This window comes from Bidens hawaiensis, unplaced genomic scaffold, assembly GCF_021521415.1.
Source record: "Bidens hawaiensis isolate Kalapana, Puna unplaced genomic scaffold, B.hawaiensis_p1.1 tig00000458_1, whole genome shotgun sequence".
Lineage (NCBI taxonomy): Eukaryota > Viridiplantae > Streptophyta > Magnoliopsida > Asterales > Asteraceae > Bidens > Bidens hawaiensis.
In genome coordinates, this window is record NW_027491030.1 from 2823864 (window position 1) to 2884811 (window position 60948).

Sequence of the window (60948 nt, forward strand, 5' to 3'; positions counted from 1 at the left end):
CACAGCCCCGAAAACATAACAAGAAAGTGGGGCTAGAAACTCACCTCAATGCGGTTGCGTTCATCGTTTACGATTATTCCCTTCTTGAGCTGTGCACGACTAACTGTATAATAATTACAGTATTAAGTACCGCTCTAGTCATCCCATTGCTACTTAATTAGTCTTACACGTCTAAGCTGTTTTACTTCATTAAATCATTACCTGGTTAGTTAATCGTTACTCATTTACCTTTAAAGGTATCTTTCATAAATTGCCAAACTCCAAGGGCTGTTATGTAATTATATAATTCTTTTCTAAGTCCAGGGACCATTCTGTCTTTATATTAAACTCCTAGTTCGTTACTTTGCCCTTAACGAATTGGGTAAAGAATCACCCTCTGATTCGCTAAGCTCCCATAACGAACTAGCTAACGAATCACCCTCTGATTCGCTAAGCTCTCATAACGAACTAGCTAACGAATCACCCTCTGATTCGCTAAGCTCCCATAACGAACTAGCTAACGAATCACCCTCTGATTCGCTAAGCTCCCATAACGAACTAGCTAACGAATCACCCTCTGATTCGCTAAGCTCCCATAACGAATTACCAATAGTTCTTATCCAGACTTTGACTCAAGGGTCAAAGTTAAAATCGTCAAGAACAGCAAATAGTCAACAGATCTTAGATCTGCAATTAAACCTTCGTTTCTTAACCAAATATCACGATTTTGGTATCGACGGAATCGTCTGACCAGCGCCTACAAACCCCAACCATCAAATCGGCCTAACATCGATGTTTAAGGGGTGCGATTTAGGCATATAGGTTACGGGTTTACTTAGGTTTACAATTAACCCATCAAATGTTAACCAATATCCATAAGATTTGTTGTTTTGGATTCGTTTATAACAAACTAACACAGATCTATGATTTCCTTAATCAAACCGAACCTATATGAACGATTTCTAAATATAAACGTACCTTAAACGAGTCGGTATTCAAACACGAGCTAGTCTTTGATGTTGTTTTGGTTCGTCACAACGATCTAGCACTAACAATCTTGGGTTTCGACTTCGGATCTTGGTTCGGGTTATAGGATGGTGTGTGTGTTTTCCAAAGTGTAGGCTATGGTGTAGAGAATTGATAAAAATGGAAAGGTTTAGGGTTTAAGGGGTATTTATACTCCCTTAAGCCCATGGACCTAAGGCCCATTCCATTCCTTATTTTCCATCTTCTAAAGTCCAAGTCCACCTCTATTAGTTTATTTATTTAAACTGACACACGACACTTTATAAAATGGACGAAATTTATTTTATTAATTCTTATCAAAAGCAGGATGTTACAAAGAGCCCAAAAGTACAAATGATAAAACCAAACAAACTACAACTAACAACTAACATTGAACTTTATCGCTTAAAAAGATGACAAAACTAAATTTGCATCACGATTTCTAGTCGACACTCGACCTTTTCTTCTATATTTCACCTATAGAAATGAAGAAATGAGTAGGCCTTCACAATGTAACTTTTTAAGTACATAACTTTTACACAATTTAAAAATAAATGAAGAAAAAAGGTCTGAATCTACTCTATAAAATCATATATTTTAACTTAAACCCATATTGTGTTTGCTACTCCAAAAAAAACATAAATCAATAATAAAAGAAATGGATTAAAGGCTTATAAAGATACTATTATATTTTTAGATGTTGACAATAAAGGAAATGTCTAGAAATGATTTATTAGGATGAGAGGAGTGATTAACTAGAAATAAAGGTTTCTTCTACATTCTTTTTGACATTATTAATGCTTACTACACAAGCCCTACCAAACTATTCAAAGAGCCAAAACTCCACTTTGATACTTTCCCTCAAAAATAATATAAACTATACTAATAAACAATAATAGTAGTAAGGCCATCCATGCTATGTGAGCATGATGGCGCTCGATATAAATATTTAAACAGAATATGCAGATGGCAAAACTATGTTCTGCTTTATATGATAATCAATTCAATAAAAAGTTATTTTATATACCAATCCTTACATATCCTACTAGTTGATACTTCAAAAAAGTTATACCTGAAATGAAAGAACCGTTTTTTGCGAATATAAAAGGATTTTTTTATATTGTGTTTTTCTCTTTAAATACTGTTTTTCCTTAACAAATTAATATAGAAAAGTTAACTAAATCATTCACTGAATTTAGAAAGTTAATTCTCTAGTTTCTTTCATAACTTTAAAGAAAAAAAGTATATATAGTTGAAGACAAAACAAAAACAAAAGAATGCGGTCATATTACTTTTGTGACTATTATTCACAACATGACTGAAGTGGGAAAATTCACAGGGTTCCACTTGGTGTTACATATTATGTTTATAGAAAATACATGCATAAAACAACAAACAAATTTGTGCACCTCTCATGATGGCTTCATCTCCCTTCATAGAATCCTTCAAAACTGAATCTGATTCTTCTTTATCTTTATCTTTATCTTTGATTATTATAGTAGCAGATACTAATCGATTCAAATCATATTAACTTATGTTACGTGTAACACATGTTTTGTACAAACGCGATTCGATCTACTATTTCCAACAAAATAAAAAGATTATTTTTTATAGCATCCAACTTCATATGTGAAACATGAAAAGAAAATCCTTTTCCAACCTTATTCTTATTCTTTAGTGAAAAATTAATTAACTCAACCATGCATACATGGTTTTACAACATTAGAGAGATTACATTTTACATAGATTAATAAACAAATCTTTGCAAATCAGATTTAATCAACTATTAATCTACCAAGAAAACTGTTTACTTAGCCGGTATTATGCGGTTCATCTCTCTTTCAAATCTCCAAACATAATTTAAACCAACTAAGAGCTCAGTAATCGCAGCCTCAGTTTTCATTCGATTCGCGAAAAATAATGTTTCTAAAAGAAGAACATTAGTTTTGGGCATCAAATTTTGATGCTCAAAGCTTCTTTCATTCTGCCACTTAATCATGTAATGTGCTAATGGTGACAACCAACCCAATATCTTGCTTAAAGCTTCCCTCCATTCTCCTGCAAGAACCAGATCACTCGCTATAAACCCGATACCTTCTAATCGACCCCTTAACGACGATCGAATGCTATTAGGCAACATTGAATAAAGATCATCTCTTGCATCAAGACCAACTAATTGAGGTGATCTTATCATCTTCTCCATCACAATAATCAAATTAGCATAATGCAAAGATAAAGCAGCATACCCTAAAGTGTTTGATGATGGTTTTAACATCTTTGAGTATGTCTCAAAAAACCCTTGTGAGATTTCATTGTTTTCTTCGCGATTTACGATACCGAAAACAAGCTTGATTCTTGCAAGAATTGTGAAGATTGATGTGGCTAACAATAAAGTCACTCCATCAAAACTTTTATTCCATAAAGATCTCTCTTTTAAATACTTAATTTCTTGATCTTGCCAATGAAGCTTTTCTTGAATATCAAGATCCATTTTAGCTCCTTTCTTTATATTAATATTCTTGATAACATTTGCATCATAATTATCCATCTCTTTATAAAGTGAGCATGTGGCTGCAACATATCTTTCCATCTTCTTAACCATAACCTCCATATCTTTTAAACTCACAACCCAACCATAAGGGTCATGACCCGTGTTAGCAAACGTGTCAAACACAGTCTCGAAACAGTGTAGGCTCGAGTCGTCACACCGTTTGCTAACATGGGACACATATTTTCCCAAAACCCTAATATTATCAACCATTTTAGCACATGCTAGATTAATAAGGAAGGTGTCTTTGTTTGATACAATTTTACGTACACCTTGTAAGCATATGGAGTGGTTGTGAAAATGAGTGATGTTCTCGTCGGTGAGGGGCCGCCACATGTCGGTGAGCTTCCGCATGAATCCGGCTACTTCAAAGGCCAAAACCCTAATTCTTGGTTTCTTGATTACATGAGTACTTTTGGTTGGTGGGGTGACATGAACTGAATCAAAGGTTTGGGATATGGTTTTCTTGACTTTGATTAGCCATGTATCAAGAACCATATTAGGGTTTTGTAGAAAGTAAAGAAATTAAAGAAGTTGAAAAGCAAAAGAATTGACTTGATGACTGAAAAGCAAGATGCAGTGAAGAGAAGAGTGTTAACTCAAATGCAGATAATAATATCCATCATCTTTTTGTAGGGGAAACGAAACATGTTGATCTACTAGTCTTTTCCTTTTCCAAATTAAATAAGTTCTCTCAAAACTCAAAACAATTACAATAAAGTGACAGATAAAAAACCAATTCTATTAAAATCGAAGTTTTGGGTAGCAGGGGCTGAAATATTACTATGCACGTCCCGCTAAACCCTGGTTAGATAATCCACATCCTACGAGTCCCGTAAACCAAATATATCAAAAGTAAAAATAAAGAAACATCTGTTGATTCTCTAAACAAGTTTTCTCGTGTTTAGCAACTTTGTCTGATTCCATCTTCAACGCAATCTGACCCACAACAAAATCATTATCCACTCAACAAGAGAGGACACTCATGTAAGATCACTGGATTTTATATATAAAAGAAAGTTATAAAAACAATATAATTCAACATGCATATACGAAAACAAATGTAGAGGAAAGAAAAAAGTTTTGATAATGAGATGTAACACAATTGCGGCCTCGTGTGTGTAAAGTGGACCAATTGATGAAACAAGTTCAAGTGATATCCAATCATGACTTTATAAAGTCAAAGTTAATTATCATAAGTGTAATGATGCCATCATCCATATTATATAGTGTTCTTGAGACAAATTATCAAATCTTGAATAATTCATTTTATGAAAATTGCAATCTATCGTGTTTAGGTCAACAAGGTTATGAGTAAGTCTCGTGGTCAAAAGAATATCAACCATGAATCATGTTGTTAGATCTCTTTAAAGATTATATTGATTTCGAATTTGGTCATAAATGATTGTGATTGCGTCATTTAAAAAAGAATGTGTGTCATAGTTTTCGTAGTTAATACTGAGTATATGATGTATGGATTTGTGATACCCTTATCAAATTTCACATCGAATCATCAATATATTTAGATGCACTGGTTGTGATAAGAGAAAATTATATATTTAATTATGCTTGGTGGGAAAAAAATATAATTCCTGGAAGTTGAAGTCTCCATGTGCAAAACGGATAATATTGATTGATACTAGAAAGAAAATGTTACATGCTTAATAATCGATGCACAACTACACAAAGCTTGGATTTTGGTCATACAGAATCAAAGTGTGTTTGGTTTATGGACCCTCGATTTTGCTAATTGGACCAGAGTTAGAAGACAATTAAAGTGGTAGCGAATTAAAGAAGTGGGTTGGTCCGTTTGTTTTTTAGCCCATATTTAGTTTTCTTGGGGATTAACTACGAGTAAGTAGTATACCCAAATCTTGTACTATGAATATAACATCTTGTACTTGTGCTTCCACACGAGTGAGGCGGATAGTAATGAAAGTAGTATCCTGGTTGTTGCCCGTGGATATAGGTCACTATAGATCAAACCACATTAAATTCTCGTGTTCTTATTATTGCTTTCGTGTGTGTGCGAGATCCTAACAAAGTGGATTATAATCGAAACAAAACTGTTTCATGTTTATATTTTCATGGTAAAATACCTTTAAATTTGCATTCGCTTCGCAATCAGATTGGAACCAAAGATGGGTCCGGTTTCTGGTGGTTTTGTTCTTCCTTGAAGAAACGTGGATCTACTCACTGGTAGCAGATCTACTTTCCTCGGGTGTGATTATACTATTTCACCGATGGTTCTTCTGGATCCGTGCTCTTCCACCTACAAAATGAACAGCGCCGTTACTTACCCCTCAGAAAGGGACAGAGGGGTCCTCTTTTGGGGTAACCCTCCGGCGTGAGAATCAGTATATTGTGGAGAAGATGATAATGTGTGTAAGGGAATCTCAAGAGTATTGCTTAATAGCTGAATACCCTATGATTATGAGACTGTGTGTTTTATGTAACTGACTGTGAGTGAATATAATTCAATATGATTGAATGTGATATCACTGTCTGTAACTGTCAATGATTGAGTATGAATGTGTCATCAAAGTGGAGTTGATGTTGTATTTATAATGCTAGGGTTTCCACTGATTGGGCTCAACCTCGTTGGCCTCCTCCAATCGCACTGCGCCACGTGTCCTCTGGGACACCTGACGCTTTCTCGTTGGTTGTAATCACGTGGTAACACATGTGTCATGCTGAGTTGTCGACCTTTCATTTGGCAGCTGTCAACATCAGCATATTCTTACTCCTTAAAAAGATGCCTTCTGGAAGGTTGTCTGACGTGCACAATCAAGGTTGCCCTAATCCTGATTTGGATAAGGACGAGGTTGATTATGTGCACGTGTGATATGCGCCCATCCTGAGGATGCGCGAGGTCTTCTCTTTATTCTCACGCGCAGATATTTCATGCGCAGATGTGATATGCACGAGCATGTGATATGCGCCGCGCGCTGATGCGCGAGCATATGTGTGCCTGGGCAGATGTGATATGCACGAGCATGTGATATGCGCTGCGCGCTGATGTGATGCGCGAGCATATGTGTGCCTGGGCATATGATGCCTGAGCATGTTTTGTATGCGCCATGCGCATAGGTTTTGGCTTTGTGCCTTCATAATGTCTTTATCTTGTGGGTTGACCCGCCTTGCTCGGTGTTGAGGCGGGTACATACCTCTTCAAGCCCCCCCAGTCTAATGTGTGTCTTATCTCGCGCGAGCGCGGTAAGATAGATATTAGACTTACTGATTTTGGTCTTTTAATGGGGTTTTGTCGTTTTCCTGGTTTTTTCCATGGTTGCGCGAAGTTCTATCCATTTGGTTGAAACGAAGGGTCCAAACACGTGGTTGGTTGGTGGTGACGTGCGCCGTAAACGTGTCAGACGTTTCGTGTGCTCGAGGTGCTACAGTTGCCTTTCATGTCCCCTCGCACAGCTGTCTGGAACACGTGTCGCGCTCGCATTGGTTTGCACCTGCGAGTGGGGGCGCGTTTCTGCTCCGTGGCAGGTCGGTTACATTTTTATGTCCCCACAACAGTGTTAGGGACACGTGCCGCGCCCTCATTGGCTTGCACCTGCGAGTGGGGGCGCGTGAAATCCGATCAGTTGCCACATTTCTCTCTCCTGGGCCTATAAAAGCAGGCCCTTAGGAAATTTTTTATCTTCATCTTCATTGTTGCTAATTTTCGAGTTTCTGCATTTCATATTCTGAATTGAGTGTTTTCATCGTTTCAAAACTTCTATTATTTGCTGCTGCAGTTGTATGTCTGATAGTTCAGACTCGTCTAGCCCCTCAATCACCTCTATTGCCTCTCGAAGACGCCGTGTGAAATCTGTGGTGATGTCGACATTGAAGCAAAAGGGGAAGGGGAAGAGGGTTGTTGAGACCACATCGGAGGAAGTAGGAAGGACCAAGGCCACCAAAAGGTGGAATGAAATCCCCTGCAAATTGAGGCAGGCCGATCTCGACAGCCTCATCGCCTCTCAGGGTTTTCCCACCCTGTTTGGCTGCATGTTGCCTGTTGCCGGGCAAACGGCGGCGGACCCGCCTGCCGGCTATATTTCGTTGTACACCCATTTTTTCACCCACTGCAACCTTCGTCTTCCGATGACAAGGTTTGTAGGCGCGGTGTTACGTTTTTTCGGGATTCATATATCCCAAGTCCATCCGTTTGGACTTGTGCGCATGACTCATTTCGAGTTCATGTGCAAATCACAGCGCGAGGAGCCCACCCCTCGGCGCTTTCAATTTTTTTACAAGCCCAAGATCCAAGATTCTTGGATCTCCTTTATTCCTCGCAGTCAGAAGGTTAAGTGCAGCACCGTGTCATTCAAGAGCCTTCATGACTGGTCTGAGAGGTTCTTCTACATCAGGGCTGGTGTAATCCCCATCCGCATGACGATGCGCGCGATCGATTCTGCGCCCGCGGATGCGGATGTTATTAAGAACCCAACCGGCGCCTGGGTTAAGAAACTGACCGCCGAACCATCCCCCGCGAAGAAAATTCGTGAAGAGGCGCTGGTGGGGGTCGGCATGAGTAAGCTATGGGCCGACAGCGCGCTTGAGCCCGTTATCCAAGTCGACGGGTTGTGTAAATTTATTTCATGTCTTTATTTCTTTTTCTGCGCGAACATAATTCTTTTGCTGATATCACTTGACTTGTTTTTGCGCAGTCACCAAGGATTATATCCACGCCGCTTATGATGATCAAGTGGAGGGTGGCTCCGTCGCGCTTGGCGCTGGGGAGGTTGGTTTCCCAGATCGCTTCGATGACATGTTCATCCCAGTGGATCTGGAATTTGACTTTGATAGTGACGCGCCTGGTCAGCCTTCGCACTTATGCTTATTCCTTTAGAATACCAAAGTTTATTAACAGTTGTGTTGCTTGTATTTGCAGATGCGCTCGAAAACTACGAGCTGGAGCTCGCGGAGGAGGAGGAGGAAGAGGAGGCACCCCTACTAAAACGCAAAGCTAAGGGGAAATCTGGCGCAGGGGCCAGTAAGAAACAGAAGAAAGATGACACCCCTGTCGCTCATCCCCATGCTCAAACGAAGGGACCTAAGGAAACCCAGGTGTTTACCACCAAGGTTTCTTTAGCTTCCCTGCCTGTGAGAGTGGGCAGACCTCCTGTCCACTTGAGGTATGGTGGCGTCACCTCCTCCGTTCGCGCGTCTGAAGAGAGAAGCAGTGCCGCGCCTGCAACAGGTATACTTTGCTTATCTTCATCTGATTGAATTGTTATTAAACCTTTGCTCCTTTGAATGTTTGCAGGACCGGCGACGGTCACAGATCAGCCGCAGGCGCCACAAGGTGCTGAGGCTGCGCCGGGGGCTGCTTCGGAGTCCCCTGTTCTACCCTCTGAAAAGGGTAGAATGAACTTTATGGCGATGTTCGCCGCGCGAACAGAATTGCGCCAAGGTATGTTTTGCACATTTGTCTTCTGAATTTTTCTTTTGGATTCAGTCATAAACCATTTTTCCTTGTTGATTTGTTCATAGGAGTTGTAGCTGGCACACAAGTTGCTGGTGACACTCCTGGCGCCGTTGCCGGCGCCGCTGGTTCTGCTCCTGCTCCTGCTAGTGCTGAGTCTCCCCTTATTGGGATTACCAAGGAGCAGGAAACCGTATTGCGCGCCGAACTGGCGGCGTCGAGACCTCCCTCGCCTCCTCCTACACGCAGCCCTCCCCGCGAGACTGGTTTGGAGCCCTCCAGGTCGCAGGAGAAGAGGCCTATTGAAGAAGATGAGGAGGATGAGGGGGCTCAAGCTGAAGACTCCTTGGGAGACCGCGCCAGCCCTGCGATGCCACAAGAGTTCGCAGCGCAGACTTCTGGTGGGGCTGGCGCTGACTTTTCTGCTTCATCCCCGCAGGTATGTTTTAATTTGTTGCTCCGCTGCGCGTACCTCCATATAAGTATGTTTTATGACTTAGAACATTTCTTGTGTTTTGCAGGAAGGTGACCACGTTTACCGCCCGAGATGGAATATTAATGAAGACAGTTCCTTCCAATCCATGGGCGTATGCGAGGACTTCTGGGCTCATGCCGTGCCTCCTACTGAAAGGAGGTATCAGGAGGAGCGCACCCGCGCGGACTTGCTGAATGACCATATTTTCGCTGGGTCTGCTTTCTTTGCTGCCTCCCAGGAGCTTCGTCGTGATTATATTAAAGTACGCGATGCTCTTGTGGAAGCCCAGCGAGAGGCTAAGGTGGCCGCCTGGAACCTTTCTGATGCTCGCGCACAAGCTGAGAAACTCCAGGCGGAGCTCAGCGAAAACCGAGCAAGTGCCAACACCGCCTTTATCAAGCGCGGGCATGAGCTCCAAGCTGCGCGGGAGAAGCAGCAGGTGGCGGAGGCCGAAGTTGCCAAGTACGCGTGAAGAGTGCGTGTCTTGGAACAGCAGGCTGAGGCGCGTGACCAAGCTATTGTCCAGAGTATCACTGAGAAATCATCACTGGAGAGCGAGGTTGCGCGCCTGAAGAAGGAGTTGGCGGCCGCGCAGGCCGATAGAGATGAGGCCTTGGCGACGGCAGCGTCCAGCCAGGAAGCACTTGATGCTGCGCACGCGGAGAAAGAAAAAGTTTTGGCGGCAGCAGCGTCTGATAAAGAGGAGCTAAAAAAGACCAAGGAAACTGTTGAGTTATTAAACTCCCAGGTTCCTGCCCTCGAGACGTCTGTTGCTAGCCTCGCGCAGGATCGCCAATGGCTGGTGTCACAGGGCATGACTCGCTGCGCTTTGGCGATGAAATATTCCGCCGAGTTTCAGGCCCTTGTGATGGACTGCAATGTTGCCGCGCGCTTGGTGGGTCGAGCTGAAGGGTTTACGGATGGGTATGAATATGGCATGTTGAAGAAGAACCCATCCGAGTACCCTTACAAGAGCGACGCGGCCTGCGCGGACATGGCCGCGGTGGGGGAGAAGTATATGAATACTCCCATCCCCATCCTTATGCAGGTACCTTGACCTTAATGAGTTTTACTTGATTAATTTTCCAAGTGTTTTGTACTCAATACTTTTCTAATGATTTGCAGATAGCTGCGCTTGCTGACCAGCCCGATCTCGGCGCGCTAAAGAAGTTGCTCGATGAATGCGAGAGGGCTGGTAGCGATGATGGTGGCGCGGGGGATGTTGCCCCTGCCAGCGGCTCTGGCGCTGCGAAAGAACCTGCTCCTGACACCGTCGTGATAGAAGACTCCAATGAGGAGGAAGAACTTGACTATGGTCAGTTCGGAGATGAGGAGCGGGCCGCGCCAGATGCTGAGGGAGATGATGAGGGTGATGAAGCGGCTGACGTCGACGTGGAGACTTGAGAAGCCCTTCATCAAATTTTATATTTTTTTTTATACTTGTAATTTGTAACTCATCATACTTGTAAATTTCAATGCTATGGAATGAAACTTGTTTTCTCTTTTTCTCATCTTGCGCATTTCCATTCATCTCTTCATGTTTGCTTGTATAGATATAAGATATGCTTGCACGTTAAAATAAGAACAAGGTTGTAAGGAAATTATTCACTTAACCTTTGTTCTATTTTGTAAGTGGTTTCGCAGTATCTTGTTTATGCTGACATGCGAGATAACTTTTCACAATTCCTTTTTCGCGCTTTGTTGTCGCGCGGTTTTTACATGGAAGTATGAGTTTTAGCCATTACATGTCAGCATGTGTTACTCAGATATCCACTCTGATTCCGCGCGCGACCTCGACCTGAGACCTTAACAACTATGATTTGGCATGTACTTTGCCTTAGTTGTGTTTAAGGATTTTTATGATCAGGCTGCGCGGGATGTAAGATGGATGTTTGTGAGTGTTTTGAGCTAAGGCTCTTTGTTTTGGGCTAAGGCCCTGACGTTTTTAGAGTTAAGACTCATTAACGTGTTTGAGCTAAGGCTCGTAGGTTTGGGCTAAGGCCCTGACGTTTTAGAGTTAAGACTCGTTAACGCGTTTGAGCTAAGGCTCGCGCATGTATGTTTTACTTCGTTTTATTTTGTTTTGAAGTCAATATAGTGTTGTCATATTGCTCCAAATTAATAAAGGAAGTGTGAAACATGTATGCAAAGGTAATAGAACAAATATTGAAAGATTACATATTTGAACTTTTACATGAAGCATTTTCTAAGCTGTGCCGCGTTCCACGCGCGCGGTATTTTTTTTCCATTCAAATCTTTTAAAGTGTACGCGCCTTTCCCCAAATCTTCTGAAATTTGATAAGGTCCCTCCCAATTGGGAGACATTTTTCCTGGGGCTATCAAGCGGCTAGCTTCATTGTTTCGAAGGACAAAATCATTTTTCTTGAAGTGGCATTCTTTAACGCGCTGATTATAATATTTTTCCAGCTTTTTCTTGTATTTGGCTTCATTGATGATAGCCGCTTCTCTGCGCCCTTCAAGCAAGTTGAGGTCCAATCTTCTTTCGCGGTCGTTATCAGTCTTGCTCATCATGAGTACCCTATGGGATGGGCATCCAATTTCTGCTGGGATCATAGCCTCTGTCCCATAGGTTAGGCTGAACGGGGATTCGCCGTTGCTAGTTTTGCTTAATGTCCTGTGCGCCCACAGGACATTAGGTAACTCTTCGACCCAAGAATGGGATTCTCCCTCCAACCTTTTCTTCAGCCCATTTAACAAACTTTGATTCGCGCGCTCCACTTGGCCATTCCCTTGAGGGTGGTAGACCGAAGTGAAGATTTGGTTAATGTGCAATTCTTTGAGCCAGCTGGATATCTTCCTGTCAGTGAATTGTTTGCCATTGTCGCTCACAATTTCCATAGGAAGGCCAAAACGGCAAATGATGTGGCTCCAGATAAATTGCTTCATCGCCTCAGCTGTGATTTTTGCTAGTGGCTTGGCGTCAACCCATTTCGTGAAATAGTCTATCGCCACTACCAAAAATTTCACTCGCCCTTGCGCTTGCGGCAGGGGCCCCACAATATCAATGGCCCATTTGTGGAAAGGACATGCGGAGGTCACTGGAATCAAGTTGTTCTTTGGCCGCATGGTGTTTGGCGCGTGGCTCTGACATGCCTTGCATTTTTGGATTTCTTTTAGCGCATCCAAGTACATGCCTGGCCAATAGTAGCCTGCGCTCATTGCCTTGGCAACCACCATGCGTGGGCCAGCGTGTATTCCGCATATTCCTTCGTGAATCTCCCTAATCACATAGCTTGCTTCTTCAGCATCCAGGCATTTCATGAGCGGTCCAAGATAAGAGCGTCGATATAATGTACCCTCAAGTAGTTCATAGTTCTGCGCCTTGTGTCTTATCTTCCTCGCCTGTGCGCGATCGTCCGGTAACTTCCCCTCCTTCAGGAATTCCATTATTGGAGTTATCCAGGATGAAGGGGTTGTATGAATTACAAGGACCGATTGCGTTTGCACTGACGGGCTGCTCATTACTTCCACCCTGACATCTTTGCCAAAGTGATCAAAATTAGTTGACGCCATTTTACTCAACGCGTCAGCGGACTTGTTTTCGCTGCGCGAGATGTGTATGATTCTGAAGAAGTCAAACTGCTCAACGAGCTTTTTTGCCTGCTCTAGATATAGAGGCATTGTGTTCTCCTTGGCGTCATATAGGCCGTTGACCTGAGCAGCTACCAAGTAAGAATCAACATGGGCCTCTAGCCTTTTAACCCCAAACTTGCGCGCAATGCGCAGACCAGCCAGCAGGGCTTCATACTCAGCCTCATTGTTGGTACTCTTGAAGTCCAACCTAATAGCATAAGTATATTCATGATTATCAGGGTCCACCAGTTTGAGGCCTGCGCCGGACCCTTCGTTGTTGGAGGCCCCATCAGTGAATAGCCTCCAAACATCTTCTTCATCATTTGCTCGCGGAGGGTCTACCTCGCGCTGAGCTTCTTCGATCTTTCCCTCTGGGATTTCCGTGATGAAATCCGCTAAAACTTGACCCTTTATTGCTGGACGGGGCTTATAGGTGATCGTGTGTTCACCTAATTCCAGCGCCCACTTTGTCAGCCTTCCGGAGAGCGCGGGGCGTCGCAAGACTTGCTGGATGTTGTAACCTGTCAGAACTTCAATAGGATGACCATTGAAGTATCTATGGAGCTTGCGCGACGCGTGTGTTAGTGACAAAACTAACTTTTCCATGATGGAATAGCGCGTCTCAGGGTCTGTCAGCACCCGACTCACATAGTATATTGGCGTTTGGATCCCCTTGCGATCCACCAATAATACTGCGCCGATGGCGCGGTCTCCAGCTGACAGGTACAATGTAAGGGTTTCGCCAGGAAGTGGAGCTGTTAGCGCGGGCAGCTTTATGAGACATTCTTTTATCTCAGTGAAAGCTTGCTCAGCCTCAGGCGTCCACTTGAATTGGCTCTTCTTCAAGCAGTTCCTCAAAGTGTTGACGAATGGAGTAGATTTGCTGGCGTGGTTCGCTAGGAACCTGTTGATTGACACCAGTCTACCATTCAGCTTCTGAACCTCTTTCATGGTGGATGGTGAAGGCATGTCAAGGATGGCTTCCACCTTTTCAGGGTTCACCTTGAAACCATCCTTAGTGACCATTACACCAAGAAATTTCCCCTCTTCCGCGCCGAAAGTACATTTGCTCGGGTTGAGCTTCATGTTAACTTCCGTTAGGCGCTGAAGAGTTTCCTCGATGTCTTTGAGCATTTGTCTCTCCTCCCTGCTCTTGATCACCAAATCATCAACATAGACTTCTAGATTTCTTCCGATTTGTTCACTGAAAACCGAATCCATAAATCTCTGATAGGTGGCGCCCGCATTTTTTAGACCAAAGGGCATTTTTGTGTAACAAAAAACACCCTTGTCGGTCCTGAAGGCCGTCTTGTCTTCGTCTTGTGGTGCCATTTGAATCTGGTGATAGCCTTTGTAGGCATCTAGGAAACATTTGAGCTTGAATGGCGCCACGGAGTCCACCTTTGCGTCGATGTTTGGGAGGGGGTAGCAGTCTTTCGGACATGCTTTGTTGAGGTCCTTGAAGTCAATACACATCCTCCATGACCCGTTGCTTTTCTTTACCATTACAGGATTGGCTACCCACGTCTGGTATCGTATCGGGCGGATGATGTTTGCGCGCAACAGGTCCTCCACTTGCTCATTCATGGCCTTCGCCTTTTCATCCCCCATGATTCTCTTTTTCTGAGCAATTGGCTCCACCGACTTGAACGTGTTAAGAGAATGTTGCGCCAAGTCCCGCGGGACCCCAGTCATATCAGAGTGTTGCCACGCGAAGACCGACGTGTATTTTGTGAGCAACCTTTTCATTCTCAATCTCGTTTCGTCTGAAATGGTAGCGCCAATTGTGACCGTTTGCTCTGGGAATTTTGGATTTAAAATCCACTTCTCTGGCGCATTGTCCGCCATTGGAAGTTTCATTCTCCCTTCCCGCGGCGTACTTGTCACTGCGCACAGATGATCGCGGTAAACAAATGTTACGCCTGTTGGTGTAGGGAACCCCAATGCGCCGTGCGCTGGCGACGGTACAGCATTAAATTGGGCAATCGTTCCCCTACCCAGGATCATATTGTGGCATGACGTGGTGGGCAAGACCAAGAAGTTGACAACTTCGGCTCGCTTGTGCTCATCATCCCCCATAGTTAGTTCAAACTGAATCTGGCCTAGGGGATGGATGATTTCATTTGAAACACCACAGATTGGTGCGTTCACAACTTCGAGCCGCGCTTGGTCTGCCGGGTCTAACTTTCTGAAACATTGCTCATACATAATGTCAGATTCGCTTCCAGTGTCCACCAGGACCTTTGACACTTCGTAATGAGCAATGTGTGTGGTGATGACGAGAGGACTGCTTATTGAAGGGCCTCCCCTGATTCTTGGGAAGATGACTTGCTGCTCGCGCCAATCTCCGTGTATTTGCGCGCTTCTCTTTTTTGACGTCTGCCCTTGTCGTCCCCCCTCAGCCACACAGATTCTTTTGTATTTTTTGCTGGCAGAGGCTCCTTCCGGTTGCTCATCTTCTATTCTTTGGTTTTTCACCAAGTGAGCCAGCCTGCCTGATTTTACATCCTTCTCGATCGCATCCTTCAAATGATGGCATGCGTCGGTGTTGTGGCCCGGGGACCTGTGAAATTCACAATATTTGCCACTGTTTTGCGGTCCCTTGTAGTGTAGTTGCTTGGGGGGCTTGAATTGAACATTCTCAGTACTTAACACCTGTGAAGGTGTTTTAGTGAGGGGTGTCCATATTCTTGGCAGAGGTCTGCTAGGATCTCTGCCGCCCTCCCTCTTGTCACCCTCCCCGCGATTACGAACATCTTTTTGGGGCTGGGGTGAGCTTGGTTGCGCTTGTTTTTCCGCGGAAGAAAAACTTGTTGGCTGCAACCTGGACCATACAGAGTTCTGTTTGGCCCTCTTCTCTTTGCTGCGCGGTGATTCTGCCTGATGCGCTCTTTCTCTTGCCCTATCTTGGGCAATCTGTTTTTCATTTCTCGCGAAAACTCGCGATGCCTCCATTAACTTGGCCCACGTGGTGGGCATGCCATCTTTGCTCACGAGAGCTCTTCGTAATTGATCACTGCGCGCGCCTTGTATAAAGGCCACGCGCAGGAGTTGCTCGATTATACCTCCGATTGCCAGAGACTCCTGATTGAACCGAGTGATGTAATCTTCAATCGTTTCATCATTCCTGCGTACGCAATGCATGATGTCATCAGGATCGCGCGTGTGCCTGCGCTGCTGTACGAAGTGGGCTTGGAACTTTTCTAATAGTTCCTCGAACCCATCAATTTGCCCAGTCGGCAAGCTCTCGAACCATACTCGCGCCGCGCCCGTCAGGCAGCGAGCAAACATATGACACCATGTTGGCATCGTCCAGCTCTCCAGGTTTCCCGTGTTGTAAAAACCTTGCAAGAAATCGTCTGGATCTGTCGTGCCGTCATACTTACCCAAACCACTTGGCATCTTGGTCTTGTGCTGGATGGGAGCCTGCGCGATGCGCGCAGTGAACTTTGAGTGTTTTACCAAGATGGCTGGTCTGTAGGGTGTGGTTACGTCCACTTGCCCTCTGACTGGTGGGTTGTACGGCATGTGCAGATCCAGATCGGCTCTGGCTCCAGGCGCCATGTTCACAGGCGCGCGGAGCTGTGAGCCTCCTGCATGAGTATCCCGCGTCTTCCTCATGCTATGCACTTCTTCATCACTGAACTCAGTGTGTGCAGTGTGAATAGAATGTGCTTCTTCCGGCGCGCGCGGCCTTTTTGTAGTCTGCTTATCAAAAGCTTGCCTTTGTGTTTGGTCGGCTAGCTTCTTCTGCTTGACCATTTCATTGTACTTTTCCATCAGACGCCGCTGCTCGTTTATGAGCCATTCATTCGGATCATTTGTTTCTTCTTCTGGACCCATTGGTCCTTTCAGTTTCGCGCCGGCCATATTTTGTAACATGAGATCGTCTGGAGGAGTTTCAGTCTGGCCGTGAGGGGTTGTGACGAAGGGACGGTTGCTGATGGTACGCGTAGAATCACGTGGAACCCTCAGAACCTGCTGTCCGTCGTTAACACCCTCACGTTCAATATCCTCCAGAGCTTGATCAACGTTACGAACGCCAGAAACCATGGTGATTGATTTTTATGTAGATCTGATGAGATCTGATTGCCGATGTAACAGTGGATGGCGCCAATGAAGAAACGTGGATCTACTCACTGGTAGCAGATCTACTTTCCTCGGGTGTGATTATACTATTTCACCGATGGTTCTTCTGGATCCGTGCTCTTCCACCTACAAAATGAACAGCGCCGTTACTTACCCCTCAGAAAGGGACAGAGGGGTCCTCTTTTGGGGTAACCCTCCGGCGTGAGAATCAGTATATTGTGGAGAAGATGATAATGTGTGTAAGGGAATCTCAAGAGTATTGCTTAATAGCTTAATACCCTATGATTATGAGACTGTGTGTTTTATGTAACTGACTGTGAGTGAATATAATTCAATATGATTGAATGTGATATCACTGTCTGTAACTGTCAATGATTGAGTATGAATGTGTCATCAAAGTGGAGTTGATGTTGTATTTATAATGCTAGGGTTTCCACTGATTGGGCTCAACCTCGTTGGCCTCCTCCAATCGCACTACGCCACGTGTCCTCTCGGACACCTGACGCTTTCTCGTTGGTTGTAATCACGTGGTAACACATGTGTCATGCTGAGTTGTCGACCTTTCATTTGGCAGCTGTCAACATCAGCATATTCTTACTCCTTAAAAAGATGCCTTCTGGAAGGTTGTCTGACGTGCACAATCAAGGTTGCCCTAATCCTGATTTGGATAAGGACGAGGTTGATTATGTGCACGTGTGATATGCGCCCATCGTGAGGATGCGCGAGGTCTTCTCTTTATTCTCACGCGCAGATATTTCATGCGCAGATGTGATATGCACGAGCATGTGATATGCGCCGCGCGCTGATGCGCGAGCATATGTGTGCCTGGGCAGATGTGATATGCACGAGCATGTGATATGCGCTGCGCGCTGATGTGATGCGCGAGCATATGTGTGCCTGGGCATATGATGCCTGAGCATGTTTTGTATGCGCCATGCGCATAGGTTTTGGCTTTGTGCCTTCATAATGTCTTTATCTTGTGGGTTGACCCGCCTTGCTCGGTGTTGAGGCGGGTACATACCTCTTCATTCCTTTAGGGATTGGTTTGAGCACTTGGCCCAGCCTGATTTTAAGCAATGGACAATGCATTATGAGTTAGGGATAAGAAGTGTTAAGTATTTGTAGGAGTGTTTGTTTCACTTTTGGAGGACATTCCTTTAAACAAATGGTCCCATATATGTTTATTTATTGTCACCCATTCATCTAAATAGAGCCATCCTTATACTTTATTAAGTTAACTCTAGAGAGGTAAGGAAGAGAAGGGTTTTATTATCTATTTATCTTGGTTGCATACAAATGAATTGAAGTTATAAAAGTAACACAATATAAGTGATGAAAAAAAGTCAAAACATTTATGATAATAATCACTATCAAATCCTAACAACATGTAGAGGTCATCTTGATTAATAATTCTTGCAATAAATATGTTTGCAACTCGATCTTTAGTGATAAAACAAATCTCTAGCTCTCTCATAGAAGCTTTCCCCAAAAAAAAATGAATTACTATATGCTTCAGTTGAGTTATATGTGTTGTATGGTAAAAACTACATCTATGAGAGACAGGGCCGTCTCCGAGAAAGAGAGAGATCGTAATGGTGAATGTCATGTGGTTGGTTGGAACACATTCTTCAAGTTGAATCTCCATTGGTTTTCACCCCTACCCTTTTTTTAACCAATGGAGACAGGACCGTCTCCGAGAATCGTAAAAATATTTTTGGGTAGAAGGCGAAAAAAATCTGGGTATTAAATTAGTTAAGTAATTGGGTTTAAACATTAAGAACATATTTTTTTTTCAAAACAATATATAACTTTAAAAAAAATCAAATCTATCGGGGTGTCGGGCTGAGGTCGGTCGACCACCGTACCCTGCCTCATAAGCAACACTGAATGGAGATTGTTGAAGATGATCTGACAATCTCTAATTAGTTTTTAATTATTTATACCAAAATCACAGCCATTTGTATAGGATGGGATTGTTTTCCTAAGATAATAATACAAGATACAAATGTCAAGAACATAAGGACAAAGATGCTGCTTTCATCAATATTATCTAATTAGGCTGAACAATTTTGCAATACTAATTAATTATAAACCTGCCATGAAATTGCACCTGTAATTTCTCCTAATGTTACTTTCATCAATATTATATATGCATCATTGTCACATAACTGAAAACAACAAGTAAGCCCTTTTCAGTTATTGAAACTTTTCGATAACATTGATTTCGTTTATTCAGTTTTCAACGCCGCACTCTTTTAAAAAAAAAATTTCTTATGCATTTTGATGACTCTACATGCATACACATAATCTTGAGTTTGAGGTGGTGAGCTAGTATGAATCAGAGTGTCGTTGATGAAAACGTTTATGTGGCGGTGGGGAAAAAATCGAAAGAGAGTCGATCGAGTCTGCTATGGGCGATACGCAATTCAGGAGGTAGACAGATAACCATACTTCATGTTCACCAGCCTGCACACAAGATCCCCTTTAGTAATCTTTTTTTTCCTTCACTTTACTTAATAATTCATAATAAATCAATGTATCATCTTTCAGTTTTGTGTTACGAGTTTTGTATCTTTTCAGTGGGCACAAAATTTCGAATAAACCAACTTGAAGCGCACCAGGTCGCAGCATTCCATGACTCCGAGAAGCAAGAAATGCTTCAACTTCTCGACGAATATAAACAGACATGTCGGGAATATGGGGTATTCAGTATTCTATACTTCCATGCTCTTTTGTGTGGTCGAAATGTCAAACTAAAACGAGTTGACTTTTCACATACCTTGTGATATAAACTTGTAACAACTTAGGCTTGTCATTTGTGATGAGCCAAATAATAAACTCATCGCCATGATTTTGTATTTTATAGGTGAGTGCGGATGCGATACATACGGAAAAAGATTCAGTTGAGAAAGGTATTGTTGAACTAATACTTCAACACAATATCAAAAGGCTTGTGATGGGAGCAGCTGCGGATAGGCGTTATTCAAGGTAAGTTAAGTAGAAGCTAACTAGTTTCACAACTTGATTATAAACGAATTATGACCAACATTTTGAAAATACAGGAGAATGGTGGACTTGAGGTCCACGAAAGCCATCTACGTGCGTTTACAAGCGCCTCCTACCTGCCATATTCATTTCTTATGCAAAGGAAACATAATTACTACGAGGTATGTCACCGGAGCGAGTTTATTTAACTTCGCCTAGTTACTAAGAATTGATCAAAGATGGTCAACCTCAGCCAGAATCACATCTAGTCGGTGAACTTGGGCCAATTTTGACATAATAAACTAAAACGTAATTCGGTTATCTATAATATTAAAGAACAGATATCATTTTTTTAATTAATGATTAGCAATTTTCAGAATAATTTATTGTTTAAAATGTATTTCTCTTATTTATATTGATATTCACCTATTTTTGTTATATATATTAGTAAACTTATGATATTTGACATATATAAAATTTTCAAAAATTAATTTTCTTTATATTTACTATGCCCGAGTACTCCGAGTACACCCAACTCCCCAGTAGGATGCCTAGCGACTTTTGCAAAATAACACAGAAAAGTGGGATTTTTTATTCAAACAAATATGAGAAGTGATTAAGAGTAGACGATGAAGAATTAATCTTGAATTATTAGTAAAGTTAAAGGTTTATTTTGTTAAGTCATAATTTAGTTAATTGAATTGTAGTAGGTTTAGGAAACATCTTGGCTTGGAGAGGAAGTTAAGTAATTGTCTTGAAGAGGAAGTTTATTAGGTCTATAAATAGGGTCTAGTTTATTAGTTTCATTGGTGAGAGTTGAGAGGGAGTTAAGAGAGAGTCAAGGAGTCTCATATCCATGTACGTTTGATAAGTTCGTTTGGTATGTTCGTTTGATATATGAAAAGAGTCACGAGTTGTTACTCCAATATCGCGTGTTTGTTTGTTTGATAAGTTAGTTTGATATAATTGTTTGATACGTCTGGGCCAACAATTGGTATCAGAGCTACGGCGCGTATTCACGGAAAGTTTCGTATTAATTCAGTTTGTTTGGTTGAGAAGTTTCCGCATTAAGTTCATTCGTAACCTGGAAGCAAGGAAAAAGAAAGGGTGTTGCACAAATTTCAATAGCGTCTTGCCTACTAATTTGTTGGTCAAAAGAATTACAATTTTGTGTTCTGTTCATCGTGATTTGCAAAGAAAGCAAACCAAACCTTGGAGCCGCCATATTTTTGTGTGTTTATTGGTTTGAGCAAGAATATTCTTTTCTTCAAATAATTAGTCAACTCATATATATTATTTTTTTTTGTGGTTCATCGTTGGAACTGAGAAACATACAGAACCATTTAAATTGTCGGCGATCGTGTTAAGACTGTGATATGGCGGGTGATAAAGAAGCAGGGAGCTCGGGAACAATGAAAGAATCGATATGTGGTTTTGTTTTGCAAGCATCGAAGTTAACTTCGACCAACTACGCGTCATGGTCGGTTATGGTGAAAATTATTTTGGGTGCGAACGGTTTGAACGATGCTATTGATAAAGAAAAGGGTGCGGGAATTGAAGAAAGAAAGAAGTTTATGGCCTTGGGTGTTATCTTTCAAACCCTACCTGAAGATGTGATGCTTCAGATGGCCAAGTATTCGGAACCGAAAGATGTTTGGGAAGCGTTAAGAGTTCGTTATCTTGGTGCAGAAAGAACTCAAAAAGCTCGTGTTCAAATGCTAAGAACTGAGTTAGATGCATTGAAGATGGGGGAGACAGAAAGTATTGATGATTATGCAGCGAAGTTGGGTGGAGTACAATCAAAGTACAAGAGCTTGGGAGCGGTACTTGAAGAAGAGGTTTTGGTAAGAAAGTTCTTGAACTCTATGCCGGATAAATATTTACCTGTTGTTGTTTCTTCGATGGAGCTACTCGCAGACATTGAAACAATGGCGTTTGAAGATGTGGTTGGACGTTTGAAGGCATATGAAGAAAGAAACAAGTTCAAGAATGTGAATGGAAGTTCATCCCAAAGTCAGCTCTTGTTCACCCAAAACGAAAAGAAAGTTGAAAACAACCGAGGACATGGTAGAGGCCGTGGAAGATACAACGGACGAGGAAGAGGGAATCCAAGATGGAATAGTGAACGTAAGAATGATGAACGGGGTGAATACCGGAAAAAGAACCCTGAAGAATGGGAAGATAGAAGGAAGTATGTAACGTGCTACAACTGTGATAAGATTGGGCACTACTCGAATGAATGTAAAGAACCAAGCAAAGGGAGTGATGAAGTGAATTTGACAAAGAAAGAAGATGATGTTGATCCTTCTTTGTTCATGGCAGTTGGTTCAATAAAGAAAGTAAGTTTGAATGAAGAAAGGGTTATCCCTGGTGTGTTTGAAAAGGATGAAAAGAATGAAGGTACATGGTACTTAGACAATGGTGCAAGTCATCATATGTCAGGAAAGAAAGAGTTCTTTACTACCTTAGATGAACAAGTTTCGGGTCAAGTGAAGTTTGGTGATGGATTCGAGATCGAAATCAAAGGTAAAGGTAATGTGACTGTGGTAAGTAAGACTGGTGAAAAGAAAACGTTTTTTGATGTTTTCTATATCCCTAAGTTGAAGACAAATCTTCTTAGCTTGGGAAAGTTGGATGAAGAAGGATGTAAGATTGAAATAGCCAATGGGATATTGAGGCTATATGATAAGAAAGAGAGATTGTTGATGAAGGTTCAGAGAAATCTGAATAAGACGTACAACATCAAGCTTCAGGTATGTTGTAATTCCAACAACTTTAAAGATGAAAAGAAAGAGAGTTATGATGTGAAACCGATTATGGAAGTGAAGGATATTCGGTTTGGAACGATTCCAAATGATTTGTTTGGAGTTCGTGAAAGTATTGGTCAAGAACGAGTTGATGAGAAGAAGCGAGCTGAGAATGAAAATAGCAACATGACTTCAAAGTTAAGCACTGAAGGAATGAATGCTAAGTTTGAAGAATCGGTGAAGCAAGTATGCTATAGTCAGTTGAAAAGGAGGAACAAATTCAAGAAGAAATACAATTCAAGATTAAGGGGGTGAATGAAGAATTAATCTTGAATTATTAGTAAAGTTAAAGGTTTATTTTGTTAAGTCATAATTTAGTTAATTGAATTGTAGTAGGTTTAGGAAACATCTTGGCTTGGAGAGGAAGTTAAGTAATTGTCTTGAAGAGGAAGTTTAGTAGGTCTATAAATAGGGTCTAGTTTATTAGTTTTATTGGTGAGAGTTGAGAGGGAGTTAAGAGAGAGTCAAGGAGTCTCATATCCATGTACGTTTGATAAGTTCGTTTGGTATGTTCGTTTGATATATGAAAAGAGTCACGAGTTGTTACTCCAATATCGCGTGTTTGTTTGTTTGATAAGTTAGTTTGATATAATTGTTTGATACGTCTGGGCCAACAGACGAGTAGTACCATATTAAGCTTATGTAAATCAAGTTTAATGAAAATGAACATCCTACAGGCGAGCTAGAAGTTAATCGAGTATATGTGGACATAAATGCAGGTTGGATGAACCTGCTGTTTCAGTTTCCTTGATGTCAAGATCTGTTAGTGAAGGGCAGAATAATATATCAAGGGCCTCTGATGAGTGGAATGGTACTGCACAAAGAAGTCCTTCCACATGTTCAAGTGATCCATGCGCCGTAAGTGAAGGTAGTGAAGCGGAATCAGACAATGGATATACACGAATCACTCAAGCTTCTTCGCCTTCCAGTGTCATAGTATGATAGTTTTTATTTTTTTTATCTATGTTATGTTATATCAGTCCTTTAGTGGAACTTGATTGTTTAATAGCAGGAAAGAGGTATGAATGATGAGCTTTATCATCAGCTTTTACAAGTCATGGCCGAGGCAGACAATTCGAAACGAGAAGCGTTTGAAGAGTCCAGCAGGTGCAGGAAAGCAGAAAAACATGCCATTCAGGCTAAAAACAAGGTAAACTTCAACTTCCTATACTCGGTTCATGTGTTCATAGTGTGTATGTGTATATATATTTCTTCACTTGCAATATATGTAGTCATAATATAGGTTTGGACTCTTGTTATATTTGTTATATCTGTTTTTACATGAAAATTTATTTGCACTTTAGATGATAATATATATTATATTCGTGGCCACAGGTTAAAGCATCTGAAAACTCATACGACGAAGAATTGAGACGAAGGCGAGAGATTGACGAAGCTCTAGAAAAAACCAAGGAAGAACACGAAAATATTAAAAAGGAGCTGGATGAAGTTGCAGAAAAAGTCTGCATGGCACTTGAAAAAAAGTCATTTCTCGAAAGTCAAATTGGCGATCATGATCATGCAGCGCGGGATCTAGACCAAAAGCTGTTCTCTGCTGTTGATCTTTTGCAGATTGCCAAAAAGGAACGTGACGAATTGCAAGCGGAGTGTGATGATGCACTTAGATTATTAGAGGATATGAAAGCCTCATCAAGTGTGCACACTGAATTATCATTCTCAGAAATCAAAGATGCCACCTGCAACTTTGACCCGTCCCTCAAGATTGGTGAAGGGGGTTATGGAAGTATATTTAGAGGTTTTATTCGGCATACTCAAGTGGCCATAAAGATGTTGCACCCCCATAGCCTGCAAGGCCCAACAGAATTTCAGCAGGAGGTATCGATTGTTAAACTTTTAGCGGGTGAATCGAGAACACAAACACGAGATTTGATCAACACACGATCGACTCTTTTATTAAGAAAACGATAAACGAGAAAAACTTAATAATTAACTAATACATTGAACCTAGGGTATATATAAGCCCACGGTTCCAATCCTATACTAACTCAAATACACAATTTTAATCCAAAACAAATAGGATTAAATAAAATAAGACTAACTTATTTTATTATAATAAACAAAATATTATATTAAATATTCACCGAGATATTAGGAGTCATCAATCTGATTTGGAGTTGGACACTTTTAACATCGATGTCTTTTTATAATATTTAGGTGTATTGGTTTTTTTTAATCATAACTATCATCTTTTAGTTGTTGTCGGTCCCAACTAACGATTTGGATTATAACGATCCCACCTTTTATCATATTTGTTTCCAACAGTCCGCGACCAACAGAATTCTAATGTCGTTAGTTGTAGGTCGTCGTAAAATCATTTTGAGCCGAAAAACTCCCTTTTTTCCCAGAAAACTCAACATTTTCGCACCCCAAACTATTGAGGTCGCCACAACGTCGGAATCCGTTGGCGGTGCTCAACTGGTGGTAGTTGGTTTGTGGTGAATTAGTTGGTGGTGGTGTTCAGGTTGACTGTTGAGTTTTTCGGCAAAAAATGTTGACTTTTCTGGCCAAAAGCGTTTTTCCGGCGTCCTACAAGTAACAGCGTTAGGATTCTGTTAGTCGCGGACCGTTGGAAACAAATACGTTAAAATATAGGACCGTTAGTAGCCAACTCGTTAGTTGGGACCGGCAGCGATCAAAAGATGATAGTTAGCTAGGATTAATAAAAACCAGTATACCTAATATTTATGTTGAATGTATGTAGATCAATATTTTGAGCAAATTAAGGCATCCGAATCTTGTAACGTTAATAGGAGCATGCTCGGATGCGTGGATAATCGTTTATGAGTATCTTACTGGTGGAAGCCTTGAAGATAGACTAAACTGCAAAGACAATAGTCCGCCGTTATCATGGCAAGACAGAATCCGAATAGCTGCTGAACTTTGTTCTGTTCTTATTTTCCTTCATTCATGTGGCATTGTTCATGGTGATTTAAAGCCCGCTAACCTCCTTCTGGACAATAACTTGGTCACAAAGCTGAGTGACTTTGGAATATGCCGTGTGCTCTCCCCAACCGAGTTCTCAAGCAATAACACGTCTTTATGTTGTCGAACCGATCCCAAAGGCACATTTGTCTACGTGGACCCTGAATTTTGTTCCACCGGAGAACTTACTTCAAAGTCGGATACGTATTCTTTTGGTATTATATTGTTAAGATTATTGACGGGTAGGCCTGCTTTGAAGCTAGCAACGGACGTACAGCGTGCACTTAATGAAGAAAATTTAACGAGCATGTTAGATTCTACAGCCGGAGATTGGCCATTTGTGCAGGCCCAACAGTTGGCTATTTTAGCAATGAATTGTTGTGATGTTGTTAGAAAAAACCGACCGGATCTTGCATCTGAGGCATGGAGCGTGCTTGAACCCATGCGGGCTTCTTGCGGTGGTTTAGAGCTATGCCAGATTCCACATTACTTTATTTGTCCAATCTTTCAGGTTGGTTGTCGGTGTCAAAATTTTATAGGGGTCTATTGAGATTTTAACATATATATACTTTTAAATAAAATTTCACAGGGGTCGGCCGACATCTACACCAGCAAAGGTGTAGGTCCGCTAATGGATAAAAACATAACCCATGCATGTTATGTTAACTGCAGGAAATGATGCAGGATCCGGTGGTTGGTGCTGATGGATTTACTTATGAAGCCGAGGCGTTAAGAGGATGGCTAGACAGTGGGCATAAGACCTCACCCATCACCAACCTTGAGCTTGCTAACTCAAACCTTGTGCCCAACCACGCACTTCGCTATGCTATTCAAGAATGGCTCCAGCAGTCCTAAACCACTCGCTTTTTCTGTACCATATAACGTGAAAACTAAAACAACATATTCTATTTCCAATCAAAATTTTTATCAACTTTAAGCGGAATATATAGTGTATCGCGTAAGGGATAGTAAAAGTTTATGTGAGATGAATGAGGGAAAAAAATATTTTTATCAAAATAGTATGTATGTTCATAATAATAAGACATACTATTTTGATAAAACCATGTCTTATCATTATGAACAGACATACTTTTATCAAAAATAGTATGTTTTATGTATTTGTTAAAGCAGAAGGGTCTAGTGTGTACATATGTAAGTTGAAAAGTGAATTAACTGTTCTTCAACCATTTAACTTGAATTTTTTTGTTTTTTGAACGGCGAAAATTTTATAAAGTACCGACCAGAAGCTAGACAGGCAAAAAAAAACTAAATGAAAAGCATGGGATTTTTCAACATGAGTTAGTTACGTACCCTAAAACTAATTAACAAGAAACAATTTCTTAATTTTGACTGACTGACTGACATGTAACGAAATACGACCTCTCAAAATTTCCTTTGATGGTTTAAAGTTTAAACTATATATAACCGCCCGATCAAATGGTCCCATATATGTGTGTATATTTATTTATTAAGGTATTTATTGTAACGCTTAAATTTGTTTGGCACATAATCTAGTTCCATCAAATCCTAACAAGCTCTAGTGAATATCTCGGTTAATACCTACTTTGTAAGCTAAGGACGAGAGAACATCTAAAGATTGAACTTGAGAAACATAGATCATGGTGTATATACTCAGGTCCGTCTTTGAGAATTGTGAACAAATTTTGAGTCTAAGGCTAAAAAAAATTGGGCCTTAAATTAGTAGAGTAATTAATTTTCAAACATTAAGAATACATATTTTTCTTCTTCAAATAAATATATATAATTTATAAAAAAAATAATAATTCGGGCCAACCCGAGTGTATGGCTGGGTCTGTCGACCACCTGACCATGTCTCCTAGCTGACTTTGTGTATACAACAATTATATAAATATGTTCCCAACTCGATGACCAAACCAACTAAAGTTGGATTAACCGAAATCCATTCTACCCGACTCTAATTACCCAAATATTAAGCTGGTCTTCAGGTTAATCGGCTATCGGTTTAAATCTTTGTGACTAATAGACTAAATCAAATGATAAAATCATTTTTGTTGAGAATAATCTTTATTCGTATATTTTTTTTTTAAATTAAACATTAGTTGTTTGAAAAACATAATAATCAGATTAGAGGTTGGAAAAAAACCCGAATCCGGGTCCAACTCGACCCGACCCGACCCGCTGGTACAAACCCGGTTTCAGTTTCTCATAAAAACCATATCCGGACCCGTCGGGACCGGTTCCACCTCTACACGGTTAAAGCCCGACCATACCTGGCCCAAAACCAGATAAAAAACCCGTCAAATACTCGACCATACCCGGAACCGGTTCCTACCCTACCCGGTTCTCGACTTTTGTTAACCATACCCGGACCCGGTTTCTTAAAATAACCGATTTGTTAACTCAGCTTAGAGGTGCACAAACCGGGTATTTTGTAGAAACCAGTTCCGGGTATGGTCAACAAAAAGTCAAAACCGGGTCGGGTAGGAACTTGTTCCAGGTATGGTCGGGTATTTGACTGGGTTATTTTGGGTTTCGGGTCGGGTTACCAGGTAAAGATGGAACCGGTTCCGGGTACATGTCTACATAGAAACCCAATACCAAGTTATACCCGCGGGTCAGATACACCGGGCCGGGTCTGGAACCAAGTATTTTTATGCACCTCTAACTCACAGATAATGGTGGCCCATTATCTTTTATAAAAACAACTGGGCTACCACTACCAGCGTCCATTTAAAAATTAGCACCCAGTGGGCTCAACCCATCTTTTCAAATTTCAAATAAATATATATTATCTTTGTAACGGTCGGATCCTTCAAACGGTACTCAAACTCAAAACCCCTAATTCTCTCTCAAATTCATTTATGCAGTTTCAATATTATTATTATTATTATTATTATTCATTATTCTCTTCTCACAAACAGTTTCCGTGCATCAAATCATAATATTCAATCTCAATTCCACTCGATATTCACTAATCGGTTAATCGCATCCGTTCAGGTATTCATTCTTTTCCGGATCTGGATTCATTCATCCTCTATCGTTAGCATTTGTTATTAACTTATTATAGGTTTTACGAATTGATTGTTAGATCCAGTATCAGAGTTTGATTATGTAGATTCAGTTTTAGTTGAATTAGTGAGTTGATTACTTGCTTTGGTACCCGCTTGATCGGTGAGGTTTTGATTAGGTTTAAACGAGCTATATCGGTTATCGGTTAATTGATGAGAAGTTTATTAATTTTTTGTTTAGTTTTAAGTTACGATGCGGTTTCGTATTTTAGGTTATATCGAAATGACCTAATTTCAGTATCAGGTTTTGATTATGTAGATTCAGTTTGAGATGAATTAGTGAATTGATTACTTGTTTTGGTACTCATGGATCGGTAGTTCAGTATCGGATTTCGATTAGGTTTAAACGATCTGTATCGGTTATCGGTTAATCGAGAAGTTTATAAGTTTTTGTTTAGTTTTAAGTTACGATGCGGTTTCGTATTTAGGTTAAATCGAAATGGTGTAATTTCAGTGTCGGTGGTGCGAATTAAATAACTTAAACTTCAGAACCGTATTAGTTCCATCAAGAAAATATGATTAATGTTGAAGTTGAGTCAATTTGAGTTGACCTGAAATGTGAAAGTGCATATGTAGTTTTAAAATAAATGAGACCGCTTTAAACATAGCTAGAAAAAATAACATATGTTATTGATCAAGGGAGTTCCACAACAGGAAATAAGGTTAAAGTGCTTGTGAATAACTTACTATGATTATGAGTTTGTAATTATTTACAGGACAAGTAAAGGTTAAAACTTAAATGACCAAATTTGTTCATCAATGGTGTATTGAATTAACCGGTTCAATTTTCAGGAAAATTTGCACTCATAATGTCTACTCCTTCAAAGGATCCACTTTCACAAATGGAAACAACATGTGGAACCCTTCTATATGAACTTAAGGTACCCGTCACGAATTAATAACAACACATAATTGTTAATATGTTATTTTAAAACTTTGGAGAATATTATGTTATTTCTCATTTGGTTTTGGGTTTGTGTACAAAAATTGGGGGAAAAATAGATTATATGGGATGAAGTCGGTGAGGGCGATGCTGAAAGAGATAAGATGTTGCTTGAACTTGAACGCGAGTGTCTTGAAGTATACAGAAGGAAGGTTGATTTGGCAAATAAGTGTAGAGCTCACTTAAGACAGGCGATTGCTGACTCAGAAGCAGAATTAGCAGCCATTTGTTCTGCTATGGGAGAAAGACCTGTTCACATTAGACAGGTATTGAGTTACATATCTAGATTATGTTCTTAAAATTTTAATCTTAAATATATCATTACTGTCAAAGTTGAAACTTATTTGTGTTAAGATTAGGACTTTAGAAGAAAGGAATGCTTGAAATTGACTTAAATATGTATTATTTTTCAGTCTGATCAAACCCCTAGAAGCTTAAAGGCAGAACTGAGAGCCATTCTTCCAGAACTAGAAGAGATGAAAAAGAGGAAATCTGACAGAAGAAATCAATTTCTTGAAGTATTGGAACAAATAAATAAGATACAAAAAGAAATTTATTCAACTTCTTCAAACATTGTCTTGGATGAAACTGATCTTTCTTTAAGAAAGCTTGAGGAGCTTCATACAAAGCTGCAATCACTGCAAAAGGAAAAAGTAAAAATCTTATTTTGTATTTATCGTCATAACATGTTTATAACCATTATTTTAATGCTAATAATGTTCTTGATTTTGTTATTATCTAGAGTGACCGTTTGAAGCAAGTTTTAGAGAATTTGAGTTCCTTGAATTCACTCTGTTTGGTGTTGGGGATGGATTTTAAGCAAACTGTTCAAGAAGTTCATCCTAGTTTATCTGAAACCGAATCAACAAAAAGCATCAGTAATGATACAATTTCAAGACTTGCAACTGCTATTGAAGGGTTAATGGAGGTTAAAATACAAAGAATGCAAAGAGTAAGTTAATGCTTTATTTTTTGACTCATTTAATCTCAACCGGATCAAACTTCTGACATTGTAGTGTGAAAATTTTATGTTAGATTCAAGATCTTGCAACATCTTTGATAGAGTTATGGGACTTAATGGATACACCAGTTGAAGAACAACAAATGTTTCAAAGTGTTACATGTAAAATAGCTGTGTCAGTGGAGGAAATAACCGAGCCTGATATGCTATCTGTTGGTTTCATAAACTATGTAAGTTTTAGTTTTTCTTTTTATTTGTCATTGTTTATAACATTATTGATTTGTAAACTAACGTGTGTGTTACATTAAAGGTTGAGGCAGAAGTGTCCAGACTGGAAAGTTTGAAGTCAAGCAAAATGAAAGAACTTGTTTTCAAGAAAAGATCGGAACTTGAAGATATTTGCAGGAAAATGCATATTCTTCCACAGAATGACACATCTCTAGAAATTGCTATTGAAGCCATCGAATCTGGTATACATATGCTACAAGTTACTAAATTCTGATATCTTGAAGCCATTTATTATGAAATTTTGACTGAATATATTTTAATATTAAAGGAGCTGTTGATGCTGGTAGTCTTCTAGAGCAAATAGAGATTTTGATTGGGAAAGTGAAAGAGGAAGCGTTTAGTAGAAAAGAAATATTGGAAAGGGTGGAGAAATGGATAACAGCCTGTGAAGAAGAATGCTGGCTAGAAGAGTATAACAGGGTATGTTGATATTGTTGTGAACTTTTAATAATATAAATGGCAATTTGGACCCATTTATAAATTGTTTCTTATTGGTTTCTGTCAACCCTGTCCCTTTAGGATGATAATAGATATAATGCTGGAAGAGGTGCTCATCTTACTTTGAAGCGTGCAGAGAAAGCACGCGCATTGGTAAATAAACTTCCAGGTAAATCCCACATTTATCCTTGATCAATATACATATTATGGATCAAAATGAGCCCCCAAGTTTAGTTTTTATTTTTTGAAAACTGAAGATAACTCATGCATAATTTTGGAACAGGAATGGTGGAAGCTTTAGCTGTGAAAACGATAGCATGGGAGAATGAAAGGGGTGTTGAATTTACTTATGACGGGGTAATAACTTGTTTCTAGCTGGTTTATGAAAAATAAATATGATTAGTTTGTATCATTTCTATTACACAATTTTTGAAGAAAAATATGGCATTAATTGGCCCTGTTTATATATAAGTCAATAGATCAAAATTACAACACAACTTTTGGAAAAAAAATATGATGGAATTGACTCATTTACAAGTCACCGGGTTGAAACTAGTACCTCGTATGTATATTCAACTTGTATTCTACATAACTGAATGTTTCATAAATTTATGTCATGTGCAGGTTCGGCTTCTTTCAATGCTGGAGGACTATAAGATATTAAGACAACAAAAGGAGGAGGAAAGGAAAAGACAAAGGGTATATAACAAAATATATATATATATATATATATATATATATATAATGGCTTTCATAAAGATCAAAGTAAAGGTTAAAACTCATTTACTTTTTATTGCTATTTTAGGACCAGAAGAAACTTCAAGGACAGTTAATAGCTGAACAAGAAGCACTTTTTGGGTCAAAACCGAGCCCTATAAAGCCACAAAGTGCTAAAAAAGGTGGTAGATTGTCAATGGGCGGGCCAAACAACAGAAGGGTATCATTGGGTGGTGCAGCAGCCCATGCAACTCCAAAACCAGATATTCATTCCACAAGAGCTGCTGTCACTCCTAATACGCGTACTGTCAAAAAAATCGATCGTCAGTTGAGTCACAAAGATGATGGGTTCGGGCTTCAGTTCACAGGTAAATTCTTGAAACTGTAATTTTATTTTTATATCTAATAGTTGTTTAAACGGTTTGATGTTAAGATTCCAAATTTGGGCGGGTTGATTTTATTTTATAAACCTTTTTTTGTTCTAAACTTTTGAAATAGTTTTTGCCTTAAAATTTTTTATTCTTTCACAATATAAGTTTTACAAAATAATAGCTTATTTATGTTTGTCACGTTTCGATCTAAGCTGGTTATTTATTTTAGAATTTAAGCGTTTGACTATTGAAACTAAAATATAACCTGAATGGCCGAATCGACCCATTTTTTACACTCCATATTGTTTGTATATGCTTTGGTGTTATAGGTAAGGTACAGCTTTGGTTACTTTTGACCCGTTTTGTTGTAACCTGAATCGGCCCGTTTGAAAATATGCTCACTTTTTTATTTGATATTAGGGAGGAGAGGTTTTGATACACCTGGTAGCAAGAAAAGTAATCTGAATGACGTAGAGCCGGCATTTCGGAAGCCATTTTCACCTATTTCATCCAAGGTTAAAGTGGCAGTTGACATAAAACACGAAACGTTACAAAAAACATTTCAAACCAACACGTCACCGTTCATAACTCCTTCAAAACCGAAACCTACTACAACCGAGGAAGAAAACCAAGTTCCACATAAAAACATAATTCCAATACCACCCTTCACTCCTTGTGCTCAAATGCAAACAGCAATGACACCTATGACTAAGGGAATGGTTCATGCAGAAGAGGTTATCGAGTACTCGTTTGAAGAACGAAGAGCGGGTTTTGTGCTTCCTTTGAAAACAATGATTTAATTTAGATTTTAGGTGTTTTTTTAGTGTTTTTGTTTGATGATGCTTTTGAAGGTCAATAGCAATTTAGTTGGCTATGTGTTGACTGTGTAGTGAGCAATGTGGCTTTGTTTGCTCTTTATTATGAATTCATTTGTTGGATGTTAATGCTTGATGGTTAAAAGTTTGTGCTTACTGAAAAATGTATGTATTTTTGTTTCCGGTAATGTAGTTGGCGGTGACGGTTGGTTCTGATTGTTAAAAATTAGTTAAAAGTATGAGTATTCATAATGCAGACCATGTAATGTTTTTACATAAGGGTGGCAAACCCAACCCAAAAGGGTTGTTTTGGGTCAAGATGGATAAACTTTAAAAGTAAAATGGGTTACGATGGATCATAAAAGTTCTACAAGTGGGTCAGGATGGGTTGGAAATATACAAGCGAGTTTCATTTATAGGTTAAAATGGGTCAAAACAAAATATCCAAGTTATCCAAAATTTATCTATTTCAAAATACCCAAACTATCATGTGCGAAACAAAACTCATCCGAAACCCAAAAAACGATCAAAACAAAACAAAAACCCCGAACTGACTAAAACGAAACAAAAACGAAACTGAACCGAAATAGAAAAACGACCAAAACGAAAAAAAGCGAAATGAAACCGAAAAAATGACCAAATCGAAACAAAAAAAAGCGAAATGCACCCGAAAAGATAACCAAAACTAAACAAAAACACCGAATCGACCAAACCGAAACAAAACTGAATAGAAATAGAAAACCGACCAAAACGAAACAAAAAAACCGATATGAAACCGAAAAGTTGACCAAAACGAAACAAAAAAAAACGAAATGCAACTGAAAAGCGGACCAAAACAAAACAAAAACACCGAACCGACCAAAACGAAACAAAAACACCGAACCGACCAAAACGAAACAAAAACACCGAATCGACCGAAACAAAACAAAAAACCAAAACGAAACTGAACCGAAATAGAAAAACGACCAAAACGAAACAAAAAAAAGCGAAATGCAACTGAAACCTGACCCAAACAAAACAAAAACACTGAACCGACCAAAGCGAAACAAACAAACCGAAACGAAACTGAACTGAAATAGAAAAACGACCGAAACAAAACAAAAAAATCGAATTGAAACTGAAAAACTAACCAAAATGAAACATAAAAAAAAAACTAAATGCAATTTAAAAACAGGACCAAAACGAATTAAATACACCGAACCGACCAAACGAAACAAAAAAAACTGAAACGAAACTAGATCGAAATAGAAAAACGACCAAAACGATACAAAAAACCGATATGAAACCGAAAAACTGACCAAAACGAAACAAAAAAAAAAACAAAATGCAATCAAAAAGCTTAGCAAAACGAAACAAAAAAACTGAAACGTAGCCGACCAAAATAAACAAATGAATCGAAACGAAACAAAAAAAACGAAATGAAACCGAAAAAACTGACTAAAACAAAACAACACTGAAACCGAAAAAACCGAGAAATCGAAATTATTGAAACCGAGCATATACCGAAACCGGCCGAAATGAAAAAAAAAACCGAAAAAAACCCCGAAAAACTCGAAATTGAACCGGTACAAAAAGTTTTTTTTTTATATGAACGAGGATGATGGGGGAAACATTTTAGTTATTTTATATTTTGCGTTTTTTATTTATATTTTGAGTTATTATTTTTTAATAGTTTTTTTGAATATTTTTTTTAAAGAGTTTTTAAAACCTTTTGTATGTCAACCTTTCGTTGGGTCAAGATGAGTTAGTATTACCCATCTTGACACATATCCATCCTAACCCACTATTTTAAAAATCCATCCTGACCCCATATACATCCTGACCCATACTCATCCTGACCCATCACCCAAATCCAACCCAACCCACTCTCATTGCCACCTCTAGTTTTACATGTGAAAGTTTTATCTGGCTATTTCTTCCTTACTCGGTAAAGAGTGTTGGCGATGGTCGTAACGTGGTGATTTGATTGCGCATTTTGTATTTGTTTTCTTTTTATTAGAAGATTGAAAAGGCATGTCAGATTTCTCTTTTGGCTAGGTACAAATAAATAAAATATAAAAAGAAATTTATACATGCAAAGCTTGAAAAGCTACATGCAAGCTGCAAACAGTCCAAAAGGGAATGATAATCTTACTTTTTAATATTGTATGTAACATGTTCTAAATCCATAACAATTAATGCTCACAACCGGTGTCGTGACAAAAGAATCAATTCTAATAAAAAAACACGTGTTAATATCTTTTTGAGCATATCACAACTTTATCTTTTGAGTTTTCTCTTTCTATTGCTATGTTGAGTGTCGAACATAGCTAAAAGAAAGAGTCTAAACCGACTGGCAGTCACAACTCATAGGAGAATTCCACTAATTCTCGTTATTATTATTATTATTATTATTATTATTATTATTATGAAAAATACATAATATACCAAGTAAACTACATCTAACATACCAAAGTCTGTCTAACACCAAGTTTAGGAGATTTAATTGATGCATTTAATTTTATTTTTTTTAAACGTAAACTTTTAAAAACAACCGACGAAAAACACCAAAACATACCCTCTTCACAAGCCGGAGGGCACCAACAACCCCAAAACAACACAATTACATGAAATTGAAATTGCACCAATTTGACCAATTAATTGAAGCTTTCTAGACCTATGGTTGTATCACAAAAAGCCCAACGATTTAGTCTCCCCTATAATCGAATCAACCTTGATCTCTATCCTTTAAAAGACTTTTTGATTCTTCGCTTTCCAAATGCTCTAGCAATCGATTATCACAAGTCAGTGAAACACCTCCTTCTCCTTCTCCTCTAACCCCACCGACTTATAACACTCTAAGACATCTTTAACCGAGAAACTATAGATAGGCGGAACCTTACACCAACAGCTTAAATAGTCCCACACTTTCGCCACCACCAAACAACCTGTCGTAAGATGGTATATAGTTTCCAGTCTACCAACAACTTAAATAGTCCCACACTTTCGCCACCACCAAACAACCTCTCGTAAGATGGTGTATAATTTCCAGCCCATCATCACACAAAGGGCATATTATGCTCACTCCTAGTATGTTTATTTGCACACTAATTATGTATTAAATGCATTATTATATTACAACATATGTTGCTTTTTTTTTATTCGGCTTCATCTATATCAGTTTTCTATTCGGTTCATCCATGTGGTTAAAACTTAAAACCTTTTTTTGGGGTAGGGATGACAATGAATTCAAACCCAATGAGAAAATTCGAAACCTAATATAAATGGAATGACATTGACCAATTTACCTAATTCATTTATACATATATATACAGTGGCGGACCCAGGATTTTTGTCAATGGGGTCCCAATTTTTCCGGTTTACAAAATTTTTGGGTCGGTCGTTATTCGGGTCGGGTCGAGAGGAGGAACATAATAAAACACGAAAATATGGTGTCATCGGAAACGAGTAAGTAGAAAGAATATAGATTAGAAACTGGATAGAACATACACTTTTAATTCATTTTTATTCATACCCGAAAAACATAAGCGTAAGCTATATATATATGGTCTTACATGAATAACCAAGACATGAAAAACTAACTCTTACACAAATAAATGATTAATTATAATATACATACACAAGATAAATAATTTAAGTATATGTAAAACTCATGTTGTCATTATATATGTTGCATGGTGATAATGGTTATATGGGATAAACTAAAGTGATAATGGTTATATGGGATAAACTAAAGAAAAAACACAAATACCCTAACTAAATAACTAATATTTACTAGAATATTAAAAAAACAACAAAAACTGGGTATGGTGAGGCTTGAACCTGCAACCTCTCAAAGAAAAAACAAGGGACTTTCCACTGGACTAGTTCAGCCTTAATAGTATGGGTTCCAAGTATTAATTTTTATGGGGTCCTTACAAAATTTAATATATCGTCTCTAAGTAATTTTTAAAAAACATTGGTGTCCCGGGACCCCGATGGGAACTATGTGGGTCCGCCCCTGTATATATATATATATACATATATATATATATATATACATATATATATATATATAATATAAACGAAAACATAAAAATCCTACGTGTCGCGATGTGATCGCCACCCCTTTTTTGGAGTCACCAGATTTGCTTGATTTTTAAATGGAGGCTTCTCATGCATTTGACCCGAATTAATGGGTATGAGTCTTACCAAAACCCAGATATTCCTTAAACGGGTTATAACATCTCATTAAATTAAAAATTATTCTCACCAAATTATTGATGTAAAAATCCTATAAAATAGGATATACTAAAAATTAACATCTTATTTATTTTAAAAAAGATATATATATATATATATATATTATTTTAATTAAAAAACCAATTTTATAGTAAAAAAAACGGGTCTTGGGTCTCATCAAACCATAAGTATATTATTAACTTTCATAAATATTATTTATTATTAATTATAATTAAAAACCAATTTTATAGTAAAAAAAATAAACGGGTCTTGGGTCTCATCAAAACCATATAGCTTTTAAATCGGGTTATAACATCTCATTTATTTGTAAAACAATTTATTATCCATAAGTATATTATTAACTTTCATACAATAAAAAAAATATAAATTCAAAAAATAAATAAATATTAGAACAAACATTAAAAAAAACCCCGTAATACGGGGGATAAAAACTAGTATATATATATATAGGGGATGGATCTTGCGAGAAGTGATATTATAGCGAGAAGTGCGAGAAGTAAATATCAACCATTAACTACACATATCAACGGTTTATGTTACACCATGGCAATTTAGTAAATACCAAGAACTTATTACTAGATGTTAATTGCTTACAATGGCAAAAAAGTAATTAGTGTGTAGCTAATAAAAAATCAACGGCAATTAAACATTGAATGTGACTTTAATGGTGATTATGATTGTGTTTGTTCACTAGAGTGTATGGTACTTGAGTTAATTTTATGCTAACATATTTTTAAGTTTTTGTTATTATTATTTTTTTTTTTGTGTTGGGTAGAGGGAAAAAGTGAATAAATCGCGAAGAAAATTAGCTTTTTCAGGTTTGTAAATGGTATGTTAAATATTGAAGACCCTGAACACGAGAATAAGCATAAAAAGGTTTGTTTTAAACTAATGTGTATCAGAATAAAAAAAAGGATTGTTTTGTTCTTTCCATTTATCTTCTGTACATACGTACATACATACCTACATACGTACGTACGTACCTACATACATCGATCCATACCTACATACCTATCGAATACCCACATACATACCCCAACGCATATGCATTTACATACAATCACACCTACATAAAACCTCGTACACATGAAGCTTTACGACTACGCACATACATCCCTCCTAACAACATATGTACATACCTAAACAATTATGTACATACATACCATGACAACAACGTACACCCAAATATGTACGTATATACATACCCATGTACGAACATAAGTTCGTATCTCGATACAAACAATCAAACGATACGTGCCTACATGCGTACACACATCGAACCCGTCTACATTCCCAAATATATGCCTAGATAGATAGGCACAAGTAAATATACATACATTGATAGATACATTTATAAGAACTGACATACCAGTTTATAAATTATCAAGTACATGTGTAAACAATTAGATAGAAACAGAAACACCTAAATACATGCCAACGTAATATAGACGGGTACATGGTTAAACCATGTGTTTATGAATAAGTTGTTCATTTTTAAACACATGTGTTCATGAATTAGTTCTAATCGATATACATACGTACATAATCAGATATATATATGTTCATGAATCAGTTGTGACCGAGACACATACGTACATAATCATGATGTAGTAGATAATGAAAATTTGCAGTTGGCTACATACTTAACTAATCAAGCAGATGACACAAAATTGTTAAAGAAATGTATGAAAAAACAATAAAAACCACCTTAGAATAAAATGATAAAAAGACACTGTAACTTCCTTGAAAAAAAAAATCAAACTAGATATTATCAACAAACAATCTGCAAACATTTATGGATTTGGGTATAGTTTGCTATAAATATGGGATTTGTGAGGGATAGGTGTATTTTTTTTCTTGAATGGTAATAAATATGCAATATATGAAACATTCAAACCATTAAACATTACCAAATATAATATACGAAAAGATTACCAATACACCCTTGCATATAGTTGAAATAAAAAAATACAAAGAAAATCTATGATTGGCTATAATCATTTCTCGCACTTCTCGCAATAAAAATACTTCTGAAATGAACCAATACCTATATATATATATATGTGTTATTTTACATATATATGGAACGACTAGCTTTTATTCTCATTCATTTATGGATGTTAGTTTACATTATTCGTTTCACATAATTATATATATATATACATACTAGTAAATGTGCCAGCGCGTTGCGGCGGGGACGCAAGAAAATTTAGGTCAGCATGGGGTTAGTTCGTTATGTTATCGGTATTTGGTATCGCAAAATTTGTAGTGGATATAGTTACGAAACGAAAGATAAGAAATATGTATAGCAACATTAACATGTCCATTGTAAGCTTGTCATTTCTCCTTTATAAATTGGCTACAACCTGAACCAGCTTTGCTCATAAACTAACTGATGTGGATTAAATTATAGGAGAGAATTGTTTCAAACACACTGAGAAAACCATAAGATATTAAATTAAAATATTTTACTAATTCAAATGGCTAGCAATAATAATGTCTAAGAAGAACCCAATTTAAGAGAACTTCATGTTATGATATGCATAGGTAGATTAAGTGAAGCAAGTCAAACGCATCAAACATCATAATGTACAACAATTTTAAATTCCTCTATATGATTTCGTCCCCTAACTATGTAACATTCTCGGTTATCGTTTTTTCTCATATGCTAAAACTGGTCCATTAAACTGATTCTCATTTCATTGAATTCGTTTAGAAGCCAAAAAAAAAAAAAGATAATCTACTACAAACCTTATTTTGTTATGGACCATAATCTCATAAGTGTTGCAGTTTCTCCACAATCAACAATAGGTCAAGCTAAAACAAAGGAATTCACCATACAAATAAATTTAAAAAACGTATGCATAATGTATAATTAATGGACGCGTTGGTTTCTAACAACCTCGTATGAAGAATTACACAAACTACAAGTGTATTACAAGATTATCAACTCAGATTCTAATCCAAGTCTCTCTTCATTAGCCCTTTGCTTTGCAATTTCCTTCATTTTCTCAACCCGCAAACAAATTTGTCCTAATTAATTGAAGATCATAAAATAAATAAAACAAGATTAACAGAAAAACTAAGAATAAGAAAGAAAACATAATCACCATTACCTTACGCATATCAGCTTCCTTTGCAATTTCACAACAGAATTGACATTAATATTCACTAGAAAGGTGCCCGCGCGATGCAGCGGGAAACTGGAAACACGTACTTTGATAATTAGTAACAAGTTTTTGGGTGTTTATTATTTCGTTTAAAACTGTGAGATCATTCACCAGTTTGGTTTCACGATTGAAAACGGAGGTGCCGTACATATTGAAATGTTAATTATTTACTTATTTAGTATTAGATATAATATATATTAGACATAGTTAAAATATAGTTAACCACAGTTTTGTTTAATACGAGCAAACTCGTCTATTACAACTTTAATTTAGTCAAATTTCTAGTGTTTTTTTTTATATTTTTTGTTCTTTTTATTATTTCGCCTTCTATTAATTCTAATAAGGTTTATTATTTATATGACCAAAGTTATCTTTGCTCATGGTATGATTCTCTTAATAATGTATTAGTTGATGATTAGTTTGAAGTGAAGGTATATGCAGATTAATAATTCTTGTTTTAAATTTTAAACTCAATTTTTTTATCGAAGTACAAACTAAATCAGAACCTAATCGTTGGTTCGGTTTAGTTGGGTTTTATTTAGAAACAGTTTAGATTCGGTTTTCGACGATAAAAAAACGTGTAAAGTTAACTCATTGTTTAATTAAAAAACCATCAAAAGCAAACCGCACACACTTTTGCATAATTTTTTTTACTTCGAAAACTATTGCAATATGATACTCAAATTAAAGATGATAAAATGCTCGTTTATATGATGTCATTTATTTTAAAAAATTTTAACGTACGAAAAAGTTATGACCGTTTAAAAATCGTGAGGGGTAGTTTGGTTAAAAATGAAAATAAAATAATATATATGTAAAAGACTAAGGACCAATTGTGTAATTTTAAGGGATGAATCTTGTAATTATTTGAAGACATTGCAAATGAATGTGAGATTTGATGTTAGAATGACATTTGTGCCCCTAATTAATGTTGTATCTCATGCATTAAATGTTGTAAATTACCTAAACAAAGCGTCTTAATTTGCCCATCATTGGTATATTATATATAGCATAGATATGGGCAAAAGTCGGTTTCCAAATCAACTTGTAAAAATTAACTTACAAAAATCATTTGCTAGACCACATTGAAATCCAGACAACTCTTCCCCAGTTTCCTTCAATATCTGGTGAATAAGCCTTTACTAAAAATGTCTTGACTACATTAACTACTTAACCAAGTTAAATGTTGTGGGTCTGGTGTTGGGTACAAATCATTCGTCTAAAAATTGAATAGGTGTGTCAAACATTACAGATTTGGACCATTGCACTTCACCCAAACCCTATGAACGACACTGTTTTCCTTACCAGCCCGCTCGCTGTCTCTCTCAATACTAATCCCCTTTCTAACTTTTACATATCACATACTAATTACTAAACATGAGTCTAACTTGGCCATCAAACGGTCGGTCACCTAATAACATGTTTCTTTGCATGTTCCATCAAGCTTGAGAAGATGCTAAAACTGATGCACCTCAACAAATATTAACAGCCAACATGTGTTTTGATTTTTAATTTACGTTTGTGAACATTCGTTTATGTTTGTTTATTCACGTTCATTAATGACGATTCGTTTATGTAACCCATTTAACTATGTAATTTTATAACTATTAAAACTAATTAAAGATGTTAGTAACACGCCACTAACCCGTTAATGTGCATATATATTTGTTTGTTTGTTTGTTTAGGTTCATTCATGTTTGTTTGTGCTCGTTTATGGTCATGAACTGTTTTTTTATAATGTTAACGAACAAACATGAATAAGCACAAGCACAAACACGTACATTTTCTTAACGAACAGAGATGAACAAGCACAAACACGTACATTTTCTTAACGAACAGAGATGAACAAGAGTTAGTTTAATTAGTCGTGTTTGTGTTCAGTTAAAGGAACAAACATGAATACCCATGTTATGCCCCTGTTTGTGTTAGTTCGAGTCGTTTACAGGCATATATAGGATCAACCGAAAACCTTTCTTTCCACTTGAAGTGCTTGTAAGTTGTAACTCATATGCAGCTCGAACAACAATTTCTTCTACCTGAAACATAATCATGACGAACAAGAGATACTTCATTTAGGTTAAAAATGTGTAAAAGGTAATTTAAAATTTACCCTTGAATAATGTTTTACGGTTTTACCTTCCCGGTTTCATCCCTGATGCTATTCAGGACACCTGTTATCTCGGCTTCAAGGGTCTGAGCAGCATTACAACCAGGCTGCAACTTAGGCTTTCCTTCATTAAAATCAAGTATAAAATTATCACATTTTTTATTGCCTTCCGATATGATTTTATTCGTGTTGTCTTTCAAATTATCGCCAGGTTGAACATCGTTGATTCGAATGGAGAATCCATGATTTCCTATCCACCGCGCACTGCATCAAAAAAATATCACCGTTTAGCGTAATAATAGTAATACTTAGTACATTAGTTATATAGTCACATGGTGCTAAAAATGTACCTTAATTTTGCTAATCGGTTCATACATGCAGCAGCAGCAGCATAAGCATTGTAATCCCTAAGAAGAACCGAGTAGATTCCATCCTTGTTTCCGTTCCCTGTAAATAAATAAAAATAATTATAAAAATACAGGAAAGCGGGTCAAATGGGTCAAAGCACCCGTTAAATGGAAAACATAAAACAGACCTAAAGTAACCTTTCCAAGCTGGCCGCTTAAAAGCTCACTATTGTGAATATAAACATATCCATCATTCGGGCACATTGTCTCATACGGCTTGACCTGTTTTCCACTCGGGCTTGTGTAACTCTTTTCAGTAACAGTCAGATTCAAATAAACTTTCATATCTGCATACGGTCGCAACAATACGCTAAACAACTGTTTACCGGTTCAAAGCTCTATTGGCTGCAAGTCAAATAGTAAAAATGCAAAATAAAGTTAAATTAAACGCCATAAGTGCATATACGCACATCAACATATATAAGTATAATTTCTGTTATCTTGCCTTAATTATAGCCGGCATAGGCAAGTCAAGCATTTCCATTGCATCACTCATATAACAAGTTAACAACACATAAGTGAAAACGAAGCACGATCATAAAACGTGTCTTTTCTTGTTATAAGAAACGAAAATGTCAAAAAATCTTGAGTGGATGCAACCAATATCTCCCCGTTTTTCGGTGTGCATAAATTGTTTTGCACCTGCATAATTAAAAACAATTATTTAAGTGACATGACAATAACAATATTTATAACAAGTGATTTGCAAAGATGATTAATTACCCCCATTAGCATTAACGCCTCTGCCCGGGCCTCTTCGGTTTGTGGAAAATGTATATTCATCTCATCACCATAAAAATCAGCATTGTAAGGATTACAAACAGATTCAATGAATCTTAATGTCCTCCAAGGCATAATTCTTGCCTGCATACATCAAATAATAATAATAATACAGCTTTTATTTATAAAAGTTGCATCAAACTCACTCTGTGACACATGATCAACATACGATGCAAACTCGGTTGTCTATTAAAAAGAACAAGATCGCCATCGACTAAGTGTCGCTCAACAAAGTCACCAAATCTTAACTCGTCAGCTAACCGCTTTCTAGCTCTAATAATCAATGACCTGTAACAGTGAACTTTAGTCAATCATGTGTCAACTTTAGTTGACTTTTACCTAAACAGCCCACTAATCAGAACTCAAAGCACTTAGTCTTACAGGATGGTGCCATCTGACTTTCTGATATGCCTCGCACCCGGGTATTTATAGGTACCATTACACACCGCCTGCCTCAGTGTCTCTATATTGTGATGTGTAACCTGCTCAGGATATGTCAAAACCCGAGCCATATTTATAGGAATACCCACCTGGATGAATAAAATCATCATAAGATATTTAGTCTCATAAAAGTATTCAAGACCACAAGTGACATGCTTATGATATGTGTTTTTCACCGTACATCTACCATGCATTAACACAAAATTCAAATATTGAAAACACACATTACTTAATCAAGTTCAAGCAAACGTGTTAAAATATTTAAGCTTTTCTCGTTGGCGAATCTGGGATACACCCGAACCAAATCGGCTTGTTAAGTAAGTAAATGGGTCAAAATATGAGCTGTAAAATATTTATTAGATGAATGACAATTACCATATTAAATTCTTTAACAAAATTCATAGAAAAACATGACCTTAGCAATGAAATCCCAGTATCCGACCGGAACCAGTGCGTTCGTCGCAACCCTTCATCCTTATCTCGATTATGAGAAAGCTGAGGTTTCCTATGAGCCCTACTGATCAAATCCTCTGCAAATGAAAACCTTACAAATATAACTAACACCTTCAATTCAAGTTTTATAAACCCTAAATCATTTTAAACATAATCAAGACTAAGATCTTATCGGTTAAAGACATACATATATAAAAGTAAAAGAAAAGGTGCTACAGTGAAATGCCCAAAAATTGTTATTCTGAAATCGGACATATAACCCAGTATAATATAAAATCTGAGAGCAAAGAACTCACCAGTAAATCGAAGAAAAGAGATGAGATGGTTGATTCTTATCATCTTCTACATCTGAAGCTGTAATAATAAAATTAGGATATATATATAAGCTGTGAAATTGAAAGGGTGAAATTGATGGAGGAATTAACGTGATTGTTGATGTCGATAACGGATGATGGGTTGAATGCGCCGGAGGTAGTAAGCTGTCGGAGAAGTAATGAGCCAATAAATTATACGGCGTAATATGGAAGATGAAGAGGTGCCAAGAAGTATTTACCAGTAAAAGTGTCCGCGCGTTGCGTCGGGGGCGCGACGAGTATTTAATCGGGCTTGATTAGTGTCAGGGGGCGTGTAAATGAATAAATGATTAATATAGTTGAATAAGAAACGAAAGTATTCTGATTAGAGTATGATCTAACGACTAAACTTTGAAAAATGTATAAGTCTATCACGTCTTAAAACGAGTGAGTTGGATTGGGTGTGACAGTTGATGTTGTGACATCTGCCCCGATCCGACCCGACCCAGGTACCCGTTTCTCTGACCCGATCTCTTTCTTTTATGATTTAATATTTATACTTATATTTTACTTTTAATAATAATATATATTTTCCTTCCCGCCTCTTTCTCTCTCTTTCTTTCCGCCGTCCCGTCCCTCTCCTTCTCTCTTTCCGCCTTCTTTTCCCTCTTGTCGCCGTCCCGCCCTTACGCCTTGTTTCCCTCTTTTTCTTCTAACTCTTTGCTTGTCCTTTGTTCCTTCCCGCCTAAGGTTGTCTGCGCAGCTCCACGCGCCAGACCCCTTACAAGGAATCCTGCGTGAAGACCACCTGTTACAGCGATACGCGAGACGAACTCTTCTCGCAGCGCGCTAAGAATGGTAGTTCTTCCCGCGACGCGCTAAGGATTTGTAGTTCTTCTCGCAGCGCGCTAAGAATCGTAGTTCATCCCTCGACGCGCGAAGAATTCTAGTTCTTCCCGCGGCGCGCTAGGAATTTTAGTTCCTCCCGCGGCGCGCTAAGAAATGTGATTCTTCCCGCGGCGCGCTTAGAAATGTAGTTCTTTCCGCGACGCGTTAAGGTTGGTTCTGTCTGCCTTCGCGCTCGCGCTCTCTTGACCTTCTGTGTCTGCCTTCGCGCTCGAGCCTTCTCGCGCTAACCCCCCTTTGAGTTTTTTTCTGTTTAATCTAGCCGTTGCTTTTGAGTTGTCTTATCTTTTGAGCTGTTGACCTAATCTGCTTTATGTCTGAAAAGTTACTTTCGGCGCAGCATGCGCACCAACCCCATTGGTTGGCAGATAAAGTGACTGACATAATCTTTTGAGATCTGCTTTGCCATGCTTGACCTGTACCTTTATCTGATCCGCCCATGCATTTTACTGTTCCCTGTCAGCTTTTTCTCTTTTTCCCTGCTGCCATATCTTTTGATATCTTTTGCTTTTGGAATCTTTTACTTTTTGAGATCTTTTCCCCTTTTTCTAGGGATTGTGTTCCCTAGGGTTTCTCTATAAATAATAATATTATTTTTCCTAACACTACACACACAAAACACTTAATCTCTCCTGTTTTCCTTGCTCTCTGCCGCCTCCCTCTCTGCCTCCGTCTTCCTCCCTGTTCTGCCCTGCTTTTCCGGTAACATATATTATATATAATAATTTACTTATTAATTATGCTAACTTATAATCAAGACTTAAAACCAATCATTAAAACAATAATCTTTAATTATAGGTTAACTTGTGCTTGTTTAAAGTTGGTTCTTGCTTTATCTTACACCGCACCGATTATCAAGTGAGTAATCTCGTACCTAATCCCTTTTTGCTTTTAATGTTTTGGGATGATCATGTGTTCATACAAACTTAGAGTCTTAAACTTGTTTATGAACTTTAGTCGCGCAGTATCCCATGTGTTGAGGACGTTTACTTGGCTGTTTATTTGTATGTGTGTATCATTAACCGCTTTGTTCGGCCTATTCCGAAGTTTTCATGGATCCATTAGATGAACACGGGAGACCTATCGTTTACGGTTTTCTTTGTTTACACTTGCACAGATGTTTTCTCGTTTTTGTGCTCAATTGGGAGCACGGATTGAACTATGAACTATGAGCTATGATCTATTTAGGCTTGATCACAATCTGATTGCACCCTTGTTAAACACCAGACATACACGTGTTGCGCGCAGATTTATTGTTACCTATGTATTGTATTAAACTTGATTTCTCACCAACACGCAAGTGTTTGACGTTTATTTTAACACATGTTCAGGTTTGCAGTAGCTGTTTTGGAGCTTGTGGACACATAGGACGTTTTTACTTTTGGAACTAGATTAAAATGTATCAAGACAAGTTATTGCTGTTCGAATATTATGATTTATAATATATTGATTTATGTTGGTTTATTTATATCTTGTGTTTACTCTGCGCGTGCGCGAATGAATGTATTTATTAAATATTGACACCCAATAGTGTCACGAGTAATGAAACAATATGTGGCGCCCCGATGTATAATCCGCCTTTGGTCGGGGTGTTACAGATTGGTATCAGAGCTCGTTGACTTTAGGATAGGTGGTTAGACGTAACGGCCTAGAATACCTAAGAGTCCCTTCTCGCGCATGAGAGAAATCTCATGTTTGCGCGCTTATTGTTAATTACTCGTTATTTATGAATATGCTCGCGCTTGCGCAGTATATGATTTTATGATTTATTTCGCGATATTTCGACTTTTGCTGAATTTCGATTTTTATTGATTTTTCTTGCATATTCGTTTGTTGGGTTTGAAAATCCGAAAAGTCATGGTGATACATGAATAGTTGATTTTCAATTTCCATTTACGATTATGTTCTGAGGATGGAGACTTGAAAAGTCATGGTGATACATGAATCGTCAATCTCCAATACTCGTTTGCTCGTATATTTTAAATTGGGAATTCGGAAAGTCATGGTGATACATGAATTGTCGATTCTTGATTCGAATTCGTTACCTTTATTAAGTCTGCATTTAGGGTCATTTATTTTACTTTAACTTTTGACAGTAACTGACTTCGCGAAACCAAGCTTTTCGAGGTTATACTTTGCGCTAAAACCAAGATATTAACTAAAATTAAAACTTTTATAGAATGCCTCCGCTATCTCGCCGATTTCAGAGAAGAGAAGCCTCGCGCATGCGTAGACAGCAACGTTCCCAGGAAATGGCCGCCGCGATAGCCCAAGCCTTGAGCCAAAACAATACCTCCAGTTATAACATTAAGTCCTTTAACGCGGGTAACCCTCCAAAGTTCACAGGTCTTGAAGGAGCCACCGTGATGCTCCAATGGCTCGAAAAGATTGAAAACACTTTCCTCCATACCCAATGCCCTCATGACAGACGAACCCTATATGCCTCCAGTGTCCTGGAATCCAGAGCGCTTACATGGTGGAATGGAGTAGCCCATGCGCGTGGCGCAGAAGCTGCTTCCAGCATACTCTGGGAGGAATTTAAGGATCTCTTGACGCGAGAATTCTGCCCCCCCAACGAAGTAAAGCGCCTGGAGGAAGAATTTTGGAACCTGAAGCAATACAGTGGAGAAGCGCGCGAGTACGCGACGCGTTTCCATGAACTAAGCCTGCTTGTCCCTCACCTTGTTACCCCTTCCCGCCGAGCCATAGAGAAATTCCTTGCGGGTCTCCCCATGGAAATTCAAGATTCTGTATGGGCCAGAAACCCAGCAACCCTCTCTGACGCCATCGAGTTGGCCGCTGTGCTCAGCGACAACCATGTCAGAGCAGGAACCCTGTTCCTGCGGGGAGCTGAGAAGACCAGACTCACCAAGACTGCCCCTGAACCAACAGAAACCAAACCTGAACCCTCAAACCGTAACAACCTCAAGCGCAGGCGCAAGGCCTATGCGCTTACCAACCCGCCCATTGTCCAGCAACCCATCTACCAACCTCCAGTTTACACGCCTACCCCACTGACAGCCTACCCAACACCTCCTGTAGTCCATAACTATGCCTTAACCAATCCCGCACTCCCTGCCCCGCCACCTAAGAAACCTTACACAGGAAATCAACCCTTTTGCCCAACCTGTAGACTTCACCACCCAACTCAGACCACGTGTCGACAATGTAACCGATGTGGCCGCGTTGGTCACTCAGCCGAATACTGTAGAGTCCCTCCCGCCAATCCAATTGCGCCAATACCACCAGTGTACCCGCAGAACCCACAACCAACCTACCAAAACCCACGACCCAGATCGTGCTTTAACTGCGGTGATCCCAGTCATTTCCGGAACGCGTGCCCGAGACTACAAGTGCAAATCACACAAGCGAGTCCGGTGAACCAGATTTCGAACCAAGTGACGCGTGGACGAGCTTTTAACATAACCGCGCACCAAGCGCAAGCGAATAATGACGTAGTGAATGGTACATTTTTGCTTAACGGATTTTATGCTTCTGTACTTTTTGATACTGGCGCCGATCGAAGTTTTATCTCTCACGCCTTCGAGCAGAAGTTTGCGCGACCGCGCAACGATTTAAAAGAAGATTTTTCAGTTGAATTGGCTAACGGTGAAACTGTTTTAATTAACTCGGTGATTAAAGATTGCACGCTTAACCTTAACGAAAACGATTTTCTGATCGACCTCATCCCCATGCCTCTTGGAAGCTTTGATGTTATTATTGGTATGGACTGGCTTACGCATAATCGCGCCGAAGTTATTTGCGCCAAGAAGATGATTCGCATACCTCGAGAAAATGGTGATCTTCATATCTACGGCGAAAAACCCTCCCGCGGTCTTAAACTTATGTCTTGCGCCGAAGCCCAAAGACTCATGAGGAAAAGGTGTATTGCATTTCTAGCCCATGTGGTTAAACCTGCTGAAGAAAAGAAGAAGCTTCGCGATATCCCTGTTGTGCGTGATTTCCCTAAAGTTTTTCCTGATGATCTTCCTGGTATCCCTCCCGCTCGTGAAGTTGAGTTCCGTATTGATCTTGTCCCTGGTGCTTCCCCCGTAGCTAAATCTCCTTATCGTCTTGCACCCGCTGAGATGCAAGAATTGGCAAGCCAACTTCAAGAGTTGACTGCTAAAGGATTCATTCGCCCTAGCTCTTCGCCCTGGGGTGCTCCGGTGTTGTTCGTTAAAAAGAAAGATGGATCGTTTCGCATGTGTATCGATTACCGCGAGTTGAACAAACTCACCATTAAAAACCGGTATCCCTTACCGCGTATTGACGACCTCTTTGATCAACTCCAAGGTGCCTCTTGTTTCTCGAAGATTGATCTCCGCTCTGGTTATCACCAGTTGCGCATCCGCGATAAAGATGTTCCGAAGACTGCTTTTCGAACTCGTTATGGCCATTTTGAATTCTTGGTCATGTCCTTCGGTCTAACCAACGCACCCGCCGTTTTCATGGATCTAATGAATCGGGTGTGTAGGCCCTTCCTGGATAAATTCGTGATCGTGTTTATCGATGATGTTCTGGTGTATTCTAAGACCAAGGCCGAGCATGAGCAACATCTTCGGTTGGTGTTGCAAAAGTTTCGAACCGAGCAGCTTTATGCTAAGCTTTCCAAGTGTGAATTTTGGTCGGATGAAGTACAGTTTCTTGGCCATGTTGTTAACAAGATGGGTATCCATGTCGACCCATCCAAAATTGAAGCAATCAAGAACTGGATTACGCCATCCTCTCCTACCGAAATCCGTTCCTTTCTGGGCTTAGCTGGTTATTACCGGCGCTTCATTTCGAACTTCTCGAAGATCGCTTTGCCTTTAACAGCTCTAACGCACAAAGGTAAACCGTATATTTGGGGCTCGAAGCAAGAAGAAGCCTTTCTGACGCTCAAGCGTTTGTTGTGTGAAGCTCCTGTCCTTGCGCTACCTGAGGGTAATGAAGATTTTGTCGTGTATTGCGATGCATCCAACCAAGGTCTCGGTTGTGTTCTTATGCAACGAGGCAAGGTTATCGCTTACGCATCAAGGCAACTTAAGATTCATGAAAAGAATTATACAACTCACGATCTCGAACTTGGTGCAGTCGTATTTGCCTTGAAGATCTGGAGACACTACCTTTATGGTACTAAGTGCATCCTCTACACTGACCATAAAAGCCTTCAGCATATCTTTGATCAGAAGGAACTTAACATGAGACAACGCCGATGGAACGAACTCATCAGCGATTACAATTGTGAGATCCGGTATCATCCTGGTAAGGCTAATGTGGTAGCCGATGCGCTCAGCCGAAAACCCTGCCAGCTTAACTGTATCTTGCCGCGCACGCAGCTTCACTTCGCGCTGATCCAAAGCAACCTTGAATCGCGCATTCGTGACGCGCAGCGCACATCCATCAGTAATGGTAACCTTCGCGCCGAGTTAGCGTGTGGCGCGGAAACGCACTTTGTCCCTAATCTGAGTGGAATTCTCTGTTATCTTAATCGCATCTGGATTCCCTTTGATGAGAATCTTCGCGCTGATATCCTGAGTGAAGCGCACAAATCTCGGTATTCTATTCATCCTGGCGCTGATAAGATGTACAAGGATTTGCGCATTACTTATTGGTGGCCCGGTATGAAAAAGGACATTGCTGTGTTCGTAGCTAGATGTCTGACTTGTTCTAAAGTGAAAGTTGAACACCAACGCCCATCTGGTTTGCTCGAACAACCAGAAATTCCTACGTGGAAATGGGAATGTGTAGCGATGGACTTTATTACCAAGTTACCTTTGACAGCAAGCAAACATGATAGCATCTGGGTAATAGTGGATCGTTTGACTAAGTCTGCTCACTTTCTGCCCATTCGTGAAAACTACCGTGTTGAGCAACTCGCGCAGCTTTATGTCAAGGAAATTGTCTGCCGCCATGGTACTCCTTTGAGCATCATATCCGATCGCGATGGCCGTTTTATATCTCGCTTTTGGAAATCTCTCCAATCTGCGCTAGGAACTCGCTTGGACATGAGTACGGCATATCATCCTCAGACTGACGGTCAGTCTGAGCGAACTATTCAAACTCTTGAGGATATGCTCCGATCTTGTGTTCTTGATTTTGGAGGTAATTGGGATTCGCACCTGCCTTTGATCGAGTTCTCTTATAATAACAGCTATCATTCCAGTATCGGTATGGCCCCATTTGAAGCACTTTACGGTCGTAAGTGCCGCTCCCCGATTTGTTGGAACGAAGTGGGAGAAGCTCAAATCACAGGACCCGAACTTGTTCAAGAGACAACCGATAAAATCGCCAAGATCCGTGATCATCTGCTGACTGCCAGAAGCCGACAGAAGAGTTACGCAGATCGTAGGCGGAAGCCTCTCGAATTTCAAGTTGGTGATCTTGTTCTCCTCAAAGTGTCGCCTTGGAAAGGTGTTGTCCGCTTTGGGAAGAAAGGTAAGCTTGCTCCTCGATATGTTGGACCATTCAAGATTCTCGCGCGTGTGGGAAAAGTTGCCTACAGACTTGACCTGCCGCCCGCGCTCAGTAATGTGCATCCAACGTTCCATGTATCCAATCTCAAGAAGTGTTTAGCCGACGAGAACCTTCACATTCCACTTGATGAAGTTCAAGTTGATGAAACTATGCATTTCATTGAGAAGCCTGTTGAGATTATGGATCGCGAGGTAAAGCAAACCAAGCGCAGTCGTATCCCTATCGTGAAAGTTCGCTGGGAGTCCAAGCGCGGAGCCGAGTTTACATGGGAAAGGGAAGATCAAATGAAGATCAAGTACCCGCACCTGTTCTCTGCGCAACCTACTTCGAGATAAATTTCGGGACGAAATTTCTTAAAGTAGGGGAGACTGTGACATCTGCCCCGATCCGACCCGACCCAGGTACCCGTTTCTCTGACCCGATCTCTTTCTTTTATGATTTAATATTTATACTTATATTTTACTTTTAATAATAATATATATTTTCCTTCCCGCCTCTTTCTCTCTCTTTCTTTCCGCCGTCCCGTCCCTCTCCTTCTCTCTTTCCGCCTTCTTTTCCCTCTTGTCGCCGTCCCGCCCTTACGCCTTGTTTCCCTCTTTTTCTTCTAACTCTTTGCTTGTCCTTTGTTCCTTCCCGCCTAAGGTTGTCTGCGCAGCTCCACGCGCCAGACCCCTTACAAGGAATCCTGCGTGAAGACCACCTGTTACAGCGATACGCGAGACGAACTCTTCTCGCAGCGCGCTAAGAATGGTAGTTCTTCCCGCGACGCGCTAAGGATTTGTAGTTCTTCTCGCAGCGCGCTAAGAATCGTAGTTCATCCCTCGACTCGCGAAGAATTATAGTTCTTCCCGCGGCGCGCTAGGAATTTTAGTTCCTCCCGCGGCGCGCTAAGAAATGTTATTCTTCCCGCGGCGCGCTTAGAAATGTAGTTCTTTCCGCGACGCGTTAAGGTTGGTTCTGTCTGCCTTCGCGCTCGCGCTCTCTTGACCTTCTGTGTCTGCCTTCGCGCTCGAGCCTTCTCGCGCTAACCCCCCTTTGAGTTTTCTTCTGTTTAATCTAGCCGTTGCTTTTGAGTTGTCTTATCTTTTGAGCTGTTGACCTAATCTGCTTTATGTCTGAAAAGTTACTTTCGGCGCAGCATGCGCACCAACCCCATTGGTTGGCAGATAAAGTGACTGACATAATCTTTTGAGATCTGCTTTGCCATGCTTGACCTGTACCTTTATCTGATCCGCCCATGCATTTTACTGTTCCCTGTCAGCTTTTTCTCTTTTTCCCTGCTGCCATATCTTTTGATATCTTTTGCTTTTGGAATCTTTTACTTTTTGAGATCTTTTCCCCTTTTTCTAGGGATTGTGTTCCCTAGGGTTTCTCTATAAATAATAATATTATTTTTCCTAACACTACACACACAAAACACTTAATCTCTCCTGTTTTCCTTGCTCTCTGCCGCCTCCCTCTCTGCCTCCGTCTTCCTCCCTGTTCTGCCCTGCTTTTCCGGTAACATATATTATATATAATAATTTACTTATTAATTATGCTAACTTATAATCAAGACTTAAAACCAATCATTAAAACAATAATCTTTAATTATAGGTTAACTTGTGCTTGTTTAAAGTTGGTTCTTGCTTTATCTTACACCGCACCGATTATCAAGTGAGTAATCTCGTACCTAATCCCTTTTTGCTTTTAATGTTTTGGGATGATCATGTGTTCATACAAACTTAGAGTCTTAAACTTGTTTATGAACTTTAGTCGCGCAGTATCCCATGTGTTGAGGACGTTTACTTGGCTGTTTATTTGTATGTGTGTATCATTAACCGCTTTGTTCGGCCTATTCCGAAGTTTTCATGGATCCATTAGATGAACACGGGAGACCTATCGTTTACGGTTTTCTTTGTTTACACTTGCACAGATGTTTTCTCGTTTTTGTGCTCAATTGGGAGCACGGATTGAACTATGAACTATGAGCTATGATCTATTTAGGCTTGATCACAATCTGATTGCACCCTTGTTAAACACCAGACATACACGTGTTGCGCGCAGATTTATTGTTACCTATGTATTGTATTAAACTTGATTTCTCACCAACACGCAAGTGTTTGACGTTTATTTTAACACATGTTCAGGTTTGCAGTAGCTGTTTTGGAGCTTGTGGACACATAGGACGTTTTTACTTTTGGACCTAGATTAAAATGTATCAAGACAAGTTATTGCTGTTCGAATATTATGATTTATAATATATTGATTTATGTTGGTTTATTTATATCTTGTGTTTACTCTGCGCATGCGCGAATGAATGTATTTATTAAATATTGACACCCAATAGTGTCACGAGTAATGAAACAATATGTGGCGCCCCGATGTATAATCCGCCTTTGGTCGGGGTGTTACAGATGTTAGATTGGATTTGGTTGTGTATTATCAAGCAACCCATTCTTGGTTTTAGACAATCTATTATGTCCATCCCAAAATTGTGATAGTATTTTGTATGGTACGTATGAGTATGTGTCTAGTACGTTAATTTTATTTATTATTGCACCCCTACTTCAAGTGTATATGATTTAGTGATTATGAAGTTAACGATTTGATTATATATATATATACACTGTATACACATGATTTGTGTATATGGACACTTTCAAAAATCTACAAATATAGAAAAAAGTAATTTTAATAAGACATTAATCATGTATAACTGGAAAGAATAATTGTATACTACAAGTAATAATAGCCTACTATCATAAAGACATGTTTTTGCATTGTGAAATACACCCGAGCGTAGGTGTTATGGTTGGCTCATACCAACAGCTTGAAAAGCAATGAAGCTCAATTGTAGTGATATCAGCAAGCATTGCAATAGCTCATTTTAGTTCTAGTATTCTCCGCTTCAGCTGTACAGGGTCAGCCCAATCATTTTGGGATGTAAAGCAAAGTAAAGATGTAGGGTCAGGCCCTTTTTCCAAAAATGTGTCGGTTTAAAATAACATGCAATCATGTGGAATCAATGAATGGAAAACATAAAACACTCAAGATAAAAATAATTCTGCAATATTAGTCTGAAATTTCCATCATGATCAATTGTGACAGTGGTAAATTGTGTAGGCCTCAAAATGTTTACCAGATAATAAGACATGTTAGTGTGTAAAGTTAACTTTTTTCAGAAGAAGTTTTTTTCAATTTAGCGTGACATGTAAATGTGAGTACGCAAGACGTAGATATGTATTGGAATATTGGCTTACTCTGATTAAGCTGAACCAACTTCAAGTGAATTCCCCGGCTATTATTTTTCCTACAACATCTATTTAAGGAGCACATCATTTTATTTGTTAGATGTATGTATGTTTATGTAGTTTGTGCTAGCATGTGTTCTAAGCTTCATTTATGTAAGTGTATCAACAATTAGTTTGAAGTTTCTTCTTTCGTGGGTAAGCTCAATAATAGAATAAACTAACGGAATTAACATAAACCCCTTTACTATGCCACAATTGAATGGTATGAGTTTCGTTTGCTCACTGATAACAATTTTTAAACCGTCGTAAATCATTATGTATTGTTCATGCTTTGGAAAGTCCTGAATTTGAATTTTCGACATGAACCTTATACAACACAAAACATGTTTTGGAGGATATTTTTTTTATTGTACAAGTGCACACATTGGTGGGGGGGGGGGTCATGGCGGCGATTTTTTTGCGCTATAACGTTAGATCATTTGTTAATGTGTTAAATGTGAATTTATATTAAAGGAAAACACACTTACGTTTTTATCAATAAAGATAATATAAAAAAATATTTTCACTGTTGACCTAGGCCATAAAGTTTATCCAAACAAATGTCACAGTATACCCTATTTCACATTGCGTTAGAGATGATAAATCGTCAACTGTGTAGTATGGCTCCATTTTCGATTAGGCAATGTGAAATTAGAAGAACATGTTAGGGTTGTCCAAAAAGTACTATATAAATAATTTGGATTCGTGCGTGATTAAGATCCATGTAACCAACTATATTATTATACAAAAGAAAGTAGTGTGCTAACGCTTTGGGCAGCCACAAGTTGTTTAACCCAAATTGTTAATAAATTTGATTATTAAGTTACAAATTATAAGATGGATGGTTAAAATAATGTGTATATTAAAACTACGAATTCAATTGTCATACGATAAAATTCATAAAATAGACGATAAACTTACAAATTCCCACTATATTTTTCGATAAAGAAGTAGCAAACTATTTGCCTAGACAGAAGTTGTGTAATCCAAATTATTGATCAATTTAATGACAAAGTTATAAATTATAATTTCGGATTGTTAAAATAATTTGGATGATAAAGCTACAAATTCCAGCGGTGTTTGATAAAATTCATAAAAAAAAAACAATATAGTTACAAGTTCTAAGTTTGCATGATTAAAATAAAGGGGATGATAAAGCTACAAATTTTAAGTTTGTCCGAAATTAAATCTTCTTGGGATTGCAAGAGTATCAGTATAAACAATTTCTTGTTATCCTTGATGGTACAACAAAGAATAGTAAGATTCGTCGACATTCTTAGTTGTGTCTATCTCTTCAGTAAATCCATCACTTGAGATAGGCATAAACTTGCAGGTCGCGATTATGTATGTTATGGTCAAACCAAATAGTACAAGATTCATTGGGAATACCCATACTTTTGTTCAGACGTAAACTGTCATCTTCCACAAATTTACGTTCCAAAACGGGAAACCATGAGTTACAAATGTGCAGAGGTCTTTTGAATGACAATCAGATGTCCATCCAAGGGTTTTGTTGGAAGTTTTGGGAAGGTTGTGTTAATGAATTTCCATGTGAGTATCGAAAGCCAACAATAAAACACGTCACCCTTAACCTATGGGGTTGACAACAAAATACAGAATTCCGTTATTGAATGTTCGACATTACCATTTATGGTCCTTCGTTCTTAGTTGATATTCATTTAGGGTTCCAACTATTTTCCAGCCCCGTGATTCTAGTGTGTACTATGGTGATAAATTTTTAAGACATTGGTGTGTCTCATCACCCATTCCATATTCTTTCATAGCGGTTTCTTGTTAATCTCTTGTTATAAACCTAAATTTAGACCACAAATAAGTTCACAAAACTCTATTCGATCCACCAATAAAAAGTTTAACTATTTCAAAATAAACTTCATCTAACTTTGTATTTTATTTCATAATAGGTGGGTATTTTGGTTGTCAATGAGCGATTTTTTCGTAATTAACTCCACCGTGAAACAAATAAACCAATATGTGAAATAATAATAATAATAATAGCACAAGTATTATATTTAATTCATTTCTTGTTTATGATACACTCCTATACTAAAATTTATTAAAAATAAATATTATAATTATGAAAGTAATTTGTAGAAACACAACTACTTGTAGAAACGAAAATCCAGTTAAAAGAATGATATAGACAACTCGTCTAAAAACAATTTGCTTCTTTTACATACAAGCCAAGCAAAACCCCACTATCATATGTTGTCTTCATGTTGCTACACCTACACAGATTGAAGTGTAACCTTCCGCAATTAGAATCAAATTCTCACCGGACAATGCATCAGCAAGAGTGGGTTTTGTGACATTCATCATAACAGGATACTCCCAAACACCCAAACACCCCAGTTCAGATCCATTCTTGGTACATGATTGTGAATATATGGATCATTATAAGGTATATTTTAATGAGAAGAAGGCAAGCCGTATTTGTATGAAGTCATGTTCACTGACCAATATGTGCAATTGTGCACTCTTGGATACAAATAAACCATAAAAATAAACATTGTTGTTAAATAAGTACACAAGTTTTGCAACAAGACATGTAATGAATAATGAAACAACCTGATCATACATGTTAACAACATATTCAACAGCTATACATAATTTTTTTTTTTTAAAAAAATTGCATGCTTTTTGATTAAAATAATGATTTTGTTATCCCCTGATAATTTAAGTCAACATATGGCTTCTAGCAATTACTAATGTAAATGTAAATAATGTTTACAAAAAAATTAAACATGGGAAAAAGTATTTAAAATAAGATTATTTTTTTCCTTAAAGTACAAATTGATTTAAAGAAGGAATCCAGTTTTATTGAAATTGTGAATTCAGATTAAAAATTAACGGTATCCTCTTTGTGAATATTTTTCATTACGTAAAATACAATACTTCAAAAAAAAAGATAGTTAATTACAATTAAAAAATAATCATTTTTGTTATTTGGTACTTCTCAACGATTTTGTGCTTATTTTATAATAATATTTTATATTGCTATCATTTTTGGAAAATTATTTCTCTTTTAAAAAATGCAACGCCTTATATTTAATGAAGCTTAATGTTATAGTGTTTCTAATTCAAATGTAATATTATTTCTATTACTATTGTCTATCTTCAAACAATAAGAACTTTAATCAATGGCAAACTGATACCAATCGATACGTTATTCAATTTTCAGACATTTTCTACATCACCATCATCAATACCAATATTTAAATAACCACAACTATATTAAAATAATCACGTACTTTTTTCTCTTGACAAAGTTTTCTTCATCCCATCTAATTTCCCTTTAATAAACGAATATCTAACAAGAAGTGTTGATCAAAGTTAGAACTAATTAAATGAGTACAAGGAAATGAAATATAACACTAAATGGGGATGAGGATTATTGTTCAACATGGTCACTTAAAATAGACTGCGGGTCTCCCAAGAGAATCCGTATGTTTCCAAGGTACAACAACCGAAGCAGTTTGTTTGTCGAGGAGGACCGAACACCTGACTTGGAACTTGAAACTTCAAATATAGAATTAGAAACATAAGCGTGACAAGCTTTACAAGTGTTTGTATTTTGTTGTAAGTTGATGATCTTGGAAGCATCCTTCTAAACACGACTTCTATTGTTTATATAGTGGATGAGAGGCTTTTGAGTTGGATATAAGAACTAAGGACGAAATAAATAGTCATTAAACGTCTTTAGTGTAATTATTAGTTTAATCAATTCTAATCACAGCTCCTGACCTTTCATATGCTGCATTTAGTGAAACTATTATTATATTAATAATTAATACTAATAATAATATATAATATTAATATAGATAAAGGATATGTAAGCCACAAAGGATACAAGAGTAAATACACAAAACATGACGCTTCATAAACTTGTACGATACGCTTAAAGAATGAATCTATGGATTGACAAATTACTTTTTCTGTCCAATTATGAAATGATGTTTCTATCCTCATGCTCTAATTATGAAATTACTCCATTGCCCATCACTCTTCCTTTATCTATAATATTATTATATATAAAGGAAGAGTGACGGGCAATGGAGTAATTTCATAATTAGAGCATGAGGATAGAAACGTCATTTCATAATTGGGCAGAAAAAGTAATTTGTCAATCCATCGATTAATTCTTTAAGCGTATCATACAAGTTTATGAATATAAAGGAAGAGTGATGGGCAATGGAGTAATTTCATAATTAGAGCATGAGGATATAAACGTCATTTCATAATTGGGCAGAAAAAGTAATTTGTCAATCCATCGATTCATTCTTTAAGCGTATCGTACAAGTTTATGAATATAAAGGAAGAGTGATGAGCAATGGAGTAATTTCATAATTAGAGCATGAGGATAGAAACGTCATTTCATAATTGGGCAGAAAAAGTAACTTGTCAATCCATCGATTCATTCTTTAAGCGTATCGTACAAGTTTATGAATATAAAGGAAGAGTGATGGGCAATGGAGTAATTTCATAATTAGAGCATGAGGATAGAAACGTCATTTCATAATTGGGCAAAAAAGTAATTTGTCAATCCATCGATTCATTCTTTAAGCGTATCGTACAAGTTTATGAATATAAAGGAAGAGTGATGGGCAATGGAGTAATTTCATAATTAGAGCATGAGGATATAAACGTCATTTCATAAGTGGGCAGAAAAAGTAATTTGTCAATCCATCGATTCATTCTTTAAGCGTATCGTACAAGTTTATGAATATAAAGGAAGAGTGATGGCAATGGAGTAATTTCATAATTAGAGCATGATGATAGAAACGTCATTTCATAATTGGGCAGAAAAAGTAATTTGTCAATCCATCGATTCATTCTTTAAGCGTATCGTACAAGTTTATGAATATAAAGGAAGAGTGATGGCAATGGAGTAATTTCATAATTAGAGCATGAGGATAGAAACGTCATTTCATAACTGGGCAGAAAAAGTAATTTGTCAATCCATCGATTCA

General features: G+C 38.4%; 3 protein-coding genes and 1 pseudogene across 3 annotated transcripts; 2 read left to right on the forward strand and 2 right to left on the reverse strand.

Annotated features, from left to right (window-relative positions):
- Window positions 1-2528: 2528 nt before the first annotated feature.
- Window positions 2529-4107, reverse strand: LOC143626720 (protein PSK SIMULATOR 1-like). The gene has a single exon (XM_077096715.1). The coding sequence runs from the start codon at window positions 4028-4030 to the stop codon at window positions 2792-2794; it is 1239 nt and encodes a 412-aa protein (XP_076952830.1). The 5' UTR covers window positions 4031-4107; the 3' UTR covers window positions 2529-2791.
- A 15290-nt stretch (window positions 4108-19397) lies between these two features.
- On the forward strand, window positions 19398-26702 carry LOC143625566 (uncharacterized). Its single transcript, XM_077095871.1, has 11 exons — window positions 19398-19599; window positions 19693-19894; window positions 19984-20100; window positions 20175-20279; window positions 20808-20842; window positions 21466-23155; window positions 23624-23840; window positions 23914-24054; window positions 24240-24740; window positions 25627-26358; window positions 26520-26702. The coding sequence occupies exons 1-11, from the start codon at window positions 19446-19448 to the stop codon at window positions 26700-26702; spliced, it is 4077 nt and encodes a 1358-aa protein (XP_076951986.1). The 5' UTR covers window positions 19398-19445.
- Window positions 26703-28709: 2007 nt separating this feature from the next.
- On the forward strand, window positions 28710-33575 carry LOC143628232 (65-kDa microtubule-associated protein 3-like). The gene is made up of 13 exons (XM_077097877.1): window positions 28710-28826; window positions 29690-29778; window positions 29900-30106; window positions 30254-30493; window positions 30583-30792; window positions 30876-31031; window positions 31112-31271; window positions 31358-31509; window positions 31609-31696; window positions 31811-31884; window positions 32152-32226; window positions 32333-32612; window positions 33036-33575. Exons 2-13 carry the CDS (start codon window positions 29707-29709, stop codon window positions 33413-33415), a joined length of 2094 nt encoding a protein of 697 aa, XP_076953992.1. The 5' UTR covers window positions 28710-28826; window positions 29690-29706; the 3' UTR covers window positions 33416-33575.
- A 9128-nt stretch (window positions 33576-42703) lies between these two features.
- Window positions 42704-58294, reverse strand: LOC143625573 (DNA-directed RNA polymerase III subunit 1-like; annotated as a pseudogene).
- Window positions 58295-60948: the final 2654 nt, after the last annotated feature.

Excerpts from the sequence above, each read along its gene's own strand:
- LOC143626720 (XM_077096715.1), bottom strand. The coding sequence starts at position 4,030 with ATGGTTCTTGATACATGGCTAATCAAAGTCAAGAAAACCATATCCCAA.
- LOC143625566 (XM_077095871.1), top strand. The coding sequence starts at position 19,446 with ATGAATCAGAGTGTCGTTGATGAAAACGTTTATGTGGCGGTGGGGAAA. Across the intron at positions 19,600-19,692 it reads TGCACACAAGATCCCCTTTA|TGGGCACAAAATTTCGAATA; the intron begins GTAATCTTTTTT and ends GTATCTTTTCAG. Across the intron at positions 20,843-21,465 it reads TGGCTTGGAGAGGAAGTTAA|ACTGTGATATGGCGGGTGAT; the intron begins GTAATTGTCTTG and ends GATCGTGTTAAG.
- LOC143628232 (XM_077097877.1), top strand. The coding sequence starts at position 29,707 with ATGTCTACTCCTTCAAAGGATCCACTTTCACAAATGGAAACAACATGT. Across the intron at positions 30,107-30,253 it reads GACCTGTTCACATTAGACAG|TCTGATCAAACCCCTAGAAG; the intron begins GTATTGAGTTAC and ends ATTATTTTTCAG. Across the intron at positions 30,494-30,582 it reads AATCACTGCAAAAGGAAAAA|AGTGACCGTTTGAAGCAAGT; the intron begins GTAAAAATCTTA and ends GTTATTATCTAG.